This window comes from Glycine max, chromosome 18 (genome assembly GCF_000004515.6).
Source record: "Glycine max cultivar Williams 82 chromosome 18, Glycine_max_v4.0, whole genome shotgun sequence".
Lineage (NCBI taxonomy): Eukaryota > Viridiplantae > Streptophyta > Magnoliopsida > Fabales > Fabaceae > Glycine > Glycine max.
Window position 1 is genome coordinate 7,258,125 of NC_038254.2, and position 72,089 is coordinate 7,330,213.

Here is a 72,089-nt window from a genome sequence, read left to right on the forward strand (position 1 = left end):
ATCAGGAGGGAGAGGCCCTGACGGACTCTTCGGAGTGTAGGCCTTGGGGGTCACCGGGTTTGAGTGCTTCTTTAAGCCTATGCTGATCCCATATGGTTGGAGCATTCTCGCAAAACATCGTAACCTTGACTGGTCTCCCTATGATCTTACTTAGTGAGAGTGACCTGACGAACCCATGGTGTGGTGTGTCTTGTTATGTACTCCTAAGCGCCCCAGGGTGGTTTTTCATTGACATGGTACCACATTGCATATAGGATTGAGTCTTAGCATAACTGTTGCATATGCTTGCTAATTGATGTGTTATTATATCTTGATCGAAGTGTGGGATTCTTGTGTAATGTGATTGATGATTGAAAAGTGAATTTTGAATGACGAAGTGGTGAAGTTACGTGAGCTATGTTTAAGCAAGTGGTATCTCATTTATATAATATGTATATTTAATTGTCTTGTTTCTCTATTAGTTAGGAATGTGATAACTCACTCCCTGTGTGTTGTTGTGTTTGGATCCTGTGATGATCTTGAACTTGTGTTCGGGAGAGCAGATGAATAGGTGGATAACTATGAAGAACCTCATGCTAGAGGACACGGGAACACAACGCTCTGATAGGATGTGACATTAGGATATAGGTTATATATTAATTGTATGAAGCTTAGACGACCTTGTTTGAGTCGAGAATACTTTATTATTTATTTGGATAAGTTTGAATATGATGTAGAAGAAAATGAATGTGAGCCTTTTTCCCCTTTGAAAGGCTTGTAAAAAAATATATTTTAAAAATACTTTAATTAATATTTGAATTTTTTTTTCCTTATTAGTATATATGTGAGGGGTAGAGGGTGTCACAAGGTGGGCATGATAAATTGTAATATTGAAATCATTAAATTGTGATTGAAATTGTGTATAAGTGATAAATTGAATATGTGATGAATTGTGGGATAACATGTTGCTTTGAAATTATAATATTATTATTGAGATTGAGTATAAGTGCAAATTTGAACATCTGTTCATTTGTAAGATACACATAAACATGTGATGGTGGATTGTGACATTATGAGAAGTTAAATCGTGGACATGGGATTTGGTTGTGAATAAGTGTGTGGTTAACACTTGATGTGACAATACTTGTGTTTTGAGCTGTGAATTGTACAATAATCCGACTGGTGTTTACCTTGCGAAAAGTGTTTATGCACAGTGTTAAAAGGAAAGTGTAGGATTCCTAGTTAGGAACCTAAAGTGTTAAATTGTAGCGCAATGTGTTAAATGTGTTTGAAACACAAATGTGAGGTCATGGGTATTGTATTCATGAGCATTGTTTGCATGCAAAAAAATTATTTTAGGGGTTGAACTTGTTGAATCAAGAAAGTGAGACCCTAACGGATTCTTCCGAGTCTAGGCCTTGGGGGTATTCCTTTAAGCCTATGTTGATTCCATATAGTTGAAGCATTCTCGCAAAACAAAGTGACTCTGACTGGTCATCTTATTATTTTACTTAGTGAGAGTGACCTGTCATACTCATTGTGTGGTGTGTCTTGTTATGTACTTCTAAGCGTCCCAGTGTGGTTTTTCACTGACATGGTATCACATTGTATATAGGCTTGAGTCTTAGTATAATTATTGCATAACACTTGCTAATTGTTTATTATGAAATTGATGAGTGTTATTGCGTCTTGACCCAAGTGCGTGATTCATGTGTAATGTGATTGGTGATTGAAAAATGAATTTTAAATGATAAAGTGGTGAAGTGACGTGGATTGTATTACGTTGAGCTATGTTATAAATACTTCCATAATTTATTTTGATTATGTTTTTGTTTATTTGTATTTTTTTAAAAAATGTGATAGCTCACTTTCTGTGTGTTATTTGTGTTTGAATCATGTGATGATCTTGAACCTTGTGTTCGTGGGAGCAGATGACTAGGTGGATGACTTTAAAGAATCTCGTGCTAGAGAATGCTGGGACACAATGCTCTGATAGGATGTGACATTGGGGATGAGTTTTCATTTTAATTGCATAATATTATTTTATTTTATTTTACTTCGTTGATTTAACAAAATTTATTTTGTAAACTTTGATAGTCTTGTTTTGAATCGGATATATTTTTAATAAGTTTTATTTGATAATAGTGAAGTGAATGTGAATTTTTTATCAATGTGAATTTGTTTATCAGTATTTTTATATGTTTTATTTATTTATATGTATGTTGAGGTAAAAAGTATCACAAAAAATATGCATAGGCAGAGATGCACATCGCAAATTCTAATTTTTTGTTGTCACGAGGTAAAAGATATAGTGATTTAATTAGTTACCCAAACTAGTGTATTAACAATTAGGCGGGTGAACATTAGAAGAAAAAAACTTATATTCTCTTGTATCCTTTTCTAATTCTAATTTCAATTCTGCCAAATAGAATTATTAATAATGAATTTTTTTATAGCAAAGGTAAAAAAAACTAAATAAAATGGATTTCATCTCTAGTTAACAGGAGTATTCATTTTTTTTTTCAATCAAATACAAATATTTGATTTTCCAAATCAAATTATGCCAAGAGAAATTTAGAAAATAATTAATTATACACCCAAAAGTACAAAATATCACATGAAAGGGAGGAGGGGATTTATGCTTTGTTTGGTTAGAGAAGAAAAGAGAGGAAGTGAAGAGAAATTTTAAAAAATTAAGGTGGGTCTCACATTTTTACCTCTTAACTTTAATTTAAATATTTTTCTTATTCTTTCTTCTCTTTTATTCTTTTTTACCCAACCATACTCACTCCTAAAATTGAATGTTATTTGTTGCATGGATAGAAAAGATATAGATATTTGACTTTGTATATTTTATATTTAATTTGAATTGTTTGTATTTTACATTTAATTAAATTTCCTCATTTTTAAAAATAAAAATAAGATATATTTGTTAAATATTTAAAGGGTCTCATTTCATTATTTTTTTTGTCCAGAAAGGAATCTCATTTCATACTTAATAATATTTGTCATTTTATGTCATTTCTTTTTTATTTTTCTCTACAAATTGATATAAAAATCTATTAACTTTCTATCCTTCAATTTTTATTTTTTCTTTTCTTTTCTTTTCGTTCTCCCTAAACCATATGGCCTAACTTTCTTTTCACTAAATAACATAAAAAAAAACTATCTTATTATATCCATTTTTTTTAATATATTTTCCCCTTTATTTCTCTTTTCATTTTTTCTACACGCACCTCTTACTTCACTAAAATCAGATGTGGCCTCACTTTCTTTGTCATTTTATGGCATTCCTTGTTTTTTTTTAACAATTGATATGGAAACCATTAACTTTCCTTTTTCTTTTCATTTTTTCTACTTTCTTCAATAAACTAGGATATGGCCTTGCACAAAGGATAATAATTTATGAAATTTCCAGTAAAAAAATCAGTATCACTACTTTCAAATTGCATCAAACAGTGGAAAAATAATCACTTTAAAGCAACTCCAAGAAATATATAAATGGCCATGATTAGGAAAAAATGGAGACATATCTCAGAATTAAATTTTTTTAACAGATATTTCTAATAAAAATAACAAACTAATATTTATTAAATAAAAATTTAAAGCGACTTCCCTTAAAAAAATTTACAAACGAATGAAATGGAGATTGAACAATCCCAACTAACAAAAACTTCTAATTAAAATATAAAATTTTCTTTTCATTTTAATATGTTAAATTGTACAGATGATAATTTATGCAATTTCCAGTCGAAGTACAACCCTATTCTACTCTTGACAGGAAGCAAAACCCTTCTCAAATTGAAACAAACAGTTAACAAAATGAAATTTGTTCTAACTTCTAACATTAAAGAAAATCAATTACAAAATAATGAATAGAATTGAACCAACCCAACTACAAAATTGATCAATAACAATCAATTATTCGTCGATCAATGTGGCAAATATTAAAAAAATATACTCAAAAATAATCCTATGATGCCTCAGATCATAGCCAAAGCGACCCAAAGTGCCACGCCACCCAAAATCATCGGAGCCCTGCATTTGGAACTTGAACCCGATTCATCACCAACCGAACCCCGTGAACTTTCCGGCGAACTCGCCGGCGCAGTTCCCGGCGAGGCACTGCTGGATGGTAGTGTGATTGGTGAACCTGCCGGCACGGCCGATGAAGGAATTCCGGCAGGAGAATCTGGCGTAGGCGCCTCTGCCACCGGCGGAGTACCGACCGGAGAACTCACCGGAGCAACCGTCGGCGGAGGAGTCGCTGGGGATGGAGCCGGTGGCGAAGAGACATTGTTGGAAGGGCTGGAAGCTGGAGGAACCGAAGATGGTAGCTGAGTGGCCGGAGACTTCGCCGGAGGGGCAGTCGCCGGCGGCGGGGTGGACCCAGATGGAGAAACTGCCGGAGATTGTGAAGGCGGTGATAAAGTCGGAGACTTTGCAGGAGGCGCCGGATGGGTCGCCGGAGAGGGTGGTTTGGCCGTCGGCGACGAGGGTGATGACTTGGGTGAAGGGGCAGGAGCATTGTCTGCGTGAACCGACCACATGAATAACAATGCGAACACAAAGAGTGGAAGGAACCTATTCATCATCATCATGATCATGAGTTTGGGGTTTTTGATGATGATTCTCAGAAGTACGAGGAAGTTGTGAAGTAAAGATTGCACCAAAATCAAACAACGTTAAAAAGTGTTTGTGATGTTTGAAAGTGAAAGTGGAAAGTATGTTTGGTAAATCGTTGGTTTGGGGAATATATAGGATCGGAGTGTGGGAGCGTGGGGAAACCAAAATGTGACCGTTGCGATGTTTGACCGGCTATAGCCAGTAAAATAGCCGTTGGTGACTTGGTGGGATGGTAAAACCTTAAACCTGGTTAGATACTTATTACTACTTACATTCGCTCAATTAAGATAATAAAAGAAGGATCAGACTGAAAAGTTTGGATTAAGATCCATGTAGTTGAACATTGTTGTATGGCATTTAAATCATGCATTTCTCACTTTAAATTATGTACCTCCTAAACAAAATAAATAAATATGTCTTTCCATTTATCTTTTATCTTCTTCCTCTAATAACATGTATCATCCTCCATTTGTCTTATACCACTTTAAATTAGTTTTTTGTGTCTATTATTTTCGAATAGAGAAAATACTATTTCATAATAGTTATTTCAAGAAGGTATATGTATCTCGGGACAACTATTTCAAAATGCCGAAAAATTATTTTGGAATGATATTTTTTCTACTCTTAGATAATTATTTTGACATGCATATATACTTCGGAAACAATTATACCAAAATAAAAAAAATCATTCCAAAATAGTTTTCCCAAAAAGTATTTTTCTATTTCAAAATAGTTGTTCGAGAAGTGTGTATATGTATTCTAGGAATGGTAATGGATAGGGTTGGGGTAGGTCCTATAGTACTCGTCCCCAAACCTATTTCAAAAAAGAATCCTATACTCGGATCCATACCCACACGAGTAACTACTAATCCTCATCCTCAATACTTCTAGGTACTCATATACCCATATTTGCATCCGCAACTCACACTTTACTTTTTGTATAAAGTTAATAAATCAATAAAAAATAATTAACAACAATGACTACAAGTAAATTAAAAATGTATTCTTAAATTTAGAAAATATAACTTTAAAAGCATCCACACATAATATTAAAATCAAGCAAGCAGAAGATTGATTCATTCGAACTCAAATCATAAATAAACAACATTACAAAGATAATCATCCAATTTGGGCATAACGATTCTTAAAGTTTATAATGTTCTAATTACTAAACAAAAAACTCTAATTAAACTTGAACATCATGTGGTGATGATACTCTTTAAGACTCGTAAAAAAGAATACATTAAAACTAATTAGTTTATAATTATATATTATAAATTATAAAAAAATGCAAATGGATAAAATATTTGACCTCATCATCAGAATCAATTTTTCCATGTTTTTTGCAGACATTATCTCCTAAATCTATATATTGCATTGGTCCATTAATACCAACAGAAACTATAACATGATAATAAGGGTAAGGATAGACTATCAAAAAATAATAAATTAAAACTACTAATAGAAGATTGGTAAAAAAAATTAGTCACAAATGAAGGGATTAGATTTAGGGTTCCATTCCATTACTTTATATCTTTATTACTATTAGAGTATTAGTCACAAAATTAAAAAAATGCATAATTATTTTTTCACATAAAATCGTATAATATATATATATATATATATATATATATATATATATATATATTATTTACTAATGTAACACATTATAATTATAAATAAATAAAAATATATCACATGTGTTAGGTGGATACTATAGTACATGTACCCACACTCATATCTACATAAATTTGTGAGTAAATATATGCTCTCGTACCCAGCCCCAATATGCAAGCAATTATTTTCCCCGCTTGCAAATATCTTTGTGGATACTTATAGGATTCAGGTACACTTTGTCATCCCTGTGTATTCTAGTGAGGTTAATGTGAAGGACTTTAGAAAGGATAGTCCGAGGATATTTTAAAATGGAGAGGTGTAGAATTCAAATGTTTTTGTTGTACCGTTTATTCAACCTTTTGGGTTTGTGTGAAATATCATAATATTATTGTTCGTTTGTTTTGGATTTGTACTAATGTTGTTTTATTATGGGCTTGTATTATTCATTTGTTTTTTGCGTGTAACATTGACTGAACTACTAGTATCACTACCAACTTTGCTAATAGCATTAGCAACCATGGTAAAATGATCATTTTATCCTTTTGATTTTCCTACACCCCAAACCCATTTCCTTTCCTCTCCCATTCCTCCATCATGGCACCCCCACCATTTCCCTCCCTCTCTCACATTATTTTCTCTTCCTTTTTATTTCATTGGATATATGTGAGATTTAGTAAGGTTTTTGTTATTATCCAATGGAATTTGATTTCTTTAGTAAAATACACAACGAAATCATATTTTCATCATATAAAAAAAATACACAATAAAAATGAATAATATCAACACAGATAATCATAACTTAGAAGGAGTGTCATAATAATCAATTTATTCTACAGAGTCATAATAATCAATTAAGAGATCTCTATATAAGTATAAAGACTTCTTATGATAAAATGGCTCTAGATGGTTTAACTACATTAACACTGCAACAATACATTATACAATTCTTTTAGCACGTATTATATATATATATATATATATATATATATATATATATATATAACAATTATTGCAATGCTTTTGTTTTAGATATACAATTCCTTTTCATTTTGTTAGAATAATTGTAAGGCTTTAAGCTATTTGTAATTTTTCTTTTTATTCTTGTTATGTGCCATTAATTTCATAAGGACAACAAATATTAGATTCTCCTTTAAGAAAAACAAAGATTTCATTCGTTTTATTAGGATTATCTCATTAGATATTGGCTTAAATATGTTTTCCTACTTAGAATAGTTCATTTTGTTTTTACTATTTAAACTTTACTTTTTTTTAATTTATTACCTAATTTTTTTTCATGTTTTAGTCGGGATCCGTTAAAGCTATTATTAGAGTGATCCCTAATTACACACACGCTCACACTTTATAAATTAGAAATTTTTTGAAAACAAAATCAATTTTAGTTTTGAGTTTTAGTTTATTTTTTGTTTCTAGTTTTCAAAATATATTGTAAATTGAAGATAAATGAAATGAGTCAATTGTTTTATCTTATCTCACACTATTATGAAATAGTGGTGGTGATGGGTGGGGGGTGACAACGGGTGTAACATCCCTTGATTATCGACTTCTCAGTGGCTCTCACAATGACACTTCACATGGTGACATTTTACTCAACATGTTTATTGGTCAGAACTCTTCGTAGGTAGTCCTTTTCGAGACCTCGAAAACCAACTTTGACACTACTCGACTGCTCTCAAGTTTATTAATTGTTCCCACAAACCAACATCAAACTTTTTAGCGTATTGTGTTCTCACTCACACGCTTTCTGGAAAAATTTTCAAAAGGTCACTTATTCCATAACTACTCAAAGTCAAACGCACTTAACTGTAGAGTTCTTAAGTGATATACTACCAAAAAGTAGATATATCTTGTTGGTATATGTAATGTTAATTAGTTTCTTTAAGTCATCTTCAACCGTACAGTCTCATATCTGTATAGTCTCTAGATCCATCTGATTTTGATGTGATTCTTTCGAGATGTTACAGTGAGAGTGGTCACGATTGCAGTTGTGACAGTAGTGATAGTTACGGTGAGAGTGATCACGATTATAGTGGTGACAATAGTAATAATGAAGACGGTGGTGACAACAATAGTAGCTGCGATGACAATAGTGGAGGTAGAATAGTGGTGACGACGATGGTGATAAGTGAAATAGTGACACTGATGATGGTAATAGTTGTAGAGGTGGGGGTGTAATGGTGATGATAGTGAGAATGTGCTTTTTAAAACTAAAAACAAAATTCACAAAATCTCTTCCTTGGGTTTGAAAATGAATATAAATTTGTTTCAAAGTTGAGTTAAAAATCATTTTAGTTTCATTTATGCTGAACACATTTTATTTTGAAAATTATATTTGAAAACAAAAAACTTGCAACCACTCAACAGGCCTTAAATAACAAAATTATACTACCATATTATATATATATATATATATATATATATATATATATATATAATATTATCTATAACTATTAATAAAGACAATTACTCCATTTCGTGTATACATTTATTATTCTTAATTTATTCTTCAAATAATTTTTAAAAACAACTTTCCAATCACAAGTAATTACTATACAATATTTTTTCATTACAAAAATTATTTACAATTGTGTTTAACTAAAAAATAATAATTAAGGCACAAAGGGCCTATTTTTCAATTAATATCAATAAAATTAAATACTACGCTAATAAAGTACTACTTTTCAAATCTAATTTATTTTGAGATACAGAGATAAATGTAAAAATATATGAAATAAAGAAAATCACTTTAATTATTCTCAGGGATCATTTGATAACAAAGAAGTTTTTTCATATCCGAAATAATCAATATGAATCATGTTTTTTAAGAATAAATAAATTTTCTTGGTTGACTATTAAGAACATTTAGATAAGTTGTCTACAAATTAAAGAGTTACAAATATTTTCCTATCATTTTAATTATTTCATATTTTTTAATTTAATAAAGAATAAAATAATATCATCTATCATGATACAAACAAGGCCCTGACAATGCCGACGTGGCATTGCCAATGCCGACGTGTCGCACTGCCAGCGCTTCTCATTCCCGCCCAAAAATGTCTTATCGGTTGCCATTAATTGCTTTTGTCGTTTTGTACGTAACCCTTCAGTTAACGATGCACCTTTTCAAATTATGCACTATTTTCGATGTCCCACGCTTTCCATTGCTACACGTCTTTCCATTTTCCATTTCCGTCGTGGCTTTTGGTTTTTGTTGGGTTTTGAATGCTCTCCCGTTTCGATTAGCTCTCCTTTGCATTTATCGTTTGACTCACCGTAGGTGCTCTATTTTCCTCATTTTTGTTTTTGCTATTCAGCTTGGTTTGCCATGTATACACGCCTTTCCATTTTCCATTTCTGTTGTGGCTTTTGGTTTTTGGGTTTTGAATGCTCTCCCGTTTTGATTAGCTGTCCTTTGCATTTATCGTTGACTCAACTTAGGTATATCGGTGTATATTACGTGTTTTTGTTATGCTACATGAGTTTTCGCAAGCCAACAAGACAAAAGGTTCAACCTTTGTTCATTTTGTCATTTGTTTATGTTTTCCTATACCAAGGTTTTCCATTTTTGGCTGTGAACCCTTTTGTTTTTTATGCATGTGCATTCTTTATAAGGTTTTCTTCCTCATTTTTGTTTTTCCTATTCAGCTTGGGTTGGACTGTATGTTGAGGTTTGAATATCGGTGTATATCGATTTAGGTCTTTTTGATGATGCATGTCTATCAGTGAATACGTTTTTGTTTTATTCTTAAGTTTTTGCAGGACAACGATACAAAAGGTTAGACCTTTGGGCATGTCTACCAGATTTGTTGTGTTTGGTCTTCGTTTTAGGTCTTTTTGATGATGCATGTCTATCAGTGAATACGTTTTTATTTTATTCTTAAGTTTTTGCAGGACAACGATACAAAAGGTTAGACCTTTTGCCATTTTATCATTATGTTATCGTTTCCTAAAGGTTTAACCTTTGTTCATTTTGTCATTCGTTTCTGTTTTCCTATACCAAGGTTTCCATTTTTGGCTGTGAACCCTTTTTTTTATGCATGTGCATTCTTTATAAGGTTTTCTTCCTCATTTTTGTTTTTCCTATTCAGCTTGGGTTGGACTGTATGTTGAGGTTTGAATATCGGTGTATATCGGTTTAGGTCTTTTTGATGATGCATGTCTATCAGTGAATACGTTTTTGTTTTATTCTTAAGTTTTTGCAGGACAACGATACAAAAGGTTAGACCTTTGGGCATGTCTACCAGATTTGTTGTGTTTGGTATTCGTTTTAGGTCTTTTTGATGATGCATGTCTATCAGTGAATACGTTTTTGTTTTATTCTTAAGTTTTTGCAGGACAACGATACAAAAGGTTAGACCTTTTGCCATTTTATCATTATGTTATCGTTTCCTAAAGGTTTGACCTTTGTTCATTTTGTCATTCGTTTCTGTTTTCCTATACCAAGGTTTTCCATTTTTGGCTGTGAACCCTTTTTTTAATGCATGTGCATTCTTTATAAGGTTTTCTTCCTCATTTTTGTTTTTCCTATTCAGCTTGGGTTGGACTGTATGTTGAGGTTTGAATATCGGTGTATATCAGTTTAGGTCTTTTTGATGATGCATGTCTATCAGTGAATACGTTTTTGTTTTATTCTTAAGTTTTTGCAGGACAACGATACAAAAGGTTAGACCTTTGGGCATGTCTACCAGATTTGTTGTGTTTGGTATTCGTTTTAGGTCTTTTTTATGATGCATGTCTATCAGTGAATACGTTTTTGTTTTATTCTTAAGTTTTTGCAGGACAACGATACAAAAGGTTAGACCTTTTGCCATTTTATCATTATGTTATCGTTTCCTAAAGGTTTGACCTTTGTTCATTTTGTCATTCGTTTCTGTTTTCCTATACCAAGGTTTTCCATTTTTGGCTGTGAACCCTTTTTTTTATGCATGTGCATTCTTTATAAGGTTTTCTTCCTCATTTTTGTTTTTCCTATTCAGCTTGGGTTGGACTGTATGTTGAGGTTTGAATATCGGTGTATATCGGTTTAGGTCTTTTTGATGATGCATGTCTATCAGTGAATACGTTTTTGTTTTATTATTAAGTTTTTGCAGGACAACGATACAAAAGGTTAGACCTTTGGGCATGTCTACCAGATTTGTTGTGTTTGGTTTTCGTTTTTGTTTGGGTTGGTTTGGTATGTTTGGTTTTTTCACTTCTTTATCGTTTCCTAAACCCAGATTTGTTGTGTTTTGGTGTATGCCATGAAGCCAAAAGGTTCGACCTTTATTGATGTTGTGAACCCATGTTTTAGTACTTTTTGTTGTTGTTTTCATTTACTTTGGCTACCCTCATTTTTGTTCAATACTCTTTAATTTGGTTGTCTATTGGCGGAGAATAACCAAGTAGCCAAAGAGAAGACCTGCAGGTTTGTTCTTTCCTCATTTATTTTTTTCAATCCTCTTTTATTTGTTCAATGGTTCACATAAACTTTTTCTTTGTAGTCATGTCTCGCAAAGAAAACCTCCTATGTGAACTGCACACAAAGAAAGGTACTTGAAAGATTGTCGTGTGAATAACTTATATGTGGCGTCTTAACAAACATAATGGTCGACAATCCATTGAGATGGTGTTGATGGACCATACGGTAATTTAAATGTTGTTCAGTTTAACAAGTTTATCATCTTTAGTTAACTGACAAGTGTCATTTGTATTTGTTGCAGGGTACAAAGATTGGGGCAACTCTATGGCAAGAATTGTTCCCTGAATTTGAGCCCAAGTTGCGTTGTGGTGGTGCATATGTTATTCAAAACATGAAGGTTGTTGATACTCATTCTGACTACAAAGTGAGTGCAATTAAATATTTGGTTTATTTTGTGAAGACAACGTCTGTCAAAGAGGTGGACAGACCTGAGATTCCTCCTAATGTTCATGCCATTACTTCATTTGCTGATATAATTTCAGGCGTTGCAAAACCTGATACTTTAGTTGGTATGCAATTTATTTTTTTGGTAGGCATCATTGTTGTACGCATCATTAGTTGGTATGAATATATTTAACATAATTAACATTACTCTGTTTGCAATGTAAATATATATTGTGGGTGTTATTGCTGAAGTGATTGAACGCAAAACAGTTAATCCAGCATACAGAGTGACTATCAAGTTGAGAGACAACAGGTCTGTTTAATTTTAATCCACCTCTGTAGTATTATGTGATCTGTAATCAAATTTAATTTTGTCATTCTACCCCAATTGAGACCCAAGATGTATGTATATGTTTTGTTATGTTATAGTCATGTTGAGATCATCATGACTGTGTGGGAGGAATATGCTCTTCAGCTGGATGATGCTATTGAGAAAAACCATTTTGTGCAAAAGCCATTGGTTGTTATGCTAACTCTTGTTAAGATCAAAGAACCCAAGGGTCAGTATTAAGTCGTTCTCCATTTATTAAATGTTTCATTGTTAACTTCAATTTATGAATGCATTATATGAGTTATATTTTTTGCAGACAAGTATCCCCTCAGTGTACAAAATATAAAGCATGGTTCGAAGTTGTATGTGAATGGTGACAAAAACGAAATTCAACAGTTCCATGATAGGTACAATGAATGATTTGAATTTGTTTGCTGGGTTATTAAGCAGTTTGGTACATGTATACATTTAAATTGTTAATTGATGCAGTTTATGTGTTCCATTTTATATTGGCGGTCTAGATGATGAGGGTGGTGTTTCTCAGTCACAGTCTACCCAGAATTGCCAAGATAAGTTTTTGCATAATGCTTAAATAGTGAGCTTTGGTGAAATAAAGACTCTGCAGCAGGTGAGTCTATTAAGTGTTGTTAATTTAAAATGATGAGAGTTGTTATCATTTTCAAGTATTACCACTTAAAGGCATTGTTTTTAGATTATTATTATATTGATTTTATGAACTTAATCTGTTATGATATTATCAATTTGTGATGAACTTAATGTATAGTTAGTCGAGGACTTTGTTATGATATTTCTAATTTCTTATAAATTTTCAAAATGAATTAAACTTATTTAGGATTGTTACTGTTTGACTGTGGGCATTGTCGATGAGGTGATGATTGATACACCATGGAGTTATGACAGTTGTCCATATTGTACAACCACTTTTGATCCATTAAAAATAGGTGCAGCCTGTCGTTCGTGCCAGAATCATGTTACTCACACTATTCCAAGGTAACATTTATTTTTTTCCGAATACGAATTGAATAGTTATTCGAATTTCTGTTCTTTAAGTCATCCAGATTCACTGTTTTCTGTAATAATGCTTTGTTGGTCTAGGTATAAGTTAGTTGTCAAGATGGAACAGAATGGGGAGAAGGCGAACTTCCATTTTTGGGATGCAGTATGTATCAAAATATTTGGTAAAACTGTAGATGAATGTCGTCAAGAGTTGATTGCGGTAAGTTATTTATATTACAATTATATTAGAAAATGATCAATGAACACAAATGTGTATTTAAAATGGTTTTTTATTTGTAGAGTGGTGATGAGATCAAGGTGTTCCCTGCGTGTGTTGATCAATTGTTGGGTAAAACTTGGGTTGTGAGATTCAAACACCGTATACAGATGCACCAATCATCTGTGTTGGATTTAGTGAACAGGAACATCATATACAGTCAGTGATATCCACGCTAGGTCTACAGGTAATAATAATTTGTCCATGTCAGTGTAATTCGTAGATGTTAAAAAAAAAAATTCTTATCAATCTATTCTTACTTGCAGGATGAACAATGTTTAAGCAACAAGTCAGCTGATGTTGGTGCTGCATCTTCATCACAACAAGATTACCATCCTACAGTAGACATTTTATTTATTTGTTTTTACCGGGAATCACTTTAATTATTATTGTATATTTATTTACTAATAATTGTTATTTACTAATAATATATGTATTGTTACACAGCCTTCATTGTCACAGTCATCTGAATATGATCCTGGAAATGCTGCCTTTGTAACTCCTGCAAAAAGAACGTCCGATCAGCAAGGAAGTAGTCAGTTTGATAGTGATGACTTCACAACATATGAGCTATCGACCAACAAGCATATAAAAGCTGAGTAATTAGTTGTTATTTTGATTTAAAAAATTGTAACTTTTTAAGTGATGTATGTATTTTATGTTTCACATGTCATACCTTTTGGTTTGAACAATGTGTGTATGTTATGTTTGAAATGTCATACCTTTTGGTTTGAACAATTAGGTCATCATTATGATGTATTTTGTGATGTGGAACAAGTTTAATTACCAATGTATGAAGAATGAATTGTATGAATGTTACAACTTATGTCAACATCAACCTTGAGTTATTTTATAAAATAGTTAATGTAGAATATGATAATAACAAAATAATAACTTTAAAATTGTTCATAATAAAATGCGGATATAAGATTCATATTAAAATACCAAACATTAATGTATTTTAATTGTTGTTGAAATTTCACTGAAATTATATAACGTTTTGTGTTGTGTTTTAATAGTTTTATGCATTGTATTAAAATGAAATTAACATTGTTGTCAAATTCAAATTTGTGTTATGAATTTGTTCAGTAAATTTTATGTATTTCATTTTCGTAAACAAAAGTTCAGTTTTATTATTTTAGTATATAATTTTAATAATATGGAATGTCATACTTTTATTTACACATGCAGGTGTTTGAAGGGTTTTATGCATTGTAATACAAAATTGTTGAGTATTATTATCTTAATATATAATTTTAATATGGAATACAGAATGTGATTCTTTATTTACTTACAGGTTTTCAAGTACAAACGTAGGATTTAAAACTTCACATATCATGCTGACGTACTTATGAAGGTAACGTATACTCATTTATAAAATCCAGCCAAAGGATCATCTTGGAAATAGTACATATACACAGGTATGCTCGATGCCATCAAAAGGATCATGGGCTTATAGCTATAATAAGTCTTATGGGTACAAACGTAGGATATATATCAGTACATGTAATTAATTGGCCAGTTATAAAGTACAAATGTCAGCAGGTGCAAATTTCCAATGCACAATATATGTGTCGAAAGTTGTAGTGGTCTAATCATTATTGGGGGGGTGAGAAAGGTACTCATTATTATTACAGGGAAGTGTAAAAGCCTCCCAACTAATACACATCACCAGTATTAAATATATTAATTTAGTTTATATAATTAAGAAAACATTTATTATTATGAACTGTTAATTAACTGTTGATAGTCGCGTTATTAAATAGTATTAAAATAGTAGTATATTTGAAGAGACGTCGCTTAAAAACCCGTGAGAATAAGCAATAACTGCTACGCCAAGTAGGTTATGTATTTATTAAACTTCATTCATTTTCATTCAATAATAATAATTACAAAACGTGAAGTATATCAAACCACCACCAACAATTATCCACATTTCTTATGTCATTTCTCAAACAACGTCATACAACCCTTAACAGCATGAGTACACAGTCATCAACCGCCTCGAATGTCGTAAGTTCTTTATCTTTTCCTTCCTTCATCTTTACTTTGTATATGTTTTTCCATCTTCCTCTTTTGTTTCTCATTTGTATATGTTCAACATTCGTTCATCACTAATCATTGCAATGTTGTTAGTGAATTTTACTTTTCCCTCCTTTTTGTATGGTTATTATATGTTATATGCCCTTTATAGACTACATGATGTTGATGTTTGTAACACTGTTGACTACGATATTGGTCATGTTCAGTCCGCAGATTTACAAAATATGTTGTTAGATTTATGTCTTTCCTATTATTTGTGTGATACTTCTTATATGTTTTTGGTCCATCTTTGGTTACATGTTTTTAAAAAATGTCTTCCAAACACAAACCCAAGTACATATATTTTGTTGTGCCTTTGTATAGCGTATTTTTCTATTCTGATTTGCAGGTTTGTTGTAATGACCCATTATTTTTGTTTGTATTGCCTTATAATCCCCCCTGTGCAAGATTCATTACATTTTTTTGCAACCGCTATTTAATATTAAGGATTGTATTCAGAACATTAACGGTATTTATTGATCATTTTCGTCAGTACCTTCGCATACCTGTTGTTATGTTTCATTATTTGTTTGTATTAAATTATTTTATCTGCTTGCATTTTGGTTATGCCATTCAGGACCCACCTATGTTTTTCGCATCCGGTATGACATACCAATTTAAGGCCGTATTTCATGTTGACAGGGTTAGTATTTGTCATCCTTTATGATATTTATCCATTTGTTTTAATCCCACAAAAAAATAATATATGTTTAAATATTTACATGATCCCTTATAAATCAGTAACACGTTTAGGTTTTTACTTCTAGAATATCATTGAGGTACCCTCTGTTTATCATAAACAATGGACTCCAGATTACCCGGATTATGTGGTGTTGGACTACAATGGAAAGAAGCACCATATAAGAGTTAGAAAATTTAGTAACCGAGTCTACATTGTTGATGGTCTCAAACACTTCAGGAGGGATATGGGAATATATGAAGGTGTGATGATCACATTTGCTGCGCCGGACAAGAATTGGAAGTTTGATATCCACTTCTCACCGCCACTGCATGCACAGACATGTGGCAGGCCTGTCCATTCTGCCAGAGAATATGTGTTTACTGTGGATGTCGACAATCGGATGATTGTTAGACTTTATCCATTGGTAACAGTTTGGTCATATGAAGTTTGTTTTTGTTTTCTAATATGATACCTTTTAAATATTTACTTACTAGCTTCATTCCAATGTAGGTACTGCCACTCGATGTTGTGGGTTATGTTAATGCAGGAGACGGCTATGTTACTGTCCTTGGTGTTTGTGGGCATTGTCACTTTTGGAAGTTGAGTATGCATAATGGGCTTAAATGTTTTGCTGACCCATGGTTCCAATTCTTAACAGAAAACGATTTGATGGCCGGTGACGAAGTTGTCTTTTATTTCAGGCCAAATCAACTTCTTTGGGAGGTTATTGCCAGAAAGCAAACTGTGTGGGACGAGGACGAGGACGACTCCCCATGATTATTTATGTTAAGAATGCACTAGCTTTTAATATTTTGGTTTAAAATATTTGTAACTTTGTTTGATATTTTATTTAGTATTCATGTAATATTTATAAGCATTTTAATATTCCCTTGGGGAACCAGACAATTTATTATTTGGTATGTGAGTTTTATGAACAACAAACTCGCTTAAGATTTGGATGGTATTGATTATGAATTTACTTAGTTGTTATATTTATGCCTTTACCTGTTTGAATAAAGTGTTTGATGTTAGTTGATTAATATCATATTTATTCCTGATTGCTTAACATTACCCATGTTTGTTAATTAAGTGAATTTTTAGTCCTGAAACAATGTAATGGGTACCATGAATTTAGTTTTTAGTCTTATTAATCATTCTGTTTGAACACCAACAGATTTTTAATATTACCTACTTACATTAAATACGATGAATAATATATACCACTTTAACTACTGTGGATAGTTATAAAATATATTTTATGAAAAAAAAATCTATTCTAGATTTTTTTAAGAAATATCAATGCATATTAATAAATTAAATATTTAAAAAGATATCACAAATGCAACAACTTTTCCCGTTTGTCAAATCAAAAGAGAAAATTCGCAGGATTAATTAGACATTTGTGTGCATATCAATAAAGGCTACAACCACATTTAATGGAGCAATTAATAACCAATAATGTTGTTTACTGTTGGTCTGATTGACACAAGCGTGAGGGCCACACAATCTTTGATTCCAGGCTTGGAGGAAAAGAAAACTCCACAAATTAGTGGCAATGGACCAAAACCTCTTCTTCTTTTTTGTTTAACAACTTTAGTGCAGAATACTAATGGAGAATAATTCATAACCTTAGTCTCCCATCTTCAACAGCATTCACTCACATTCACCACCATCTAAAAAGCATCTATTCATAAATGAAGAACCAAAAGTGAAGCTGCTAAACAACAACACCACATCACTTACTTCTACTGCTAGCTGCCAAGTAAGCTTTTTATGTTAATGCAATAAATTATAATTTACATTAATTATTGTCCAGTAATGGATGTACACGTAGGGCATGCATATTACGTAATGGTATTTGAGTATGTTTATCTGACATTTGTATTATGAAGCTCTGACACAATATTGTAGAACTTATTCATTACGAAAAGGTTAAATGGAAAATTTTGCTCAACGGAGGAAACAAAGAAAACACATTTTGCAACAAAGAAGACAGAGCTTTGCCACTCCAAATCCAGATTTACATAGTGGTAACAATACATTCAAATATTCTTTTAATTTGTACTTAGTTTATAAATACTTATGCATGTATCACAATTATTGGTGCAGAAAAGCGTAGACGTACCTCATCATGTGAAACACACCCTTTTGTAGACAGTGCGTTACCACATACACAATCTACACCATTATCAGAAAGCACTTTGACTGTGAATCAGAAACAACAAGATTTTACAGGGCAATTTGAAACTCGACCAAAAAATTTTGTGAATTCACATACCATCAATGCATCTTCAATACAGAGGAATTTGTTGTCCAAGTTTGGGAAAGAGAATATAACTATGTCAGCCCTTAATTCATCACCATGTATTGAACCACATACAACTACAGATTGGCATGACTTCTCAACATATAAATTCAGGTAGATACACAATATTCAATTCCAAACTAATAGAGCACATCTCGCATGACACTGATGACAAACTCGATATAACACAGTGAGACATTATTACAGGTAATATGTTGTTATGTTAATTTCAACATTTTTAAATATTTAACTATTTGTATTTAATTGCTGACTATGTATGTGCTATATAGATTATTCATTTGACGACCTAGCAACTGAGGATTTTGCTCATACCGATTATGATGGCAATCTTGAAGCTCCATATGACAATGAAAATACCGGTTTTTACATTCATTGTGCAAATTATGTTGTATTGTCCTTCATTACGTTTGATAATGTAATACCATGTCTAAATTTCTGCATTTACATGTAGGTGCAGGTTACAAAGATATTGGAGATCCTATTTGGCAATGCAAGCAATGTAAAGCAAAGATGTGGTATGATGAGAGGATTAACAAAGATAAACAAACAAAAAATCCAAAGTTTTCATTATGTTGTGGTGATGGTAAAATACAACTGCCAATACTACATGATGCTCCGCAACCCTTGCGGCAACTACTCTTTGACAGTAGAGACTCACAAGCAAAGAAATTCCAGCAAAACATACGTTTATACAACCTAATGTTTGCATTCACATCTCCCGGTATCAAAGTAGACACATCCTATAATACTGGAAGAGGTCCTCCTACATTGCGCATACATGGTCAATCGCATCACCTTATTGGAAGCCTCCTACCTATGCCGGATAACTCACCAAAGTTTGCACAACTATATATTTATGACACAGAGAACGAAGTCAACAATAGGCTTTCACAATACCCGTAAGTGTTAACATTCAATTAATCTAATGCCACCTTTATAGTTATTTAAATTTAAATTTATATATTTTTTAAGAATGGTTACCGTTAACAATTGTCTATGTCCAGTATAAAAAATAATGTTGATGAAGACATTATAATTGGTATCAAGAATATGCTAGATACCCACAATCCATATGCACAAAAATTCAGAATGACAAGGGATAAACTAGACTCTTCTGCAGTGTGTGACCTGAAACTAAAACTCATTAGTGATAGGCAAACTGATGGCAGATTATATAATTTACCAAATGCTTTTGAAGTGGCTGCTTTAATTGTTGGTGACGAGCATACATCAAATAACAGAGATATCATCATTGAGAAGCAAACAGGCATGCTGCAAAGAATAAATGAACTTCATCCTGCATATTTACCTTTGCAATATCCTCTTTTGTACCCACACGGTGAAGATGGCTACAGACCAAACATTCTTCATAAGCATCATCCGCATAGCCATGCTACAAAGAGGAACAAAGTTACCATGCGTGAGTATTTTTGTTACAGGATGCAATCAAGGGATAATGAAGCACAAACAATACTTCATTCTAGAAGATTGTTTCACCAATGGGTTGTTGATGGGTATTGTATGATTGAGTCTCAAAAACTAAACTATGTTAGACAACATCAACAAGAACTCTGAGTTGACAAGTACATCAATTTAAATGACTGTAATAATCAGCCCTTAACCCAAGGTAATGAAAAAGGTAAGAGAATTATATTACCAAGTTCGTTCGTTGGAAGTCAGAGATATATGGAACAATTTTATTTTGATGGGATGGCAATTTGTGCCCATGTTGGATTTCCTAATCTATTCTTGACATTAACGTGTAATCCAGCATGGCCAGAAATACAACGACAAGTTGCAAAGTCAAATCTTACAGCTCATGATTGCCCTGATGTTGTGTCACGGGTATTCAAAATGAAACTAAACCAGTTGATGCATGATCTTAAGAGTGGACATGTATTTGGTCCCATTCTTGCATGTAAGTAACTACCACCTACATCAATTTTTGCTTACATTACAATTTTACAATTATACTTAAAATTATACATTATTAATCATGCTACTGATATTTTATTTGTAATACAGTTGTTTACACCATTGAGTGGCAAAAAAGAGGATTGCCTCATGCTCATATCTTAATTTTTTTGCATCCTTCAAATAAGTATCCAAATCCAGAAGACATTGACAACATAATTTCTGTTGAAATACCAAGCAAGGACAGGGATCCAGAATTGTATCAAATTGTCTCCAACCACATGATGCATGGTCCATGTGGACTAGCTAATAAAAGGGCACCATGTATGGCCAATGGCAAGTGTTTCAGGTTTTTCCCAAAAAAGTTTCAGCCAGCCACAATTGTTGACCAAGATGGTTTTCCTGTTTATAGAAGAAGAGACACCAGACGGATTGTGCAAAAACAGGGTGTTCATCTCGATAATCGATTTGTTGTCCCATATAGTCCACATTTGTTACTCAAATATAGAACACACCTAAATGTGGAATGGTGCAATCAAAGTACCTCAATAAAATATTTGTTTAAGTACATCAATAAAGGATCTGATCGGATTACAACAGCTATTGTCAATGACCAAAACCAGGATGGCACACAAAATCAGGTTCATGATGAAATTAAACATTATCTTGACTGTCGGTATGTGTCCATCATCTTCTCATTAAATTGCATTTCTTCTATAGACAAAAAACCCTTTGTTATGAACTAATTAATAAAATTAATAATTACTACAAATAAAGTGTTCATATTTTATTTTTCATTCTCCAGGTATGTGTCGGCTCCTGAAGCATGTTGGAAGATTTTTGCATTCCCAATGCATGGGCGTGCACCGGCAGTTGAACGTCTTTATTTCCACCTAGAAAATCAACAGCCTGTTTATTGGAAAGATAGTCAAGAAATTGGCACAGTACTGGCTAAGAGTACAATCAAAGAATCAATGTTCACAGCTTGGATGAATTCTAATAAAATATACCATCATGGACGAGATCTTACTTATGCTGAATATGTGTCCAAATTTGTTTATGATGCATGAAAAAGATGCTGGAAACCAAGGAAACAAGGAAATACTATTGGCAGGCTGATTTGGGTGCCCCCTTCCAGTGGAGAGTTGTTCTACATGAGGATGATGCTTTCCTCTGCTAAAGAATCACAATGTTATGAAGATATTAGAACAGTAGAAAATGTTGTCTATCATACATTCAGAGAAGCATGCTTTGCAAAAGTTTTTCTAGGAAGTGATCAAGAATTTGTTGGTGCCTTATGAGAAGCAAACACTTGGGGAACTCCACACTATCTTAGGAAGTTATTTGTGAAACTGCTATTTATGAATACCATGGATAGGCCTGAATATGTGTGGAAACAAACTTGGCAATGGATGGTAGATGATATTGTATTTAATCATAGAAGACAAGGTAATTTCATAAATCCTAAATAAATGCGTATCAATCATACTATTCATAACTGACTATGCCATTTTTTACTATTCATAGGCATCCAACTAACAGACAAAGAAAAAATGCATCTTTGTTTGACGGAAATTGAAAACCTCTTGCAAGCCAACAGGAAAAGCTTACGAGATTTTCCTTCGATGCCATATCCACTAGGATATGCCGCCAAGATGCACCAAAATAATCTTATCTACAATGAATTGGCTTACAACAGGGAGATATTGGCTGCCAAATTTGACAAATGCTACCAGTCGCTAACAGGTATTTATAAAAAAATTTACTTTTTACTAACACAATATGAATTCCTAACAATCCACACTAATAATAAATCATTCATACATTACTAAATGCAGATGAGCATGCTTCTATTTTTAATAAGATTATGCATGTGGTTGCAACTCAATCAGGTGGAGTTTATTTTCTATATGGATATGGTGGCACAGGCAAGACATTTGTGTGGAAAACTTTATCATCTGCTATACGCTCTACTGGCGGAATTGTTTTAACAATAGCTTCAAGTGGGATTGCCTCAATACTATTGCCTGGTGGTAGAACAACACATTCTAAGTTTGCTATTCTTGTCCCTGCAACAAAAAATTCGACATGCAATATCCATCAAGGGAGTGATTTGGCTGAATTGTTGCATATCACAAAACTCATCATATGGGATGAAGCTCCAATGTGTCATAGATACAGTATTGAGGCCCTTGACAAAAGTTTACAGGACATCATGCACAACAACAATCCTTTTGGAGGAAAGGTCATTGTTTTTTGTGGTGATTTCCGTCAAATTCTACCTGTTGTGCCAAGAGGTAATCGTTCTGACATTGTCTATGCAACTTTAAATTCATCTTACATTTGGAACCATTGTCAAATTCTAAAGCTGACTAAAAATATGCGGTTGCAATCAAATCCTACTGATCATTCCAACTTGGATGAACTAAAACAATTTTCTGAGTGGTTGCTAGACATAGGTGATGGTAAACTTGCAGAACCTAATGATGGTTATGGTGAAATCACCATCCCATATGAGTTTCTTATCAAGGACTTTCAAGATCCTATCCAGACAATTGTTGAAGCAACATATCCAAACTTATTACACAACTACAGCAATGGCGATTTCTTGCAAAAAAGAGTTGTCCTTGCCTCTACAAAAGATGTTGTTGATAAAATAAATGACTATGTCCTGTCTTTGATTCCTGGTGAGGAGAAAGAGTATTGTAGTGCTGGTTCTGTTGACAAATCAGATGAACTACTCAGTCCTTCATTTGGAGTACTAACAGCTGAATTTCTAAACTCATTGAAGACATCAGGCATACCAAATCACAAGCTCATAATCAAGGTTGATACGCCTATCATCCTACTACGAAATCTGGACCAAGCTGATGGGTTATGCAACAGAACTAGGCTTATTGTTACAAGACTTGGTTCAAGTGTTGTTGAAGCGGAGATTATTACTGGCCTAACATAGGCCATAGAACTTACATACCAAGAATGAATCTTTCTCCTTCTGATTCACCATGGCCATTCAAGCTAATTAGAAGACAATTTCCATTCATGGTTTCATTTGCAATGACAATTAACAAATGGACAATCGTTGGCACATGTTGGATTGTATTTGCCAACCCCAGTTTTTTCACACGGCCAGTTATATGTTGCACTTTCACGAGTTCAAAGCAAAAAAGGGCTCCACATTCTTATTCATGATAATCAAGGCACTCCCAAAAATACTACCATTAATGTAGTATACAAAGAAGTTTTTTCAAACTTATAATCATGGTATGCTTCCCAAATCCTTTTTTTTTAATGTACACATTTTCATTATTAAAATTCATTTTCTATCAAACACTAATTGTTCGTTTCATTTACACTTTGTCAATTTCTGATTATATGTTTACAATATACTATGCTTATTAGTATACCATTTCTTATATTACAGTATACATCAACACTATGTTGTATAGTCTCCCACTCCGTAGAAGATGTTACCATCATAATCTTTCCAGCACCATAAAAAACATTCTATCATACAATCAAGTTAGTTTCAAAGACATTCCTAAATTAATGTTTTCCTTTCCCTACATATATTTTGACATACTTCACATTTATTAATATTCAAATAAAAGTATGAGCCTGTGCATCGGCACGGGCGTCTCTCTAGTTTATAACATAATAAAAGAAAAATTAAATAAGATTCTCATATCTCTCGTGAAATTTTTTTCACGAAAACATGCTTAAAAAACATTATTTTCAAGAATATTCTTTTTTTAAACTATATACAAACATGAAAATTAAAATTTTCAACCTATAATTTTGGACGCCACTATTAAGGTTAGCGTACAAAGTTTTCCCACTTAGGCTGTTACTATTACAAAAGAAACTATTATTTGGATACAAGTCACAAGTACTTTTGAGATCTTTTTTATAAAAAATATAGAGTTTTTTTTTTTTTTCAGTAGAGAAGTTATCAAAATACTTTCAGCCTTTATCCAAAACAAACTCTATAATTTTCTACTCGTGGCAAGTGTATATGAAATGATACAGTATTATCTAGCTTGTGATTATTAGATTTGATTACATTAGTTCTTAAACAAATCGCATATTCTCTCTCTTCTCTACGCTGCGTTTTCATTTCCACATGCTTGTACTCCATTTTTTGTATCGCTCTTCACTGCAAACCCTAATTTGAAGAAGCAAAAGGAAAAAGACCCAAAAAATGGACGAAGGCGAGGGAGGGTACGGTGAGAGCGGCGATCCCATGGATCAGTTCCACCGTAACGAAGCTATATCCGCCGTCGCCGACGAGGGTTTCTTGGGCGAGGAAGAAGACGACGATTACGAGGACCTTTACAACGACGTCAACGTCGGCGAAGGGTTCCTTCAATCGTTGCGCAAGAACGACGATTCGGGGTTCCGAAACGACGAGGTCGAAGAAAAGAAGCCTCCGCCGCCGCCGCCGGTTCCGGATGCCGCCGGGGTTTCGATTCCGGGTGTCGGTGGCGGTGGAGGAAGCGGGGTTGTGGAATCTAGGGTTTCGGGGAGGGTTGATGGGTTTCAGAATCAAGGGTATAGAGGGAACGAGGTGGGTGCCAAAGGTGGGATTAGGATTGAATTAGGGAACCAATCTGGAAATTTGAGTGAAATTGAGGATCAGGGTGGGAATGATGGTGCTGCAATGCAGGGGATTGGACAGCAACCTCATGGTGGGGTTGTTGGGATTGTGGGAAATGAGGGTTTGGTGAGACAAGGTCAAGGTGGTGTTGGTGGTGGTGGAGGAGGAGGGAATGTTAATAGGGTTGGTGGAAATGGTGTTGGAAACAGTGTGAGTGCTGTTACTAGTGTTAATACTGGAGGAGTTGGAGGTGCTGGTGGTGGTGGTGCTGCTGCCGGTTCTGGTGGTACTATATTGTTTGTGGGTGATTTGCATTGGTGGACTACTGATGCCGAGCTTGAAACCGAGCTTAGTAGGTATGGGCCTGTGAAGGAGGTGAAGTTTTTCGATGAGAAGGCGAGTGGGAAATCAAAGGGGTATTGCCAGGTTGAGTTTTTTGACCCTTCTGCTGCAACTGCTTGCAAGGAAGGGATGAATGGGCATGTTTTTAATGGGAGGCCGTGTGTCGTTGCATTTGCTTCACCTTTTACCGTTAAGAAAATGGGGGAGGCTCAGATAAACAGAAATCAGCAGATGAACCAATCTGCTGTTCCTCAGGGAAGGAGGGGGCCTGCTGACGCAGGGGCTAAACCTGGTGGGAGTAATATTTCAACGGGTGGTAATTACCAAGGTGGAGAGGGGAATAGAGGTTATGGAAGAGGAGGAGGTAACTGGGGGAGAGGAAACAATCCTGGTATGGGGAATAGAGGGCCTGTTAATCCAATGAGGAACAGGGGTGGTGGGATGGGTGGTAGAGGTATAATGGGCCATGGTGGAAATGGATTTGGACAGGGTATGGGTGGTACCCCTCCAATGTTGCATCCTCAGTCAATGATGAATCAGGGTTTTGATCCTGCATTTGGTGGTCCCATGGGCAGAATGGGTGGCTATGGAGGCTTTCCTGGTGCTCCGGCGCCTCCGTTTTCGGGTATTTTGCCTTCATTCCCTGGTGTTGGAGGTGTTGGTTTGCCTGGAGTGGCACCTCATGTTAATCCAGCCTTTTTTGGAAGAGGGATGCCTGTTAATGGTATGGGGATGATGCCCGGATCAGTCATGGATGGTCCTAATATGGGAATGTGGTCGGATCCAAATATGGGTGGATGGGGTGGTGAAGAGCCCGGTGGTGGGAAGGCTGGAGAGTCCAGTTATGGGGAGGAAGCTGCTTCAGACCAACAGTATGGTGAGGTGAGTCATGATAGAGCTGGGTGGCCTATGAGGGAAAAAGATAGAGGTTCGGAAAGGGACTGGTCTGGTTCTTCTGAGAGAAGGTACAGAGATGATAGAGATCAAGGATATGAGAGAGATGCATCTAGAGAAAAAGATATGGGTCATGATCATGAATGGTCTGAAAGAAGGCATCGTGATGATAGAGAAACGGGCAGAGAACGATCCCGTGACCGTGACCGTGATCGTGAACGATCTCGAGACCGTGATCGTGACCGCGAAAAGGATCACCGTGAGCGTGACAGGCACAGAGAAGATAGGGAGAGATATGCAGATCATCATAGGTACAGAGACCGGGAAGCAGAGCACGATGATGAGTGGGAGAGGGGACGGTCATCAAGGACTCACAGCAAGTCACGATTATCGCAAGAGGAGGAACACCATTCTAGACCAAGAGATGCTGATTATGTGAAGAGGCGGCGGCTTACTTCTGAATAACTTTGTATGCTTCCTGATATTTCTCTGAATGCTTTCCACTTTGGAAGGGAAAAAACAGTAACTGAAAAGTCATGATTTGTCATTTGCTTGAATTCTCTGGGGCCAGATGTTGTTGTGCAGCTGTTTTATTTCATCACTTGTTCTAATTGCTTCTTGTTAGGAGCATGGTTTCTTTCTTCTCTGAGAAAGGTTAGTTTACGACTTCAATTCTTAGCCTGCTAGTGTTATTCGATCTCAATTTGGGATATGAGCTTACTGCCGGCTATGTGCATTATGATGAATAATACTAGATGCCTCTGCTTTTTTATGAACTTTCCTATTGATATAGAACCAATTGTAAGTTGCGATTTAGTTTTAACCATAGATGACATGACATCAATTTAGAGAATAGTATTGTTGACTGTTTAGAGTTTTTAGCTAGTAGATTCCTGCAGGCTTTAAAATATTCTAACTTCCTACTCAAAGGAAGAATTAACATGTTTGAGATCAAGCCTTGTAAATTTTGGAACATATAATTTTGTCAAAACTAAACCTAGTAGTATAAGCTCAGGCATCCAAGTATAGCCAACAAATCAGAAACTTAAAGTTCAAATGCATTTGGATCTTATTTTTTCTTCTTTGTTATTCCTGGTGTGATGCTGTATTGTTTTCATACCTCTCAGCCTTTGGACCAGGTGGATGTTTGACTATGGATTCTGGGTGTAATGGAAATCTATATGTTGTCTGCTAAGGACTTTATGGTTATGATTATTCATTTTTATTTTTATTGTTAGGCTAATTATGCAAACTAAAGGAGTTTATAATCTGGACATAGGTATGTTTGATTTCCATTCTGGTTTTGTAGCTTCTATGTGTGCATACTACAACTAGTAACTAGTTTCCCATGAAGTTCAGTACAGTTATTATCCCCCTCCCCCCTTGACCTTTGTTGGTAGTATAACTGTGTAAAGATTATGTTCTAATAAGTGGTATATCTACACTTGAATTATGTGGTTATATGAAAGTTCTATATTCAAAAGTGAATGTCATTATATGTGGTTCCATTCCATATATTATGGCTACATGTTTTTAGCAGAAGATATTTTGATTTTTGTGATGAGCATATACTATATAAACATTGAAGCATGACTTTATGGAATTTTTTAATCAAGTTTTTATGATTTTAAACATTGAAGTTTCAGATAATCTGTAATTGCATGACTTTCTGGATTTGCTGAATCTACTTTTTCCCTCAAAAATTCAAAATTACTAAGAACACTGCTTAACTTCCTATATGGACTGTATTTTTCAACACTTATGTCAATGTATTTGTTTGAGATTAAGTTTTTGTAAGTTTTTCCCTTAAAAATACCTAGCCTAAGCTGTAGTAGAATCTTTGGACATGGATATGAAAAGGGTTGAGAAATTAGGGTCGTTCTTGAATGATTTGTATTGTTGAAAACGAAATTGTGGGTTTTAGTAAGGCAACTGCAAAAAGAGATTAAGGAGAATCTCACAATTGTCCTAATCTATTATGCATCATGTCCTCCTCCTAAGGCAAATATTTTTTACGTATTCTAACATCAATAGTTCTAATTTTTTGTTATATGCATTTCTATGGTCTAAAACATTGGTTTGCAGTTTTCCAAAGATTAAAGATTGTGTTGTTTGCTTTTGGGGTCAATATATTTTATTCTCACCTATAAATCAACTAAACTTATGTGTGCTTGTTTAATGGAATTGAGGATTTTTTTTTCCATTTTCATTATGCCTGCTTTACCTTCTTTCAGTTAATGCCTTTTGAGTTGCAAACAATTATCAGTGTTATGGGCTTCTGTTTTGTGTAGGGCAATTGTTTTGAGAAAGGAAACTGTTCATTCAAACTCTGGGTTGTGATGGGGATCAAGCGTTTTCTGTGTTGGAGGGTCAAGTCATGACAATCCTTTTCTTACATTCATACATTGAGAAGTGGAACTTTTGCTATGAAGTATTAGCTTTTGATTTGAATGTATGTTTCAGTTATTAGCACATCATTAATTAAACCATCGATGTTGATGTAATGGGTTTAACTTGCTGAAGTCTGAAATGTGGCAGTATTTAGAACTTATTGTTTGAAATGTGTACTAGGATTTAGCAGAGGATGTTGATAATGTGCCGTTTCTGATTGGCTGGCTGTTGTATCCTTTTTTTCCCCTCCTTTTGGCTTGGCTGTTGTATCATTTCATTCCCCACCTCTTTTTTTGTTGTTTTCTCCCTCACATTTTGTTAGCATAGCAGCGGTGTAGCATGCAAATATTGTGTATGATGTAGAGAGCTAACCATTTGATCACTGTAATCATTCAAAGCTGGAGAATTGTACGTGTTTTCATGTATATATTGATATTAACTTTGCTGATAAAGGTCGAATCCAGCTCCAGTTTTGTTTTATGGTCTTGTCATGTTTATACATCTAGTCTAATGGAATCCAACAGTTGAGAATTGGAGGGCCATATTGTTTTCATTTCCGTGGTCTCTCTTTGTATCTTGAATGCTTTTTATACAGAGGAGGATATCAGATTTTTCACTTTTTATAGAAACAAAGTTTATATAAATTTTTTATATAGTATATGTAGAGAAATGATAGTAACATTCTCTTGACCCATTTTTTACGCATTCTTTACTGTTCTCGCTGAAATTTGTCGAAAAAGCTTAAAATTGTGAGGTGTCATTCCTTATTTATTGAATACCATTTATAATTTTGTAGTTTTTAAGAAATTGACCAATAAGAGTGTTGAAAATAGTGTTACAATGAGTTGATGAAAATGTTAGGAACTCATTTTCTGACACATTTTTTTACTGGTCAAAATTTTTTAAAAATAATTTTCTGTGGATTTCATATTATATTTAATGTTTATCCCTCTTAATTTTATATTTTTCAATAAATTTTAAATAGTTAGAGAGTATGTTTTTGAAGGAGTGTGATTCTAACACTCCTCTAGTCCTCTTTGACTCATATATTGGCTTCTTTTTTCATACCTTATTTTACTCCCAAAAGTATGGATGAAATCTAGAAACTGCTGAAATAAATTTGTCCCTGGGAATAATCTTTTTCTGTGGGGGAGAGGTCATGTTCAAATATTGTGCCTATTTTCTGTTAGACATTAAATCTGTTTCCTAGGGTTTATTTTATGTCTATTTGAAGACAGATAGTCACAATCCGAATACGATTTTAGTATGTTAAATTTGGCATGGGATGATTTATTTATTCTTATCCTTATTCTTTGCTTCCAACTCTTCTTTAGAATAGTTAAAAGTTTTTTTTTTCTTTTTTCTCGTATCCTTTTTTACTTCCAAAATATAATTTGAATGTATCCCGTAACCATTTAAAAGTGGTCACTTTAGGTCTCTTGTATCTCTTGTATGATAGTTTGTGTTCTCTTTATATGAATTGTGTGCTTTTTTTAGTTGTTAACAGATTGACAAGTGTATTAATTTTATCACAAATAATAAAGATTAAAACGGAAGATTGAGTATCGAGTCCACGGGAACTTTGTTTGTACTTATGTTGGTAAATATTTAATTTGTAAGCAAAAGAAGTAGAAGAGAAATATCTAATTTGTAAGCAAAAGAAGTAGAAGAGAAAAGGGATTACAAGTGTGAAAATTCGGGGTAAAAGGAAAAACAAAAAGATAGTAAGAAAATAAACAATAATTTAAATGTAAAAGATGAAGTCAGAATGTGATAATGTTGGGACCTAGCATGTCTATCTACCCTTGATGCAATATTAATGTTTTTATCTATTAACTGTCTTTTCAATTTTCACCCACACCTACTAATATGTTCAACCTTGATCTCTCATGATAAAGAGCCTAATTTATGTATTTTCTCTCCCAAATCTATTTGCAAAGATTGAATCATAAACAACATTAAGTATGAAAATGTATGCACAGGTACAACAAAGTCACTCTATTTCTAGTAATGCAATGTTGAGATGTCATTTCTCAGTTCTTTAGGCATTATCATTTTTCAATGTATAATCCCTAAAAATAAATGCATGGATGACCAAATCACATAATAGAGATTAAGAGTAGAAAAAAGACAATAGAAATTGAAATTGCATTAATAGATAAGAAGAACAGTTACACTTCAAGGGCATTAACGGCTAGACTCCAGCACAAGGGGTTAACCTCTCATAACCATGAAAGGCTTTACACTTCAGAGACTAATAGAAGAAGGGACTGGATGACTAGTAATAAGAAAAGGAGGAATGACTAAGAAAATGGGTTTTCTCTAAGGAATAGGCCCAGACTTTGGATAGTTCTGAGACTCGGTGTATCTTTCCTTTTTGATTCCTCCTCCTTATATAGGCTCCAAGTAGCTTAATTTTCACGCTGACTTCGCGCTTAGCGTGGACTTTCACGCTAAGTGCGCCTTTGAGCTTCGTTGTGGACTTTTCCACGTGTTAAGCCTGAGTTGTGTGCTAAGCGTAGACATGTGCTAAGCCTGGGTGGCGCCCTAAGCGAACTGTCCATTTCTTTAATTTTTCTTCAATTTTTCTTCAAGGTTTTTTCTTCCATTTTTTTCCTCAATTTTTCTTCAAAACACTTGAATTCTTCTCTTGACTTTAATAATAAAAAATTGCAAAGATGTTAATTTCTTCATTTTTCCTTAAAAGCACTAATAAAGTAAAGAAATTATACTCATTTATTAGCCAAAATTGACTATATAATTAGCTCATATTTCGCAGTTATCAGTAGTGAAGATAATTATCTGTGTAAGACTTAATTGTCTTTATTATTTTATAACTATGTTTAAGATTTAACTTTGAGAGAGCCTTTGAGTGCTTTGATGGAGACTGCCTATTCAAATCCATTAGCAGCCTTTTTATTTTGTTGTTGCCCATGAGTGGTTATTCAGGAAGATTGATCATTGATTTATTTTTGGTCTATATGTTTCCCTTTTTGATGTCCCCGAAAATGAAATGTTTCTTTTGTGAGTTTAATTAGTTATAGTATTTGTTTTGGTTTTCACCCCATCTAGTCTTGTAAGGGAAAAGTTTAAATTTTAAAAAACAATGTTCTATTAGATACATACCAACCTTTGTATCTAGAAAGACTTTTAGATACACAGAAGAAAAGAGATAGGGGTAATAATGTTGTAACCCCTCAACACAATTCCTAACATGATAACTAGCCTCCCTCTGTATGTGACAATTTGCTTTATATGTTATTCATTCTTGCATGGTGACGGAGATATAAGATTAGTCTTTTCATTGAGGAAGGGTGAAGGGAGAAGAAAAAGATAAGTGGTAGGTTTGAATCTCTCATACTAATACTTTTAACAAAACTAGCAAATGTGATTGTGGAGTTGACTTTTATGTAGTATCAAATTAATTAATTTGATTAACCAGTTGACTTTTGATTAGGTAAAAAAAAAGCCTCATATAAAAAATATTATTTCCTTTGGTTCTATTTTTAAGACTTAAATTAAAAATGATATTTGATGTTTTTATAAGACTTGATTTATAATATTTTTTGTATTTATTATTTTTATACTATAATATTTATAACTAAATGAGAGGTTATAATGATAAATAATTAGGAGAGAGATATGAATATTAATGACGATAATAGTTTTTGAAAAGGAAAAATTTCAAGACATTATCATGAATTAAATTAATCATTTTTTAATAATAATGAATTAAGTAATTGAGTATTATAAATTGGACCGTAGTTTATACTAAAAAAGTTTAGCTTAGTTGGATAAATAGAATGCATGGTTGTAAATTTTTTATACTTTCTTTGATTATCACGTATAACAAAAAGTCTAGTTTTGGTATTATCTTTATAATAATTCCATAGTTTGGTCGATCACCCTCTGTTATGTCTTTGTAAAATAAATAGTAAAAAATCATGCGGCATTCAACACAACTAAAACTAACTATTACATTGGATAAAAAGGCTTTTAAAAAAATTGGATAAAAAGATAGTTAACAATGAATTATGTTAAACTATGATATATTATGCTTAGGTTAAATTAATTATTTAACTTCTATACTTGAGACGCATTTATGAACTAATCTCTATATGAGAAAATCCTAAATTTTGGTCCTTATAGGAAGTTAATATTACATTTTGTGCCTACTATCTGACTTTGTTTTAATTAAACTAAATGAATGTTGACGCATGCAACAGAAGTCTTATGTGGTATTATAGTTACTTTACTAAAACAAGTTTTATGTTCCATAAAAAAAAGTTTTATGTTTTAGTCCTCACATGAAACTAACATTAAACTTTAGTTATTAAATGTTTCATTAATCTTTGTATAAAAATGATTTGATTTGCTTAAACATTGATCTTGTTTTCCTTGGACCCGTTTAATTTGTTAAAATTAATGGTACAAGGCATTACAATTGTTCCATGTTTGATTTCAAAAAAGTTTATAAGAGAGCACAAAGGTAACAAAAATGGACAGTATAAAACTTCAATTTTTTGTTACTCATTAAAACCAATGCACAACTTTTTGTTCTGAAATTTATATATGTTTATATTTGTGTTTGTATGTTTATATTTTTATTGTGCTAAAATTTATATATTATAACAATTTTCCATTATATATTGACATATATATATATATATATATATATATATATATATATATATATATATTAATTTTAGTTTAATGATTTATTTTTTGTCTATCTATATCTATGTATTGGCATTCTTTAATTTTTAAATGAGATGTTAAGATTTTTTTGCATTGAGAATAATTTAAAATAAATATGCATATATAGTCTTATTGTTTACGGGAGATATCCCAAAAGCAGTTTTCGTATATTATGAAAAATGATTATATAATTTATAGTTATTAATAAAAAATATAAGTATTATAATGTAGTAAACATACATGATTATGAAATACTGCAAGTAAAATATTAAAAAAAAAAGCTTCAACATCCTTTAAAATTTTGACTCATTAATTAATCATTCAACTTATAGAAACACCCAGTAAAATATCTAGATTAGTTTAAATAATGCAATCATTATCATCATCTATTCTCTATAATAAAAACTTTGATATCTGATATATCATACACTACAACATTTTTTGTCTACAGAAATTTTAATCAAGATATTCAATCAATTACCACAACAAATATTAAATATTTAATTTCTGCATTATTCTTTGAAGAATTGCACCATTGCATTAGATTTAACATTCTCAATGGATATTTGTAAGAGTCTATGGAACATCTATAATCCTAACATTACAAAAAGTTACAACAAAAACACAATGATTATAAGCACATAGCATTTTGAATTTTCTAGAAGGCTTTAGAAACAAAAAATTTGGAAAAAAAATGACGACAAATGTGTGTGAGAAAAGCTTGAAATGAAGTGTCGAGATTTTCAAACCACGAAATTAAGGGAGCAACACCATCAAACCATGCAACGGATACCACCCACAACAGATCAAATAAAAATTAACTATGATTCATTGGTGGTGACAAGAGTTGGGTTGTAATGCAGGATGCAACAGGTACAGTTACTATTGCTGCCACAAAATTTTCAAATCGAATCCCCTCTTACCCCTCCTTCCTCTCCAACCAACAATATTGTTTGTGAGTATGCAACTATTTATATTTAATAGAAAATGTTGCTTTATAGTATAAATCATATATGTCCACCATATCATTGGAACATAGCATCAATTATTGAAAGCACCAAAAAAATAAAATCAAAATTAAAAGAAAATAAAGAAACATGTGCATTTTCTCTTTTGCACCATCAAACACAATTATTCTTGAAGTGAAAAGTGTTTGTTTGAACACTAAAATGTGAGAGCATATCACGTTGGTACAAAATGGGAGACAATACATACTTCCTGAATAATTTGCTTGGTTATTGAAGCAGTAGGTGTTTCCTTGGCAATGAATTGGGTATTTGATCGAAATTTGAGATCAAGAAGGATGTTTCAATTTTCTCTTTTCTGTTCCATAAGAGAACCCAAGTAGTGAAGAAGTGCAACAAAGGATAATGAGATTTCTTCTTGAATGCAATGTTCTCCCTTCTCCATTTTCTGAGTGTTTAACAATGCAAATGATCTCATGAAATAGCCACCCACATTTCTTCATTTATTTTTCTTCAATTTTCTTTAAATTTTTATCTGCATCTTTTCCCTTCACACCCTCTTTTTCTCAAATTTGCCTGCAACAAACATACAGATAAAGGGGTTACTCAATTTCATAACTAATATTAGTTATGCAATCCAATAAATAATGTTAGTTAGCTAATTAAGAGATAAGTATGGTTACTCAATTCAAGAGAATGTTAGTTAAAAAATTAAGAGATAAAGAATGTTGAATCATCATCCTCTTTTCCAATTCAAATTTGCACATATAAAAAATTATAAGTATGCAGATGCAAATATGTATTTTGGACAGTGATCCCACGTCAACCATACCCTCAATTACTGTTTGTTTGGAGTTTTAGGGATCTTAATAAAATACCAATAATCACAGGAAACACATTACGTTAGATTATCAAGAGGGGTTGTGAAAAATATCTGGATCCATGATAAGCAGCGGAATTGATGAGTCTGAGGAACTGTTGGTTTTGTGTTCTTCCTCAACCAAATCATTGTTTTCTTTTTGGGACCTTAGGTTTCTCGTCAGATGGGGAGAAGAGAATCTATTTCTAATTTGGTGTGTTGGGAACCACAACCATGCTTTCGGTTTTAACATGTTAGAGTTCTCATTATTCTCTAACGGGCCAAACTAGTTTTCGCTTATCAAGCCCATATCAATTTTTTATGATAGTCCAATAGGCTCACCAAATTATATCACTTTTATTGAGCTCATAAATGTAAATAACTAATATAAATGATAAATATAATATGTAGCTCACACTAATTAATTAATTAGGAATTATAAAATTCTTAACAATCTCTCACTTGAGCTTCATATTAACCTTAATCATTTATATTGCAAAAGTCTTTAGGCGCGCAACCATATATTATTTACTTTTAGACTTTCCTTAAACAATCTAGTTCATCTTATATAGTAACACAGAACCATTGTAGTTTTCCTCACAATCCAACGTGATTGAGTCACAATGATCACCAATGTCACATATACTTGATGACATAGATCAAATATGGATAAGCGGCATGAAAATAACATGCAATGTGATCTCATTCATGTTCATTTCCAACTAGTCCAAACTTTATTCTTTATAGAGATCAAACCAAACACAATATAAATATTGCAAACAAAACAAACTCATAATGAAATGATAACCTCCAACTTTATTTTATAGAAAATCAATTTATACAAATATCTGAAAAACATAAGGCATATACAGAACATAAATGAGACTCCCACTAAACTAAGGTACTATAAGGAGTCACTCCCATATGAGCAGTGTGCTAATGAAAAACTTTAGGTACCAAACCTTTCGTAAGTGGGTCAGCTAACATATCATTAGTCCTTAAATGTTATATGAAAATTTGTCTATTCTGAACTCTTTCTTTAACAACCAAAAACTTGATGCCAATAAACTTTGATTTGGTTGCACTCCTATTGTTGTTGGAGTAAATAACTGTTAAGTTATTGTCACAATAAATATTTAATGGTCTTTCAATGTCGTCAACCACACGCAAACCAGTGACAAAATTTCTCAACCATATCCCATGGTTGGACGCCTCAAAACAAGCAATCAACTCCACGACCATAGTCGAAGAAGCCATGAGAGTCTGTTTAGCAGACTTCCAAGAGATAGCTCCTCCAGCCAGCATAAAAATGTATCCAGATGTGGAGTGTTTGCTATCTTGACATCCAGCCAAATCAGAGTCTGAGTATCCAATGATCTCAAGATTCTCATACTTTTGATAAGTGAGCATGTATCATTTTTTTCTCTTTAGGTAACGCATAACACGTTTTCCTGCATTCCAGGATTACTCAAATATCTACCCAGAACTCCTACTACAAATGCTATATCGAGACGAGTGCAAACTTAAGCGTACATTAGACTTTCTAATGCTAATGCATAAGAAATATTTTGCATCTCTATTCTTTCAAGGTCATTATTGGGGTGTTGTTTGAGACTAAATTTGTTTCCTTTAGCTATCTGGGTATCTACTGGTTTACTATCTTTCATGCCGAATCTATCTAGGACCTTATCGATATAACTCTCTTGTGACAACCTTAGGATGCCTTGAGAGTGATCTCTTAGTATCTTGATTCCTAATACAAAAGAGGCTTCCCCAAGATATTTCATCTCAAAATTTTTCGTCAGAAATTTCTTAGTCTCTTGTAAGAAGCTTATATCATTGCTAGCAAGCAGTATATCAACGACATATAACACCAAGAATGAGTATTTACTCTCACTAAACTTGTGATATACACAATCGTCAACTGCATTTGCCTCAAAACCATATGAGATAATGACTTGATGGAACTTGTAATACCATTGATGGGAAACTTGTTTCAAACCATAGATGGATTTATTTAGTTTGCAAACCATAGACTTTGACTCACCTGATACAAAGTTTTCAGGTTGCATCATATAAATTGTTTCTTCAATGTCACCATTTAGAAACGCAGTCTTAACATTCATCTGTTGTAGCTCTAAATCATAATGAGCTACTAGTGTCATTATTGTTCTAAAAGAATCATTTAAAGATACTGAAGAAAAGGTTTCTTTATAGTCAATGTCTTCCTTTTGGATAAATCCTTTAGTGACTAGACGAGCCCTATATCTCTCGACATTGCCCTTTGAATCCCTTTAGGTTTTAAATATCCATTTGCAATCAATAGGTTTCACACTTTCAGGCAATTCGACGAGATTCCAAACGTCATTTTGCAACCAATAGGTTTCACACTTTCAGGCAATTCGACGAGATCCCAAACGTCATTGTCTTGCATAGATTTCATCTCATCCTTCATGGCATTGATCCAGTTTTGAGAGTTAGAACTACGCATGGCTTGACAGAAGTTAATTAGATCATCCTCTATTAAACCATTGTCATCCTCATGTTCTTGGTGAAAGATAATATAATCATCAGGGATTGCACTTCTCCTATCTCTATTAGATCTCCTTAATGGCACTTCTTGAGGTTGTTGAGGTTGATGTATTGGTATTTGAGGAGGAACCTCATCATTGTCTTCTTCTTGAACAATGTCATCAACATAGTTTAAACATTGTTTTCTATTACTAGAGTTGTTTCTTGAACAACAATAGGTATGAGGACTTGACCACCGTCAATAACAGGTTCTTCCTCAAAGACAACTTTTCTTATGTTCTCTTCCTTCCCAAACTCAACTTCCTCAAGAAATCTTGTATTTCTCGTTTCAAATATTGATCTTAAAGTGGGATAATAAAACTTATAGCCCTGAGAGCGTTCAACATAGCCAACAAAATAGCAGTTAATTGTTCTTGAATCTAGCTTTCTTTCATGTGGCCTATAAGGCCGCGCCTTAGCCGGACAACCCCAAATATGTAAATGCTTAATGCTTGGCTTTTTGCCAGTCCAAAGTTCATAAGGGGTTTTATTAACTGCTGTACTTGGCACCCTATTAAGGATGTAAGCTACGGTCTTTAAGGCTTCTCCCCAAAGTGACTCTGGCAAAAAAAGAATGACTAACCATACTTCTCACCAATCCTTAAGAGTTCAGTTTCTTCATTCTGCAAATCCATTCATGCTAGGTTTTCCTGGCATAGTGTATTGCGGAACAATTCCACACTCTTTGAGAAAAAGCGCAAAAGGTCCTGGACGTTGTTCTCCTGATCCATCATATCTACCGTAGTACTCACCACCATGGTTAGATTTGATAGTCTTAATTTTTTTTCCAAGTTGAAGTTCAAGTTCAGCCTTGAAACTCTTAAAAACGTCTAGGGATTGAGACTTCTCATGTATCAAATAAAGGTAACCGTAGCTAGAGTAGTCATCTATGAACGAGATAAAGTACTGTTGCCCATTCCAAGAAGGTGTTGGAAAAGGATCACAAATGTCCGTATGTATCAATTCTAAGATGTCTTTAGCTCTTTCGACACCTAGTTTCCTTATGTTTGTTCATTTTCCCTTTATGCATTCAACACAGAATTCAAAGTCTGATAAATCTAAAGGTTCAAGAATTTCATGAGTAAATAAGCATTTTGGTCCCTGACTTTTGACCCCTTTTGCAAATTAGTCTCCATCTTTTTTAAATGTTAAAAATAGTTCCTATCTTTGCATAAGTTTTGAAAAATAGTCTTTGCCGTTAAATTTGAAAGTAACACCGCTAGTGAGGTCCATTGTTTGCAATTTTAGTGCTACATAGACTATCCAACGTGACAAATTGTCCTAGATTATGACACGTAGACTGGACTTTGATGCAAAATTTAAAAAGTTATCAAATATTTTCTTCTTCACTTGCTTTTTCTTCCTCAAATTAGGGTTTCTAAAAAAACAGAACCCAAATGGAGCCTTAGTTATTTCATTCACAAGACATCAAAATGTAATAACTTGTCCCCCTGCTCCCTTCAACGGGAAAAAAAAAGTAAATAAAAAATTCTTGGAATCACTTGTTTGCATCTTTGTGATGTATAAGAAAATTTAAGTTCTTGAATGCAGTGACAACTAGTTGTTGAATGGTGCACTTCATGAAAGGAACATTTAAGTATAGAGAGTTTCAAGAATTTTTAAAGTAAAGATAGCTTTCTAGGAGTATTCTCAAAAGGAAAAAGAATCGAGAATATACAAAATTAATAAGGAAAAAGAAATAGAAAACCTTGCACTAATGGAAATTTGCAATTGAATAAATTGGCATTGCTAATAGTTACTTGATATCTGCATCTTCATAAAATTGAAGGCAAAAATTCAGGTTACACAATTTGGAACCGCACATAACTTGTTCGAAAGAAAAGGAAGGGTGAAAAGAAATCATACGAAATCGAGAATATTGAGAGCTTCACGAGAGGCTTGGTGTTCTCTACCGCCATCACAAGTGATGAAAAAACCTTGCACGCCTGGCCACAGAGGGTACGAACCCTTCTTCTTCACTGCCTCCTGGAAAAAAAATCATGAAAACAACAACCTCATAACGCTCTATTTTTTTAGAAACCCTAATTTGAGGAAGAAGAAGCATGTGAAGAAGAAAATATTTGACAACTTTTTAAATTTTGCATCAAAGTCCAATCTACATGTCACAATTTGGGACAATTTGCCACGTTGAATAGTCTATGTGATACTAAAATTGCCAACAATGCACCTCACTAACAGCATTACTTTCAAATTTAACGCGAATGACTATTTTGCAAAACTTATGCAAAGATAGGGACTAATTTGCAAAAGGGGTCAAAAGTCAGGGACCAAAATGCCTATTTACTCAGAATTTCATCCGACACAAGTCTCTGAATTCTCTGTTTAGAGATATGACCTAAGTGTTTGTGCCATAAAGTGGCTGAATTCTCTTTTAATTTCCTTTTTGTACCACGTGAATTTGTTTGCAGTATTTCATTATAGGAACAATTAACATCCAACATATATAGATTATCAATTAAGGAACCAGAATCAATCAAATTCGAATTCTAGTAGAGACTAACTTTATTATTTCCAAATGAACAAGAAAAACCAAATTTGTCCAAACTAGAAAAAGAAATTAAATTTCGTCCAAAAGATGGTACAACAAAAGTCTCAAACAAATCCAAATAAAATCCAGTCTTTAACTGTAATCTAAAAGTTTCTATGGCCTCTACCGTAACCTTTTTGTCATCGCCAACAAATATGAATCTTTCATCATCACTTGGCAGTCGGCTCCACAGACAACCCTGCATGGTTATACTTATGTGAGTAGTAGCACCAGAATCTACCCACCAAGTATCTTTAGGTACAAAAGCTAAATTAACTTTAGAATAAACAAGAGCAAGAGATTTACCTTTCTTTACATGCCATGTGACGTACTTGGGACACTCTTTCTTCATGTGTCCAGACTTCTTGCAAAAGTAGTAGGTAAATTCCTCATCTTTCTTTGATTTCTTTTGCTGAAAAGACCCTTCAGCAACACCCTTAGTTTTCTTTCTTTTCTTATTCTATGAGGTGGAGCTTAAATGAACACTTTCGGATCTGTCTCTCTACAACCTCTCTTCCTCTTGCACACAGTGAGATATAAGCTCATTAAGGGACCATTTGTCCTTCTAAGTGTTATAACTCACTTTGAATTTCCCAAAATGTGCACGAAGTGAGATCAAAACTAAATGCACGAGCAGGTCTTCACCAAGCTCTAACTTAAATGCTTTCAGTTTAGATGCCAAGTTAGAAATTTCCTTATGTACTCCCTTGTATTACTTTTTCCCTTATACTTAATGGAGATGAGTTTAGCCAAAAAGTTACTCGTCTCCGCCTTCTCATTTTTGGTAGAGTACGGTTCAATTTCATCAATAAATTTCTTTGCATTTTCACCCTCAGAAATAGAGCCCTGAAACGCTTCTGGAATAAAGCGCTTCATGATCATAATGCACATTCGATTGGAACAATCTCATTTCTCAATTTTTACCTCATTGGAGGCTTTCGGAGTGGAAGTGGGTCGTTCCATTCTAAGTGCCAAATCCAAATCCATACCGCCAAGAATAATTTCTACGAATTCCTTCTAGACCTTAAAATTTGTCCCATTTAGCATAGAGATATTGTTCACTTGAGTAGATACATTTGCAGAACTAGCAATAGAAATTGAATAATAATAATAAAAATAATTACATGTTCACAAATAAGCCAATAAGTTATATATATATATATATATATATATATATATATATATATATATATATATATATATATATATATATATATATATATATATATATATATATATATATATATATATATCTAAATATATATATATATATATATATATAAATTTATTTGTAACACATATATATATATATATATATATATATATATATATATATATATATATATATATATATATATATATATATATATATATATATATATATATATATATATATATATATATATATATAACAAGACATGTGCAAAATAGTTCACATAACAAACCCATCACAAGATACCCAGCACAACATTAATTCATAGTCTTTGGATAGAGAAATTAATTTGGAATTAATACTCTCAATGCAATGATCAAATATTAACAATAAATTCTATTAAATCATAGTCTTTCTTTGGACCGACTATAATTCACATGAAAATACCTTATAATTATCACACATTTATCATCATAGGTACAAAATTATTTAGCCAAATTGTGTCTTCCTTTGGGCTGAGCACAATTCGTATAAATAATTTTATACTAATACCTATGCAATTTTAATTAAATTAATTTATGCAATAGAGATTGCTTTGACAATATATATTGTTTCAATCAACTCAATCAAAATTACCAGACATAAAAAAGAGAAATAATTTTGAGAGTTTGTAATTTCTGAATTTACACCAAAATATAATGGGAATCACTAATTAATACACATAATTGACAAATAAAAACAAGGAAAACAAAAATAAAATACAAAAGCCAAATTGCATTTAATGATACGCAACATGGGTTTTCTTATGATGATATAATAAAGCCAAAGATTATGTATCACATGTATATCATGTCATGGCATGGATTCATGGCATGCATAAGGAAACAAAACCAACAACCATATGAAAAAAAAAAAAAACAAACATGTGAACAAGAAACAAAAAAGGATGACTATTCCGGAGCAAGAAAAAAAATAGTTTTTCTCATTGAATCCGAACGCAAAACATGAACGTGTATATGATGATTATTATATCGTGATCGAAAAGAAAAAAATATTCCAAACTTACAATCATAATTATAATTGCAAAGCTAAAATCTCAAAATAAAATTAGGATTCATGTAACAAAATAATACAGGTATGACACAAACCAAATAACTTTAATTCTCAATAATCTAACAATAATGAAGGCTTTGATATCACTTGTTGAGATTTTAGGGATCTTAATAAAATACTAATAATCATCGGAAACACATTACATTAGATTATCAAGAGGGGTTGTCAAAAATTACTTGGATCCATGATAAGCAGCGGAATTGATGAATATGAGGAACTATTGGTTTTGTGTTCTTCTTCAACCAAATCACCGTTTAACCTGTTAGAATTTCAATTATTCCCTAACGAGCCAAACTGGTTTTCACTTATCAAGTCCATATTAATTTCTGATGATAGTCTAATAGGCTCACCAAATTAGATCACTTTTATTGAGCCCATAAATGTAAATAACTAATATAAATGATAAATATAATATGTAGCTCACACTAATTAATTAATTAGGAATTATAAAATTTCTAATACTATTAATGAAACAAATACCAAAATATTGTACTTAATAAATGTAAAATCTAAAGTGAAAAGAAGAATGATAATCTAAAACTTTTGAACGAATTAAAGCACTAAAAATTAGAAGGAAAAAATCAATTAAAGAAAATGATAGCCGAGTAGAATGTAGAATCATGGAATGAAATGTCAACCTTAAAATTGACCTTGAGAGCCTACTCGTCCTTGTCAAAATTTCAAGGACAAATATATCTATGACGTTTATAAAGATACCAAAAGCCAATTTGGCCATCTAAAAGGGTTAATAAATCATGGATAGTAGTAGATGCATTTTACTTTGCAACTTAGCTAAATTTTGTGGAATCAATTTGTAATTAGGCTAATTATGGACCCATATTTTTGGTCTAGGATTTAGTTAACCCTTATTATACTTTATTTAAACATCTCTTTTAGGATCATAGAGACATGACTACTTATTTTCTTTTTATTTCCTTCTTTTGATAATTGTGTGAAATCTCCATGGAAGACTATATGCTTTTGGATCAATGTACCTATTTAAGATTTCTTTTATTGATCATGAGATTTAGTTTTAATTTTTTTTCAATTCATTGATACATTAAATACAAAACACTTGCATGGCCAATTTCGCCTAATAATCATAGCAATGTGACAATTACATTCATCACAAGCAAAAAGACAACAACTAATCACAAAGAACTTATTCCATTTTATGTTGCCTAAGGAACTTTAAAGTACAACCATACTTCTTCTTTGTCTAATTAGAAGATCCCTTTTTCATCACCTACTTCATCTAAATACCACTAAAAGAAGTTGCATCTAACTACATCATGAACATGTTATCAATGGAAGTCGGAGTTGAATTAGTTAAACTTAAACCAATGTATGAGCATGAATAAAACAACTTATTTGGTAGTACCTACATATGTAGAATTTTTGGCCATGATTGGCTAGTGTGAAAGTCATACTAAGATATGTCATTTCCAACGATCATTTTCAAGTTCCACCCTCAAAGTCATGTGAATCCATTGATTTCTCAATGTATTTGAACGACAATGACACAAAAATGCTTCAATTGTCAACATTTTAAGGATAAAGTGCAAGAATCGTAGATTTATGGATGAAATTTACAATGCTTAAAAAAAAATTCAACCTTGCATTATATTGGAAAAAAAGCTCCAATGAGGATATTCTTAGCTACCAAGGAACACACAAAACTTCCATGGAGTAGAGTAGTGGTTCTTTAATTTGCAAATGACAACGCTTTCATTCGTTGTCATCTTTGTAACATACTTTCTTCCTTAGCACCATCATTTTCATCGCCATGTACTTCATTTGTTAGTTAGCTAGTAGGTTTTTTTATTGTCACGAGAAGATCAACCTCATGATAATGGTGATAATGTTGACGAATTAGAGCTTCTACTTTTAACTTGATGAGATAATAGTGGCAATCCTTCTCCGCATGCTTAATATTAAATAGATAAGTTCACAATCGTTACAAGATGTCGTAATTATCGTTAACTTTTTATTGGAGAAAAATCGTTAACACATGTAATATGCAAATATGGAATTACCATTATTTCATATCCTACATGTGTTTTTTTTTTACCATAAGTTATCATGATGAAAAATGATGTCATTTTACCATTGGTTGGTGAGTATGATGTGTTTGGGTGTCTTTGCCCAAGGCCTATGGAAGATTTGCTCTTGGCAAGTGTATATGAAAAGATACCGCATTATCTAGCTTGTGACTATTAGATTTGATTACATTAGTTCCTAAACAAATCGCATATTCTCTCTCTTCTCTACGCTGCGTTTTCATTTCCACATGCTTGTACTCCATTTTTTGTATCGCTCTTCACTGCAAACCCTAATTTGAAGAAGCAAAAGGAAAAAGACCCAAAAAATGGACGAAGGCGAGGGAGGGTACGGTGAGAGCGGCGATCCCATGGATCAGTTCCACCGTAACGAAGCTATATCCGCCGTCGCCGACGAGGGTTTCTTGGGCGAGGAAGAAGACGACGATTACGAGGACCTTTACAACGACGTCAACGTCGGCGAAGGGTTCCTTCAATCGTTGCGCAAGAACGACGATTCGGGGTTCCGAAACGACGAGGTCGAAGAAAAGAAGCCTCCGCCGCCGCCGCCGGTTCCGGATGCCGCCGGGGTTTCGATTCCGGGTGTCGGTGGCGGTGGAGGAAGCGGGGTTGTGGAATCTAGGGTTTCGGGGAGGGTTGATGGGTTTCAGAATCAAGGGTATAGAGGGAACGAGGTGGGTGCCAAAGGTGGGATTAGGATTGAATTAGGGAACCAATCTGGAAATTTGAGTGAAATTGAGGATCAGGGTGGGAATGATGGTGCTGCAATGCAGGGGATTGGACAGCAACCTCATGGTGGGGTTGTTGGGATTGTGGGAAATGAGGGTTTGGTGAGACAAGGTCAAGGTGGTGTTGGTGGTGGTGGAGGAGGAGGGAATGTTAATAGGGTTGGTGGAAATGGTGTTGGAAACAGTGTGAGTGCTGTTACTAGTGTTAATACTGGAGGAGTTGGAGGTGCTGGTGGTGGTGGTGGTGCTGCCGGTTCTGGTGGTACTATATTGTTTGTGGGTGATTTGCATTGGTGGACTACTGATGCCGAGCTTGAAACCGAGCTTAGTAGGTATGGGCCTGTGAAGGAGGTGAAGTTTTTCGATGAGAAGGCGAGTGGGAAATCAAAGGGGTATTGCCAGGTTGAGTTTTTTGATCCTTCTGCTGCAACTGCTTGCAAGGAAGGGATGAATGGGCATGTTTTTAATGGGAGGCCGTGTGTCGTTGCATTTGCTTCACCTTTTACCGTTAAGAAAATGGGGGAGGCTCAGATAAACAGAAATCAGCAGATGAACCAATCTGCTGTTCCTCAGGGAAGGAGGGGGCCTGCTGACGCAGGGGCTAAACCTGGTGGGAGTAATATTTCAACGGGTGGTAATTACCAAGGTGGAGAGGGGAATAGAGGTTATGGAAGAGGAGGAGGTAACTGGGGGAGAGGAAACAATCCTGGTATGGGGAATAGAGGGCCTGTTAATCCAATGAGGAACAGGGGTGGTGGGATGGGTGGTAGAGGTATAATGGGCCATGGTGGAAATGGATTTGGACAGGGTATGGGTGGTACCCCTCCAATGTTGCATCCTCAGTCAATGATGAATCAGGGTTTTGATCCTGCATTTGGTGGTCCCATGGGCAGAATGGGTGGCTATGGAGGCTTTCCTGGTGCTCCGGCGCCTCCGTTTTCGGGTATTTTGCCTTCATTCCCTGGTGTTGGAGGTGTTGGTTTGCCTGGAGTGGCACCTCATGTTAATCCAGCCTTTTTTGGAAGAGGGATGCCTGTTAATGGTATGGGGATGATGCCCGGATCAGTCATGGATGGTCCTAATATGGGAATGTGGTCGGATCCAAATATGGGTGGATGGGGTGGTGAAGAGCCCGGTGGTGGGAAGGCTGGAGAGTCCAGTTATGGGGAGGAAGCTGCTTCAGACCAACAGTATGGTGAGGTGAGTCATGATAGAGCTGGGTGGCCTATGAGGGAAAAAGATAGAGGTTCGGAAAGGGACTGGTCTGGTTCTTCTGAGAGAAGGTACAGAGATGATAGAGATCAAGGATATGAGAGAGATGCATCTAGAGAAAAAGATATGGGTCATGATCATGAATGGTCTGAAAGAAGGCATCGTGATGATAGAGAAACGGGCAGAGAACGATCCCGTGACCGTGAACGATCTCGAGACCGTGATCGTGATCGTGACCGTGAAAAGGATCTCCGTGAGCGTGACAGGCACAGAGAAGATAGGGATGGGTATGCAGATCATCATAGGTTCAGAGACCGGGAAGCAGAGCACGATGATGAGTGGGAGAGGGGACGGTCATCAAGGACTCACAGCAAGTCACGATTATCGCAAGAGGAGGAACACCATTCTAGACCAAGAGATGCTGATTATGGGAAGAGGCGGCGTCTTACTTCTGAATAACTATGTATGCTGCCTGTTATTGCTCTGAATTCTTTCTGTTGAGGAAGGAAAATACCATGACCAAAGAGTCAGGATTTGTCATTTGCTTTGATTGTCTGGGGCCCAGATGTTGTTGAGCAGCTGTTTTATTTCAATCACTTGTTCTGTTTTCTTCTTGTTAGGAGCGTGGTTTCTTTCTTCTCTGAGAAAGGTTAGTTTACGACTTCAATTCTGAGCCTGCTAGTGTTATTAGATCTCAATTTGTGATATGAGCTTACTTCCTGTTTTAGAACCAGTTGTGAGCTGAGATTGTTTTAACCATAGATGACATAACAACAATCTAGAGAACACTACTATTTGACTTTTTAGAGTTTTTAGCTAGTAGATTTCTGCAGACCAACAGATGAATTGGCATGATTGAGATCAAGCCTTGTAATATTTGCACTACATATTTTTTGTCAAAACTGAGCCTAGAAGTATAAGCTCAGGCATCCTAGATGGCTGGGACTAAACTATAGCCAACAAATGAAAAGCCTATCAAGATGACTCTTAATGTTCAATAAGAAACTGTTAGTTTTAAATATTATTAAGATATTATTTTTGGTATCAGTGTTTTGCTTTTGTTGTGGGTGTTTCATAGGGGGTTTGGGAGTCCTTTTGTTTTCCCTTCCCCCCTTATTTGTTTTGTGGTCTTCTATGTGAGGATTTTTCTTTTTCTTTTCCTTCTGCTTTGTGGTTTTTTTTTTGAGAACTTCTTATCTACTTTTGTATTTTCCCATTATATAATATTAATGTCTTTAACTCTTTATCTATCTAAATAAATTATTATTATTTTTGAATTTAGAATTTTCTTTCTTCCATTGTCTAGTTAATGTTTCAATGTAGTATTTCTTTTGTTCATGTGCGCACCTCTTTATTCTAGTAATCATCCTTGCTTAAAATTCTGCATGAGTTCCACCAAATGTATTTGGATCTTTTTTTCCTGTGATCCCCAGTATGAGGCTGTATAGCTTTCGTACCTCTTTGCATTTGGACCAGGTGGCTGTTTGACTATGGATTCTGGATGAAATGGAAATCTATATGTTGTCTGCTAAACACTTTACAGTCATGATTATTCATTTCTTATTTTATTTTGTTGGGCTAATTATGTAAAGTAAACTAAACGAGTTTATGATCTGGAGTCAGCTGTGTAGCTTCTTAAATTGCATAGTAGTAACTAGTTTCCCAGGCTGTTCAGTACCCTTCCCTTTTGTTGGTAGTATAATTGTATAAAGATTATGTTCTATTTAGTGGTATATATACACTTGAATTGCTGTATATCAAAGCTCTATATTCTGAAATGGATGTCTTTACATGTGAATCCATATATTGTGGCTAAATGTTTCTAGAGGAATAAATTATGATATTGGGATGAGCATATAATATGTAAACATTGAAGCATCAAATGGTCTGTATGACTTTCTGGATTTGCTGAATTCCCCAATCTAGATTTTCCCATGAAAATTTTAAATTACCCAGAACACTGCTTAACTTCTTTCTTAGACTACATTTTTTAACACCTGTCGAGATATTTGTTTGAGATATAGGAAAAAGAAAGTAGGGTGACTTTCAATTATATTCTTTTAGATGATTTAAAAGACAAAGCACTAACCTCTATATAGTTGGGGTTATTTACTAGATTCTTAGCCTGCTTAATTGTATTGCTGGAACAAATTATTTACTAAAGATTAGGTAAAATGCCCAGTTCCTAACAAGAAAAGATCCCCAACAATAAGTTAGCACAATTGTCTTATAATGTATCATGCATCATTTCCTCCTTTCAAGGCAAATTTTTTTTAGATATTTGAACATCAAAATTTCTAATAATTTTTGAAGTTATATGCATTTCTAAGATCGAAGTTTTCCAAAGATTAAAAATGTCATGTTTGCTTCTCGGGTCTATATATTTTATTCTCACTCCTATAAATCAACTAAAATTCTGTGTGCCTGTTTAACGGAATTGAGGAAGTATTGTTTTGCCATTTTATATGAATTATACCTGCTTTTTCTTCTTTCTGTTAATGCTTTCTGAATTGAACAATTATCATTGTTATGGGTTTTCTGTTTGGTGTAGGACAATTGTTTTGAGAAAGGAAACTGTTCATTCAAACTCTGGGTTATGATGGGGATCAAGCGTCTTCAATGTTGGAGATTCAAGTCATGACAATCCTTTTCTTACATTCATACATTGAGAAGTGGAACTTTTGCTATGAAGTATTAGCTTTTGATTTGAATTTATGTTTCAGTTATTAGCACACGATTAATTAAACCATCAATGCTGATGTAATGGGTTTAACTTGCTGAAGTCTGAAATGTGGCAGATTGTTTAGAACTTATTGTTTGAAATATGTACTAGGATTTAGCAGAGGATGCTGATAATGTGCCGTTTCTTATTGGGTGGCTGTTGTATCTTTTTTCCCCACCTTTTGGCTGGCTGTTGTATCATTTTTCCCCACTTCTTTGTTGTTTTCTCCCTCACATTTTGTTAGCATAGCAGCGGTGTAGCATGCAAATATTGTGTATGATGTAGAGAGCTAACCATTTGACCACTGTAATCATTCAAAGCTGGAGAATTGTACATGGTTTTCATGTATATATTGATATTAACTTCGCTGATAAAGGTCGAATCCAGCTCCAGTTTTGTTTTATGATCTTGTCTTTTTTATATCTAGTCTAATGGAATCCAACTGTTGAGAATTGGAGGGCCATATTGCATTGATTTCTGTTGTCTCTGTTTTTTGAATGCTTTTAATAGAGAGGAAGATGCTTAGGTTTTTCACTTTTCAAAGATATAATGTTGATTATAAAAATTTCATATATTATATAAAGTGAAATGATAGCTTCTCGAACACAATTTTCTTACTTTTTACTATTGATTGAAATTTGCTGAAAATTTTAAAATTGTGTGGGTCTCATTTCTTATTTAATGAATTTCATTTTTGATTTTTGTAGATTTTAATAAATTGACCTGTAAGAGTGTTGAGAAGAGTGTGTTGCAAGCACTCTTGTTAGATATATTGACTACTTTTTCCATAGCTCATTTTACTTCCAAAAGTATGTATTAAACTTGTTCCAGAAACTGCTGAAATTAAATGATGTTCTGGGGAATAATCCTTTTATGTATGGGAGAGCCGGTCATGTTCAAATGTTGTCTATTGTTTCTGAGAGACATCTGTTTCCTAGGGTTTGTTATATGCTTACTAGAAGACATATAAACAATCTTTTATTTTGTTAAAATTGAGACTAGATGTTTTCTTTTTGTCCATCTTCCAACTCTTAGTTTATAGAAAAAAAAATTATTTTATGTGTTATTTTTTCTCCTATCCTATTTTATTTCCAAAATATAAATTGATTCTTAATATATATATATAAATTGATTCTTATTTGAATGTGCTAGTAACCATTTAAAAATGGTCAGTTTATGCCTCTAATTGTCATACCATCTGCTCTGTTTATGCCTCTTGTATGATAGTTTGTGTTTTCTTCATATGATTTTTTAGGGAAATGTGTCATTTTTTGATTTTGAGTAGTGAATACAAATTGTCACCTAAGTGTTAGTTTTCTTTATTTTATTACTATGTTTAGGTTTTAGCTTTAAGAGAGCCTTTGACTACTTTGAAGGAGATTGCTTATTCAATTCCATCAGCAGCCTTCTATTTTATTGTTGCCCATGGAAGTAATAGTGGTAATCTAGGATGATTTGATTTGATCAATTGATTTATTTTCGGTCGATATGTTTACTGGTATATATTCTTCAGGATTGGGTTTTCGGTCCTTGTATAATTATTCTGTTTCCCTTTCCGATGTTCGATCTCGAGATTGAACGTTTCCTATGCAAGTTGACTGAGTTATACTTGTTTTGGTTTTCACCACATTTTATTTTGTGACACCCGATCTACTCTTATAATGGAAGAGTTTAAACTTTAAGAACAAAGTATGTTCTGTGTAGATACATACCAACTTTTGTATCTAGAACCGACTTAGATACAGAAGAAAGGGTATATAGGTAATAATGTAACACCTACACACAATTCCGAACTTTAAAACTAGGTAGGTATACATTTCATGCATCAGTGATCTGCCTATTCAATTAGTTGTGATGCCTAACCTCTATACATAGCAATTTGCTTCATATCGTTACTAGTTCTTGCATACTCTTTCTTTATGTGTTTAATTAAGTTCCGATGAGTTTGTATATTGCCGTATTATATATATAAGAACCGATAGACTTGGTATGCAAAGTGATAAAATAAAACTATATTTTACCGTCAGTTTATATTAAAGGATCTTATAATTTAAAATCAATGGTAGATGCAATGTTATTTTTTGTTATTATTTTATACACTTGTTCAATGTAAAGGAATAAATTCCGATACGAAAGGCTGTGGCGTTAGGTTTCTTACGATCAAAAACTGACTTTATTCTTACGTCCGGATAATGTATAAAATTATTGTTGAACCAGATACACTTAGAAAGGGCAAAGGAACAAGAAGCAACCAATCTATAGTTTCACATGCTAGTGCCAAGAAGAGTAAAGCTTTAAATTATTTAGAAGATAAAAAAGTAGTAGCAACCCTCATCCGTGTTTCTTTCTGGTCTCCCAAAATATTCTCTCATACCATTCGCGTGGCGATCAATATTTCCTTATGCTCAATCTTAGCTAGATCTTTCCACCATATATGTTTACTACACAACATAAATAGAAGAAGTAACATTAAATCTCATGACACAACCGTCGCAATTTTTCATGGTTTACCAACGTTTTGACAGAAAACCAAAACATTATATGAAAAAAGAAAGGAAGGTTGCTGTTATTTTCCTATTAATGAACAAACAAACACCAATGTATGAATCATAGCACCGCTTCCTTTTTTATCATAGCCCTAAAAGAGTTGAATTTAAAGTACATAACCAATAAGGAAAAAGGAAAACTTGACCATTTGGGTACAGAGTTAACCAATAAGCAAAAGAGGTACAATACTAGGAAACACTATTTCTATGATACAACAGTCAAATCAGTTACAGATTGTTGGCCTTAGAACTTAGAAGTGTGTCATACTATACATATCACCAATCAATCCACCAATGATAATAATATCACCATCATCATCATAAGAATACAAACCAACTCTCTCAAAATTATTACTAGTTGACTCTAATTTTTTTTATGTGTGAGAATCAAAAACATATTAAAAGACTTATAATAATTTATATATATTTTTAATCAACTGAGTCGCACTTTTTTGTTACTAATTCACTTAATCACCACTTTGAATCTCACATTTCTTTTAACTTACGAATAAGAATAATAATAATAATAATAACATAGGCCCATCTACCTGGGCCTACCGGCATTGGATCCAGGCCCGGGATAAACAGGCCCACCCTTTATAGCACCACCAGCCACTTGATGGAAGCCGGCAGAACCGTACACGTGTCCCTGATGCATCATGATTCCACCAGGAGCAGCAGCATAACTAGGACTCTCGTAGGCACTGTTGGTAGCATTGGTAGGAGGAGGCGCGTCCTTGTCACGCGCCGCCACTGTCTTCTCTCCTTCCATTTCTCGGAAGCGCTGGAGGTAGCCCTTGAGAGGCTCGACGTAGTCCTCGAAGCCGAGAGTGGTCATCGCCCAGAGCAGGTCGTCGCCGTTGATCGTCTTGCGCTTCTCCCGCTGGCACTTGTCGGAGGCCTCGCCGGTGATGAAGCTGATGAACTCCGACACGCACTCCTGCACCGTCTCCTTCGCGTCCTTCGAGATCTTCGCGTTCGCCGGCAGCGCCTTCTTCATGATGCGGCTCACGTTCGCGATCGGCAGGAACCGGTCCTGCTCCCGCGGCGACATCTCGCTCCCCTTCCCGGCGTTGTGCGCGCCGCCGGAGTCGTTGTCCGAGTCCGCCATCGACAAACGGATAATCGAAGCTGAGAAATATGAAACGAATCACTAAGTCAGTGCAGGAAAATATCGGAGTTCACCGTGGAGGAGTTCGCGAAATTGATTGGAATCGCTTTGACTCGTTCCACGTGAACTTGAAGTACTGTTCGCTGTTCAGAGTCTGAAATTCAGTGTTCGGAGCGGTTTTCTTCGGAATTTGAAAATCGATTGCGAATGGACGAGGAATTGAGAATCCGAACCACGAAACGGTTTGATTCTTGTTCCACGTGAAGTTGAAGTGCTGTTAACGGAAGAAACTTGTTCAGATTCTGAAATTCTGTGTTCGGTGCGGTTTTCTTCTGAATTTCAAATTTCGATTGAGAATCTGAACCACGAACACAGCACGAACCAGTTTGACTCGGTGTTTCTGTGTGGAATTAAGCACGGTTCGTAGAAGAAGCTCCTCGGTAACTGAGATTCAGTGTTCGGTGCAGTTTTCTTCGGAGTTTCAAATTCTATTCGGAATGAACGATAAATTGAGAATCCAAGTCACGAACTCTGGGAGAATTGGTTTGACTCAGTTTTTCTGCGTCAAATTGAAGCGCTGTTGAAACGAAATCCTCAAGACTTGAAAATTGAAATCAATGAATCGTGCAATTCTGCGTGGAAGTCGGAGACGGTGTATTGGGAGGGTCTGATACGATTGCCGGCGGCGGGTGACGGCGGCTCCGGCGGGAAGAGGAAAGGTGAAACGGAACGGAAGGGTTTGTTTGGGAGGTAATGAGCAGGATCCGTTGGATCAGAAGGGTTAATAACGCTTTATCTTGAGAACACGTGGCGCTTTGTGGACCGTTGTTAGTCGATAAGTGTGAGTTTGCACGGACAAATAGGAGCCCTTGGATTTGGTGAGTGCTCCATGATCTGGACCGTTGCTTTGGTATCTGGCACGTGCTCGCCTCTGACTTGGACACTCTTATTTTATTCAAATTTCAAAATCTTTTCTTTATATATACTATATTATAGTTTAATAAATATAAGGAGAACATTACAAGTGTATGTAAGACAAATAAATTAATGTAAATACATTAAATATAAAATAATAATTTAAATTTATGTTCATACTTTTTAAGAAATGTTCAAAGAAATATTTTATTATTTATGTTAAATGAAAACAAAGATGCCTGGAATTTTAATTAAATTTTGAATTTTTGTTCAAATTTATTATTTATTATTCATAATTATAATAAATATATAAATCAATATTAAATGGTTAATTAATATTGAAAAAATATAAAATTAAGATGCATAATTGGAGTTTGAATTATTTTATTTAAATTTTTGAAAATAAGAGTAGTTAACATACTATTGTTAAAAAAAGATAGACTGTTCCCTAAAAAAAAGACTAAATTGCTTTTTTATCCTTTTGTTTATTTATTTATTTTAGTCTCTATTATTAATTTTTTTTAATTTGGTCTGTTAATTTTTAAAATTGGTGTTTTAATACTTAAATTAAATCAAATGAACTATCAGTAAAAATTTAATGAAAAAAAATGCTAAATAATATGAAATGGTTTTCGTCAAATTTATATTTTAAAATGATTTTTTCCTTTAAACTAATAAACCTTGAGTGGTTAAAAAAAATCATTTGTAATACTTCTGGTGAAACCTCTACCACAACATTGCTGAATTTTTTTTATTGAACTTGAAAATTTTAAATCAAAACTAATATACATAAAACCAATAAGAATATATTAAGCGAGAGTAAATTTGTTGGGGAGAAAAAAGTTAATACTCACATGTGACATAAACCCCACTTGCATGAATTCTTTTTAATATAATAGCAAAAAGATTTTGATTTACTGTATAAAGTTTTTGTCTTTGATGACAAAATATTTCATCATAGTTATGATATTTATTTCCGGGTTAGTGGCTGTGGTTTTTCTAAGTGACGACAAGAATTTGAATGTCATTGCAAATAGTGTTTACTTAGAACCACGGTTGACTGGTTCCTGTTAGGTTTTAAACTTAATGATACGTATTTCTTGAGAAAAAGGGAGGTTGATTTGATGTATTGGACTTGTCTGGATACCAATGTCTTGGTTTAAGCTTTGAGATACAACCTTACTGACCAAAACAAAGCTTTTGTAATTTATCTTGTCACAGTTCATTCACAACTATTATGAAATATTAAAATTAAAATATCTTAAAGGGGAATGGAGAGGCTTTCATTGCTTGCCTAACAGTGTGGGCAATTAGTTGATCAGAATCTTTCCTCTTCATTGGTGGCATTGATTTTGACTTGGAAGCTTCTCTTAATACCACTCCTTTCCTGAATGGAGGATTTGCAGTTCTTGAGAAAAAGGGAGGTTGATTTGATGTATTGGACTTGTCTGGATACCAATGTCTTGGTTTAAGCTTTGAGATACAACCTTACTGTTCTCACTTTTCTTCATCTTTTCCATGATATATCTTAGAGTAAAACATCAATTTAGTCGCTAAAGTATTAATTTTATTAATACTTTAAAATGATAAAATTATATAAATAGTTATTAAAGTAATGAATATCCATTAGTTTAGTATCTACGTTAATATATATATATATATATATATATATATATATATATATATATATATATATATATATATATATATATATTAATTTTCAAGAGTTAATTTTAAAGATTTATTTTTTAATATTTGAAAGACTACTTAGTAGTAGTCTATATTGGCCAAGATATAACTTGGTCATCTGAGTTATTAGTAGACAATAATTACCTATTTCACTAATGACAAATTCTATTATTATAAATAAACGAATATATTACAAGTAAAAATATCTTCTAATTCTACTAAAATTCTGATTATTTACTTACTATTTTGATTGTCAAAATGTCTTTGTAAATATCACTGTTTGAAGGGATTTCAAATATTGAGTAGGAGATTATATTACCGGTAGAGATTATTTTAGTGAGCACTTCACAATTCAGGTAAAAACAAGTATAATTTTCAATACTTAAGAAATTACTTATATAATAATTTGTTTAGTTTATGGATTATTTAAGAACAAAAGTAATATTTTAGGAATGAAATTGATGATTTATTCACACATCTTACCAAATGTCACAAATATGTTCCAAATCCCCAATAAATGGTAATCTCTTCATATATGAAATAATTAGCTGATAACTGATTATACATGGATAATTATTCCTTTTAGAACAAAATTTATCCCTAGCGCACACATCAATCTCGGGTCAATAACTAGTTAGTTATGAATCAATTGGATGGCAATGTGGCACTGATAATACTACACTATAACGATGCATGAGGAGTTTGCTGTGGATTTGGCATGTTCTTTGGTGATTAATTAGTCCATTACTAATCATAAGACTCACATTGCAGCTACGGGTGAGTTGTTTTTTGCTTGTCATTGATTTTTTTTTTTGGAAAAAATGTAAATTATATTAAATTTAAAACGACACACCAATAAACGGGACATACCCTGCAGCTAGATAAAATCAAAAGTCTTACTAATACAAGAAGGCCTATATCAAGATGTTAAAACAAATGAAACGGATGTGTTTGTCTATACATAAGAAATTTAATCTTACTAATAACCTCTATTAAAGAAAATTGATAATCTTTAAAAATGAGTTTGTTTCTAGACAGATGTATAATCAGACAACGAAATTTTCCTTGAACACGTGTGTATCTGTCCCTAATTAAAGACTCTTATTGATTTAGGTAGTGTGAAAGAAGATTTGGTGGCACTATCTTGCTAGAAACTATCGTATGTTTTGTATATATCTTTCCTACCTCTCTCACCTCTTAGGAAATAATGCTTCTTCTTGCTGTAATGGAGCAGAAGAAAGTTCCATGTGTTTTTTTTTACTGTAATATAGGTAGTAACATTACTCGATTTAAAAATTTGATGAAGTCATTTATTTGAACTTGAAACCAATATTATCAGGACTCAAAATATATTAAGATAAAATTGAGTCAATTCACATATTTTAACGTAATATCAATCGTAATATTACGTATCATCAAATCATAGAACAAAAGAAATATAAACTTAAATCAAGGTATATTTGACAATATATATTTAAAAATATATCATTATAAATATAACATCATGTTATATGAAATATTATTTATTAATTAAATAAAAAATATTCTCAATATACAAATGTTCAAAAGATTCTTTTTCCAAAGTGAAAATAAGATATCAAATTGGGTTAAAATTACTTGAAACATAACTCATAATCACTTTCTAAACGTATATATATAGGATATAATTGTAAAACCCTAACCCGTCAAAATTAAGCCTGACATCAAATTAAGTTAGTGAAACAGATTGGGTCATGTTAACCCTTGTTATTCAAGAATGAGAATATTGGAGGTACAAGAAGACTTGATGGTGAAACTAATGGCCTAGAGGCTAGAGGGAGGAGAGTAGGACCATTTCACTATTTTGGACTTTTCATAACAGGAACTTGTGCTTTACTTCTAAACAAAACAACTTGCATATCATTTGACAAAAGGAGTTTTTTTTACAATAACTTTGTAAAATTTGTTTCATGAAAAAGAGAAAAAATAAGAAGAAAAGAAAGAAAAATATGTAATAAGATAATTAATGTAATAAAAAAATGAAAATAGTGTTGTAAAAACTATTATAAATAATATTGCATAAATAACATTTGTTTTCTCGTAAGAAAAACAAAAATATATCATATCTATTGAACATTTGGCCGAACTTTTTGAAAAAGAGCTCAACTTGCTTTTTTAGTTTTCATTTATTATTTTTTTGGGTGGACACGGAGGCTCCAAACTAAGAAAACTATCAACTTGAATAAGATTAATTAATAGCTAATAAGTAATTAAATATAGAATCATAATTTGCTTCTCACAATTCTTGTGTCTATTCTTACTGTGTCCGTGTTGCGTGATTCTATGTCAAACAAATTTCTGAAGCAAACATATTCATTTGTATGCTCTTTCCTTGTTTTCGAGTAAGAACATATATATAGGAACATTTTTAAGATCAACTACACGGGTTTTAATTTTGTTTTTCCAATTGGCCGAAAAACTTACACATTATATCTATTACCATAAGAAAGTACAAATTAATAACAGGTTAATAACAATAATAATGTAATGTAATCTCTAATAACATTATAGGAAGGTTGATGTTTCAATTCATTGATTGAATGAAGGCTTAATTATCCAATTGATTCAAATGGTTCCTCAATTACTGAAAAGTTCATTTAAATTTTTTAATTATTAAAAAATACCACAATCATATCTTTCCGTCGTAGAAATTAATATTTTTATATGGATTTCTAATACAACCTTTCAGTTGATTTATAAGGTTTATGCACTCTTTTTTGCACTTCTTACCAACCTCGTACGATAAACTGAATCAACCATTGGTGGACACAGCTTGAATAAACAATGAAGAAGAAAATATCACAAAGAGGTTGAGAGGGTATTAATTAATTAATAACTGGCTTTCAAGTGATTAAATTGGAGGCTGAAGTGGTCACATGCATTGTAACTTTGCAAATAAGCAACTTGAATGGTGCCAACATCACCACTATAAACATTATTAGAGTTGCTAAGTGGGTCACCGACTATGGACCATTGTTTTAATTTTCTACTGTCGATGATGTGATGTGGGATCACTTTTCTTTTTCTATTGATCACTCTCTTTGGTTTTCTTTAAGCAACTTTTTAGTAATATCAAACATATGACTCTGATAACTTACTACAACAGAGAAAATAGAGGAAGTTTCATAACTCTATAGGATCTATTTTAAATATAAATAATTCTTCCTAAAAAATATAAACAATTCAGTAAATTACAAATATCCCCCAAGGTTTTTTTTATTATTATTGCACACAATCTTCCTACTTTTTCAACATGTACAATACCTTCTATACATAATTTTTCAATCAATCAAGGGATTAATATAATGTATAAAAAGTGTTGGTGTAATATTTTTTAAATAATTAAAAAAATTAGTGTAACTGTAAAACAAATGACAGATATTGAAAAAAGTTTGACAAAATCTTAGAAAATGTTAGTGTAACTTATTCTAAATAATTTTACTTCAAACTCACTGAGTCAAAATTACTTTTTTATAAATATTCACTCAAATATACCCTTAATCATATGTTGAATAATACTCACTTTGGAAAATAAGATTCATTTTTGGTGGGATAATTAAGTACAAAACTTATAACTAAGACGTTATAGGTCACTTAAATTAAATTTTCTCACTACTCTTGAATAGAAAAATTTATTAGGTGATCTTTATCCACCCACGTATTCATGATATGAATCAATCTTTTTATATGACACATTTAAAAAATTTAAGTTATTTTTTTACAGAAGAAATTTTTTAAGTTACTAAAAAAAGAATCAATAACTCTTAATTATATATCACGTGAAAACTAATCGAAATATAATAGTTCAAGAGCACCTAATAATGTTTTTTATTTTATTTTACCTAATCCTAATTATTATAATTATGGGTATTATTAGATGTATCTTTAGAGTAGATTTCCCTATTTTATTTTGTTGAAGAAGACAGCAGTGTGTACTGTCTTGTCAAAGCTTGTCAAACTGTCTCTCTCCTATTTGTATATATATATGTTATTTGAATGAAATAAAACTAAGCAACTGAGGGAAAAGTTTTTCTCCTCACATATTCAAAGCTTTAAGTTGGTACCAGAGCGGGTCGTATCCACCGTCGTCCGCGCCGCCGTCCGCGCCGCCGTCCGCCACCGTCCGCCGGCCGTTTCAACCGGCGACTACAGGGTTTTGTGCGCCTCGAGGAGCGCAACTCAGCGCAACTAACCGCTGGGCCAGGAGCTTCCCCACGCGCCATCACGCGCCATCTTCGTGCGCGCCAAACGCCGGCGCGTGACCACCACGCGCCGCCCTCGCCTTACCGGAAACGCGCGCGTTTGCTTCCGGCCGTCTCGTCGGGCTCTCCTGAGTCCATATCAGCCATTAGTTTTTGGTTTCGGCACTTCGTTGAGTGACCTTGTGCCTTCCTTGTCTCTCTACTTTAGTTTCCTATGATCTGTGAGTGAAAATGGCTTCGTCTGGCCCAATACTTTCGTTTTCTGGAACTCCCACTATCACAACAGCAAAGCTCAATTGGAAAAATTACTTATCCTGGTCTGCTTCAGTAGAACTGTGGTTCCTTGGGCAAGGGCATCATGACCATCTTGAAAAAGATGTTGAGGCAGTTCCGGATGATAGAAGACCTGAGTGGGAAAAGTTAGATTATCAGCTCTGTGCTGTCTTATGGCAGTCAGTTGAGGCAGATGTTTTGGAGATTCTCAGATCGTTCAAAACATGCTGCTCCTTTTGGAAAAAGGCCCGGGAAATCTTTGCCAATGATATTCAGAGTTTGTTTGATGCAACCATGAAGGTCACAGCTCTCAAACAAACCAGCCACGATATGATTGCACACATAGGTAAAGCTCGGGCAGCAATGGAAGAATTGAAGAGGTTCCTTGTGGCTGAATCGTTGGAGGAAGTGAATAGAAAGCTAGATAAGTTCTATATGGTTCTCATCTTGAGAAGTTTACATTCAGACTTTGATCACGTTCGTGATCAAGTCTTAGCTGGAGATCAGGTTCCGTCGATGGATTCTCTCATCACTAGGCTGCTTCGTGTTCCCCATGCATTGAAAGAAGAAAATCCGGCTGATGTAGTGGAGACGTCAGCCATGGCTGCACCTCGTGGGAGAGGGGGAGGACGTAACAGTAGAGGAGGCCGTGGTGGGAGAGGTGGACGTCCTCAATGCACATATTGCAAGAGGATGGGCCACACACAAGAGACTTGCTACTCCTTGCATGGCTTCCCTGACAAAGTAGCTCAGGTAACTCAGACCGAAACCGAAAAATCAGAGTCTAAGTTCTCTGATAAAGAATATCAAGAATATTTGAAGCTGAAATCTGAGAAATCCAGCAGCCAGACTTCATCTTCCTCTGTACCATGTTATTCAACAGCATGTATTTCTCAATCTATTGATGGTCCCAGTCCTTGGATACTTGATTCAGGTGCCTCTGATCATATTTCTGGTAACAAGTCTTCTTTTACATCCATTTCTTTTCCAAAAATTCCTCATCTTGTTACTGTGGCTAATGGTTCCAAAGTTGCAGCTCAAGGGAGTGGTCATGTGTCTTTATCTTCCTCATTGAAGTTGGATTCAGTTTTGTTTATTCCTCAATGTCCCTACAATTTAATTTCATTGAGTCAGTTAACCCGTTCATTAAATTGCTCAGTAACCTTTATCGCTAATTCTTTTGTTATCCAGGAACATGGCACGGGTCGATTGATTGGAGAAGGACGTGAATCACGAGGACTTTACTACTTGAAGCCCAACTTTTCTGTTTCTTGTTCAGCAACTTCAAACCCCAAACTTTTGCATGATCGTCTAGGTCACCCAAGTCTACCAAAACTGAAAATGATGATCCCTAGTCTGAAGAATCTTCGAGTCTTAGAATGTGAACCTTGTCAACTAGGAAAACATGTTAGGTCCTCATTTCCAAAAACTGTTCAAAGATGTAATTCAGCCTTCTCTATCATTCATTCTGATATTTGGGGACCAAGTCGTGTTTCCTCTTTTGGTTTTCGATATTTTGTAACTTTTATTGATGAATTTTCTAGATGTACTTGGGTTTATTTAATGAAAGACAGATCTGAACTTTTGCCTATTTTCATGTCCTTCCTCAATGAGATTGAAAACCAATTTAAAACAACAATTCAGGTTTTTAGAAGTGATAATGCCAAAGAGTATTTCTCTCATGATTTCTCCTCTTTGTTATCTTCAAAAGGCATTCTACATCAATCTACATGTCCCCATACACCACAACAAAATGGTATCGCCGAAAGGAAAAATCGTCATCTCCTTGACATCGCACGATCACTAATGTTAGCCTCTCATGTTCCCACACACCATTGGGGGGATGCGGTGCTTACTGCTTGTTTCCTAATTAACAAAATGCCTTCCTCCTCTCTTGAGAATCAAATTCCTCACTCAATCATTTTCCCTCATGATCATTTATTCCATGTTCCACCTAAAGTGTTTGGTTGTACTTGTTTTGTTCATAATCTCTCCCCTGGTTTAGACAAACTTTCTGCCCGTGCAATTAAGTGTGTCTTTTTAGGTTATTCTCGTCTTCAAAAGGGTTACAAATGCTTTTCACCATCCACCAGGCGATACTACATGTCTGCAGATGTAACCTTCTTTGAAGACACACCATTCTACCCATCATCTACTGACCATTCTTCTTCCATCCAGAATGTCCTTCCAATTCCCTCTCCATGTCCTCTAGATACCTCAAATCCAGATGTCAGTGAGGTTCCTTCTTCTCCACCTCATCCAATTGAAGTTGCTTCTCCACCTCTTCTCACAAACCAATGCAGGATACAACAAGTTGGTCCTTCAATACCTGAAGCTTCTTTTCATGATTCTCCTCCTTCTTCAATCAATCCTCAAGCCATGGATCCTGCCACTTCTCATCCCTCTGATTCAGATTGGCCCATTGCCATCCGAAAAGGTACTAGATCCTCTCGTAATCCTCATCCTATCTATAACTTTTTGAGTTATCATCGTTTGTCTCCTTTATATTCTTCGTTTGTTTTCTCTCTATCTTCACATTTTGTCCCTTCTAATATTCATGAGGCACTTAGTCATCCTGGATGGAGACAAGCTATGATTGATGAAATGCAGGCTCTTGAACATAGTGGTACTTGGGAACTTGTTTCTCTTCCTCCTGGTAAGAAGGCTGTGGGTTGTAGATGGGTCTACGCAGTTAAAGTTGGGCCTAATGGTGAAATTGATCGACTTAAGGCTCGATTAGTAGCTAAAGGCTATACTCAGATATATGGCCTTGATTATTGTGACACCTTCTCTCCGGTAGCTAAGATCACTATTGTCCGTCTCTTTCTTGCTATGGCTGCCATGCGTCATTGGCCTCTCCATCAGCTTGATATTAAAAATGCCTTCCTTCATGGTGATCTTGAGGAAGAAATTTATATGGAGCAACCTCCTGGGTTTGTTGCTCAGGGGGAGTATGGTCTTGTTTGTAAGCTGCGTCAATCTCTCTATGGGTTGAAGCAATCCCCTCGGGCTTGGTTTGGTAAATTCAGTCATATTGTTCAACTTTTTGGGTTGAAACGTAGTGAGGCTGATCATTCTGTTTTTTATTGTCATTCATCCCCTGGAAAATGTGTTTACTTGATAGTATATGTTGATGATATAGTGATTACAGGGAATGATGCTTCTAAGATTATTCAGCTAAAGGAGCACTTATTTAGTCATTTCCAGACCAAAGACTTAGGATATTTGAAGTACTTCCTTGGTATTGAGGTGGCTCAGTCAGGAGATGGTATTGTGATCTCTCAAAGGAAGTACGCCCTTGACATTTTGGAGGAGACAGGCATGCAGAATTGTAGACCTGTTGATAGTCCTATGGATCCGAATCTGAAGCTTCTTGCAGATCAGAGTGAAATGTATTCTGATCCCGAGAGATATAGAAGACTTGTGGGAAAACTCATCTATCTCACCATTACAAGACCTGATGTTTCCTTTGCTGTTGGAGTGGTGAGCCAATTTATGCAAAACCCTCGTGTTGATCATTGGAATGCTGTTATGCGTATTCTTAGATACATTAAAAGAGCTCCAGGTCAAGGATTACTTTATGAAGACAAAGGTAATACACAAGTATCTGGATATTGTGATGCAGATTGGGCTGGCTGTCCTATGGATAGGAGATCCACATCCGGATATTGTGTCTCTATTGGAGGGAATGTTATTTCTTGGAAAAGTAAGAAGCAAACTGTTGTTGCTAGATCTAGTGCAGAGGCTGAATATAGATCTATGGCTGTAGTTACATGTGAACTTATGTGGGTCAAACAAATTCTTGAAGAGTTGAAATTCTGCAAAGTGATGCAAATGAAGTTGTATTGTGATAATCAGGCTGCTCTGCATATTGCTTCAAATCCAATCTTCCATGAGAGAACCAAGCACATAGAGATTGACTGTCACTTTATTCGGGAGAAGCTACTGTCTAAAGAGATTGTCACTGAATTCATTAATTCCAATGATCAGCCAGCAGATATTTTGACTAAGTCCTTAAGGGGGCCTAGAATTCAGTTTATATGTTCCAAGCTTGGTGCATATAATTTATATGCTCCAGCTTGAGGGGGAGTGTTATAATTATGGGTATTATTAGATGTATCTTTAGAGTAGATTTCCCTATTTTATCTTGTTGAAGAAGACAGCAGTGTGTACTGTCTTGTCAAAGCTTGTCAAGCTGTCTCTCTCCTATTTGTATATATATATGTTATTTGAATGAAATAAAACTAAGCAACTGAGAGAAAAGTTTTTCTCCTCACATATTCAAAGCTTTAAGTCTAATAATGGCATGCATAAAAAATTAATAGGTTGCACGTAAATATCTTTTCGTTACTCTAAAATGTCAAAACTGAAAATTCACTTATTCTCCTATCAAATTAGATCCTCTTCAGCATCCACAGCAAAATATAAAAACGAAAGGCGAAATACAGAAACAATGAAGAGAGGAAGCCAAATAATGCCCCGTCAAAGAAAAAAAAAAGCCTAATAAAATTATTCCATCCGTCCATGCTTATAATAACTTTTCAACTAATTCATATCCGTTAATAAAAAAAATTAGTTTAGTTAATCATATTAAATTTATCAATTATTTATACTATTATTTTAAAATATTTTTTTTATTCTTCTATCCGTTTAATTATTTTTTATAAATGTTTGGAGATAAAATAATTAAGTAAGTGTATGAAGGAAAAAAAATTAAAACATATAAATTAAAAAATAGTCTTATAAAAAGTAACAAGTAATTTCTAAAAAAAAAATCTTATAATTAGGACCCAAAGAGCAAAAAGATAAAAGAACATTCTAGATAAAAGAACTGAAAAGGATCTCAAAGAAGAGTATTAGAGAGGATCCAAGTCCTTCTCATATAAATAAGATCCACGTATAAAATTCTTTAAACTCATTGCGTGTAAACATATATTTTTCTTTTAATTAGTAAGAAAGGAAGATAGGTTTCAGAAATTTTCAATAATCAATTGAACTAGACTCTAGTTTGGTGTAAACATCTTTTGTCCTTCTATTTGTTTGTTAATTATAGTATTTCTTGCCTCTTTTTATATACCTGTAAAGACAAGCGGTTAACTATTTACATTAACCCTTTTTCTTATTCATGGAGTTGTCAAGTTTATATTTTTAGTATTTTTTTTAATTTTGCTTTATTTTATCTCAGCAGATATATTTATATTAACTTTTAAAATGTCATCCATAAACGAAAATCAATTCTTTTACATTAACTTATTTTAAAATCAATTTCAGTAAAATCTAAACGGCTTCATCCTGAAGAAACCAACTAAAAAAGTTAACCGAACTAATATTGTATGCAATCCTCTGCTGGCAAATGCCAAATGGCCAACTTGTGTTTTCAACTAGGGGTGTGTTTAGTCGAAAACAGGAAAGACACTGAAAACAGAAAGAGAATTTCTTTTTGACAAAATATGATTTTTATTTTAACTTTTATTCTTGTGCATATATGTTAGTAAAATGATTTGCACGGGAAAAGTATGAATGATATTTTATTTTCAACCATCTCATCTTTAACGAATCAAATGGGTGTAAAATAATTCTCCCTCTAAATGTCCCTACCTGGTCAACTAGACACCTTACATCTTGATCAAAATCATTATATAAATCGCATTTGTCACTATAATTAGATTTTCTTGGTGTTCCACTTGTCTTAGTGGAGAAGGCTTCTAACCAGAAACCTTTTTGACTTATTCCACTTACATTTGAAGTAATGCCCTCCAACAATTTAAGGTTAGCCGGACCAAATTATTCCTTGAGTGTGTTCTTCAATCTTCACTACTAACAGTCACATTTAATTCAACAAACACCCCTTTTCAAACCACAATGACATAGACATGTCCCATGCATGATATAAAGAAAAAAACCCAACTTACAAAATATAGGGATAATATTGAAATTTAAGTAACCTTCCAAATTCATTCCTAAGAAATTTGACTAGACACATTAATCCTTTAAGCATATAAAAGTCCCACTGTAGTTGCTAAAATTTACAAATTGTGAACTACATTGGTTCTTGCATTTAGATTGAAATGACCGAGATATGTAAATTTTTAAGACTAATGTGAAAATTTTAAATTATTGGACTAATCCTACCTTACATTGCTGAAGGACAAACTCGGGGTTCACTCTTGTAACCTTATGACATGGAATGATTAGAACTATTTGTAAGACACGTGAGAAATGGGATCATCACTCCTGCAGTGCGTGTATTTCATTGCAGCTACTGCTAATGAACCAGTCATCTTGTCACACCAGATAACACACAACTATGACATAAATAATATAGCGAAAAAATACATTAAGATTAGAAAGATAAAGACTTGACCAACCAACAACGGTGCTAGTTATCAACATGCACAAAAAGGAGATAACTACAAAGGTCAAATATTTATTTAACTAGACAGATTGTTGAAACTGTTGTAGATTTGGTCAGTACTATTCATGAACAGTATAAAAGCCTACAGATTCTGTTGAGGTGTATGTAAACAAAAAACTGCACAATGGCAGCCCACCAAAAGCTTAAATTGACAAAATACAAGTTTCTTCAGAATGGATGGATGCTAAAAATAAGTTACAGCCACTACCACCCATCAAAGTGTACAGATGAAGCATGCATAACTTGGGTTATAGTATTACATTGCTAAACCTATCTCCAAGCAGTCCGGTCTACTCCTCAATTAGGCTTTAACCTCCTGGCCTGTAGACGGGGCTTCATCTTTCTCAGCATCCTCTTCTCCATCCTCATCATCTGCTTCCTCAGCCAGTTTTGTCAGCTCTTCCTGAATCATCAGCTTTATAGATGCCTTTCTTGGAGTGAGATCCATATCAAATTGCTTAGCTGAAAAATGAGAAGCAATTTTGTTAGGCACTTAATTTTAAGTTATGATCTTATATTTTTCATTTTTTATTTGTAAATAGTATTAGGACTATACAAAGCAAACAATTCATCCTTATTGTTGTGCTTGGTTTGGAGGATGGAAATAGAAGAAAAACATTTGAATTAAAGTAGTGTGTAAAAGGTATGGGACCCACATAAAACCAACATTGCTTCTGCCCTATTTCTCCTCCCCCCCCCCCCCCCCCCCCCTCTCAAACAAACACACTCTAAAATTAAATATCCTAGATCGTTCAAGGGAAAGAGCTCCTGTGAAATGTCATTCAGGTTTTGAGGATAATACAAGTCAGTTATAATTCAAAATCCAGAAACAGATGCATACAAAAGAACTTGTTCTTAAAGGGACAAAAGTAGCACTATCTCATAGATGCAATTGAGAAAAGGTATAAATTATAAATTTGGGCAAAATAAAAAAGTAATAAGGATCCATACCAAGTTGCCTCAGAATGTCAGTAAATGTCGCCTGCAAAACAGAAAAAAAAATGTTCTAATTTTAGAAAAGACAGAATATTCAGTAGATACTAAATACAACATTAACATTGTCTGGTTCATGGCCATAAACACTATCTTTTTATAGCCATAAGATGGCCAGCAACAATGACAAAGTAGTCCACTCCTGCAACAGCATCATAAATGCAATATTCAATATTACATCTAAGAATTCTACAAATTTCACTTGCAATATGAAGTCCTTGTATAGATGCCAACAATATTACAAGGTTTGATATGTAGCAAATCTGCTGCCACATTCCAGCCTGGAAGCATGCACTGCACATGTTTAATAATCCATCACTCTGAGTTGATAGACTATGTTAATGACTAGAGCATCAATTACAGGGTCATGCCATGTCCAATTATCCATACATAAATTGGTTGAAAGGTAAATAAATATTTTAATTGTTCTAGTAGAGCATTGACAGAGAAAAGGCCAATGTATACCTTAACCTAGGGTTATTTGTCAAGTTTTCAACGAGGATTTTGACAGTATCTCAGTTAAGAAAGATACAATATGAAGTAGAACAATAGGCCTAAAAATAGTTTTGCAGTGCTTTATCTATGTATTACAAACAACAACAAAGCCTTTACCCACTAACTGGGCTCAGCTACCTAAATCAAACAATTCCATAATGTTTTGTCATAAATAATGTTTATTAACAAATTATTGACCTTTAAACCCTTATTGTTTCACCTATAGTTTGATCTCCCTCTACCCCTAGCAAATGAGTGACCCTACATCTGATTTACTCTCTTTGTTGGAGCTTCTAGAAGTCTTCTCACCACATGCCCAAACCACCTAATGCAAGTTTCTACTTTCAAGTTTCAATAATTTTTTCTACAATAGGTACTACCCAACATTTTCTCTCTAATGCAACCATTCCTAATCCTATCACATCTAATATGTCCACACATCCAATGCAACATTCTCATCTCTACTACACTAAGTTTATTTTCCTTGTTGGCTGTTTACCGCCTAACATTCAATTTTATTATACAAGATTATTCAGTTTCACTATCTTTAGCTATGTATTAAACAAAAATAAATTCAACTAGTCACACTGAATTATCTAAAGTTTATTTCAAGTTTTCAACATCTTACCGTATTGAAGTCAACTTCTTTAAGAATTTCACAGATTGCATCACGTAACTGATTATCACTGAGGCTGGACTTCTCTTTCTTCTTTCCTTTTCCTTTAGTGACCTTTTCTGCTTGATATAACAGAGATATTTTATAATGTAAATGGGATTTAGATAATTACACCAAAATCATTATCAGTTTTTTGATTAAGAAACATTCACACTTAAACTGATGGAAATGGAAAAATAATTGTGCAGACTAGCAATACCCTAATAGAACACAACCAGGCATTCAAATCAGAACACTTCCAAATGAAATAATGGCAATAGCAAAGGAGAACTCAAGATATCTACCAGTTCTCTCTTTGGAGGCAGACTTTGTTGGTGTTGACCTCTTCTGCTTTCCTCCTTTCTCCTTTTTTTTCCTTGAAAAGACCTTTGGATTTGGACTTTCATCACTATCATCATCAATCTTCTTCTTTCCTCCTTTCTCATTTTTCTTCTTCCTTGAAAATACCTTTGGATTTGGACTTTCATCACTATCATCAATCTTCTGCTTTCCTCCTTTCTCATTTTTCTTCTTCCTTGAAAAGACCTTTGGATTTGGACTTTCATCACTGTCATCATCAGACTTTGAGAGGTTGGATGATGATTTCTTAGGTGTTCTTTTTTGTGGTGAGCGAGATTTAGTTGCAACTTTAATTTTCTCAATTTTACTTTTCTTAGCAGATTCTTTCTTTGTGGATGATGTTTTAGGTTTTTTCTTTTCTTTCGTATCTTCAGATTCACTTCCAGAATCACTTTTGTCTTCACTTTCAGATTTCTCTGGTGTTTCATCCTCAGATTTGTCAGGAACACCATTTTCATTTTCCTCCTCATTTTCTTCATCTTTCTCGTCTTCCTCTGACTCATCTTCTGTGTCACTTGTACTCTTTCTCCGTACTACTGAAGAATCTTCATTTTTCTTCTGACTCTGAAAAATACATGCCAAAAAAGTTGAGCAAAAGAAAACAAATAACTAAGAAGATCCCAGTAAAAACGAACTAAAACTGTACATATCACTTATGTTGATACTATATTCTGAATAATATGGGATTAGATTAACATGAAAAGCAATATAATACACAGCACTGGTACCAATTACCAAATTATACCAACAAACAATTAAGTACTAGTGTAGCAGTACTATACCACAAGCCCATTCCAATACAACTATTTTGTAGGGAGGGGCAGGGTATAATACAAACATAGAATTGAACCTAAGAACAGTTTTGTCAAATCACAACTATTAAATTTTCCAAAAGCTTAATTCATTTTACCTTCTTTTTTACTTTTCCTGTAAGTTCTTGGGGAGAAGTTTTTCCAAATGAGCTGAATAGATTTGTTAGAACATAAAAAATAAAAATAAAATAACTATTTCCCTCAATAGAGGGGAAGACGGGAGAGGGGAGTCTTTTTCTTGTTTAAATCACATCTCACATTCCTGAAGTTAAAGGAGTGAGATATTACCTTTGCAGAACGTCTTGAAGTTGTTGCAGATCTTGATGAACCCTGTTTTACAACATGTTTGCGCTTTTTGCCCTTACTGGACTGATAATAGTTAAAACATAAATAATATGAATATTATGACCAAAACATAATTGCCTAGGTAAAAAGAAATTACCACAACCATAAGGAAAAAGAAAATTGAAACACAAAAATAAAGAAAACCTTGTCTTTTTCTGCAAGTAACACAGTTGTGGTTGCATGAGGGGCAACTAAAAAGTCTATCAGCACAGCAATAATATCTTCCTGCATAAGTAGAAATTTATAAGCTATGATAGAGCTGTGTAAAATGGTATTAGTCAAAAAGCATCAATAATGCCTAATCAACACACCTTCCTCGTTGTTGGCCTGGCAATTGTTAAGTCAAGCACATCACAGAACTCCAGTAACTTCTCTTTATTACACTTGTCAAGTTTTTCTTTTACTTTAATCATTTGCTTTTCCTGCAGTAACAATATTTGGACTTTAGAACCTTTGGCAGATGAAGGACTTCAATCAGAAAAGCAAGAAATCAGTAAAAGAACTTGCTACCAACAAAACCCTATGATTGTAAAGTATGATATAGTTGCATTTTATGAGCACCAATTCTCTTAATATATAAGGGTAATAATTACCTCATTTTCACGCCACACAAAACCAGAAAACCTTGATATATTACTCTTGATCTCAACTGCCTGCAAAAGAGTAAAAACAGGATTTACATGAAAGCATAATAACATTAATGTGACACTTTAACACCAGGTAAGTTAAGTGTTTAACTTTTTAAGAATCTAGGCAACCACTACCCCATATCATGAACTATAGAGGTGGCATAATACAAAAAGTCAAAAGCTAAAATAAAAGTCAATGGAGGTGGCATAACAACTGTAACAAAAAAACACAGATAGTTGATGAAGTAAGACATACCTTCCCTCTCCTTCCAAACAGAATTGTATGTAGCAATTTGAATGTATCTTCAGTCTTCCTTCTAGATAACTTAAATGCCACTAAAGCAGAAAAAGCAAGAGTCATAAAGTTTTAGCTGTTCTAAAGAAGAAACATGAATCCACACTTCACAGCATAATGAATGTATATAAGGACAAAAATTAATAAATCCCCCATATATCAGGTCAACTTTATTTATATATTCATAACAGGAACCTTTTCTATCACTGCTAAATTGCAGTCAATTTAATAGTCAACTATGTTCTCCCATTATCTCGAGTGCTAAATATTCCATAGACCCAATAGTTAAATGACATTAAATAACATGGATAAACTATAATTAGCTGATAGTCTCATTTGCCATTAAGAGTGAAAGGAAGGAGCTCAGATATTGCCAAGTTTGTGTCATTATTATTGACATTGAAGGTACAATATGAGGGGAAAAGGAATATACATACATAAAATACTTTTCCCTTTCAATAGGAAAAGAAGGCAAGCAAAAAGTTGACAATTTTATAAATGGATTAATGTACACAAGAAATTCAAATCAGAATACACTAATGGAATTTGCCAATAGTATTATCAAAGTAACAGCAAATGTTGTAAGTAAGGAAAATTAACTCATGACAATCTGCAGGGCGAGGGCCTCAATAGTCAATATTTTGGGGGCAAATATGTAGTTAAACACATATCCTTGGCTCACATAATCATTGAATTGAAGGCTTACAATAACCTTATAATTTCAAAATCTTCAATCAGCTATCTCTACAAA

General features: G+C 33.8%; 7 protein-coding genes and 1 long non-coding RNA gene across 14 annotated transcripts in view; 5 read left to right on the top strand and 3 right to left on the bottom strand.

The window, feature by feature from the left end:
* Window positions 1–3,659: 3,659 nt before the first annotated feature.
* LOC102663430 (lysine-rich arabinogalactan protein 19) lies at window positions 3,660–4,705 on the bottom strand. The gene has a single exon (XM_006602068.4). The coding sequence runs from the start codon at window positions 4,584–4,586 to the stop codon at window positions 3,963–3,965; it is 624 nt and encodes a 207-aa protein (XP_006602131.1). The 5' UTR covers window positions 4,587–4,705; the 3' UTR covers window positions 3,660–3,962.
* A 9,143-nt stretch (window positions 4,706–13,848) lies between these two features.
* LOC121174030 (uncharacterized) lies at window positions 13,849–14,375 on the top strand. Its single transcript, XR_005889717.1, has 3 exons — window positions 13,849–13,894; window positions 13,974–14,048; window positions 14,155–14,375. It is a non-coding gene; the product is annotated as an uncharacterized lncRNA (long non-coding RNA).
* Window positions 14,376–16,345: 1,970 nt separating this feature from the next.
* On the top strand, window positions 16,346–17,248 carry LOC102662149 (uncharacterized). Its single transcript, XM_006603084.3, has 3 exons — window positions 16,346–16,432; window positions 16,557–16,895; window positions 16,982–17,248. The coding sequence occupies exons 1-3, from the start codon at window positions 16,376–16,378 to the stop codon at window positions 17,246–17,248; spliced, it is 663 nt and encodes a 220-aa protein (XP_006603147.3). The 5' UTR covers window positions 16,346–16,375.
* A 4,833-nt stretch (window positions 17,249–22,081) lies between these two features.
* LOC100811949 (ATP-dependent DNA helicase pif1) lies at window positions 22,082–23,667 on the top strand. The gene is made up of 3 exons (XM_026126827.1): window positions 22,082–22,160; window positions 22,239–22,457; window positions 22,550–23,667. The coding sequence occupies exons 1-3, from the start codon at window positions 22,082–22,084 to the stop codon at window positions 23,665–23,667; spliced, it is 1,416 nt and encodes a 471-aa protein (XP_025982612.1).
* A 1,091-nt stretch (window positions 23,668–24,758) lies between these two features.
* On the top strand, window positions 24,759–29,152 carry LOC100811056 (uncharacterized PE-PGRS family protein PE_PGRS46). 4 transcript variants are annotated; one of them, XM_014770736.3, is made up of 4 exons: window positions 24,759–27,013; window positions 27,116–27,198; window positions 27,783–27,823; window positions 28,836–29,152. In XM_014770736.3, the coding sequence occupies exon 1, from the start codon at window positions 24,913–24,915 to the stop codon at window positions 27,007–27,009; it is 2,097 nt and encodes a 698-aa protein (XP_014626222.1). In that variant the 5' UTR covers window positions 24,759–24,912; the 3' UTR covers window positions 27,010–27,013; window positions 27,116–27,198; window positions 27,783–27,823; window positions 28,836–29,152. The 4 variants fall into 4 exon arrangements, with proteins under 4 accessions (XP_014626222.1, XP_006602132.1, XP_014626221.1 ...); XM_006602069.4 differs by having other exon boundaries at window positions 24,759–27,198; XM_014770735.3 differs by lacking the exon at window positions 27,783–27,823.
* A 15,904-nt stretch (window positions 29,153–45,056) lies between these two features.
* Window positions 45,057–49,684, top strand: LOC100813748 (uncharacterized PE-PGRS family protein PE_PGRS46). The gene is made up of 2 exons (XM_003551392.5): window positions 45,057–47,491; window positions 49,394–49,684. Exon 1 carries the CDS (start codon window positions 45,211–45,213, stop codon window positions 47,299–47,301), a length of 2,091 nt encoding a protein of 696 aa, XP_003551440.1. The 5' UTR covers window positions 45,057–45,210; the 3' UTR covers window positions 47,302–47,491; window positions 49,394–49,684.
* A 2,483-nt stretch (window positions 49,685–52,167) lies between these two features.
* On the bottom strand, window positions 52,168–54,364 carry LOC100813580 (nuclear transcription factor Y subunit B-3). Its single transcript, XM_006602071.4, has one exon. It carries the CDS (start codon window positions 53,219–53,221, stop codon window positions 52,655–52,657), a length of 567 nt encoding a protein of 188 aa, XP_006602134.1. The 5' UTR covers window positions 53,222–54,364; the 3' UTR covers window positions 52,168–52,654.
* A 12,382-nt stretch (window positions 54,365–66,746) lies between these two features.
* The window catches only part of LOC100817467 (glutamic acid-rich protein), a 7,797-nt gene continuing 2,454 nt past the window's right edge, over window positions 66,747–72,089 (bottom strand). For 3 of the 4 annotated variants that reach the window (XM_006602073.3, XM_006602074.4, XM_041012101.1), the window contains 9 exons: window positions 71,300–71,379; window positions 71,008–71,067; window positions 70,726–70,836; window positions 70,559–70,639; window positions 70,358–70,438; window positions 69,203–69,821; window positions 68,871–68,980; window positions 67,706–67,736; window positions 66,747–67,216 (listed from right to left, as the gene is read on the bottom strand). In XM_006602073.3, coding sequence (XP_006602136.2) covers window positions 67,056–67,216; window positions 67,706–67,736; window positions 68,871–68,980; window positions 69,203–69,821; window positions 70,358–70,438; window positions 70,559–70,639; window positions 70,726–70,836; window positions 71,008–71,067; window positions 71,300–71,379 — 1,334 coding nt within the window. In that variant the 3' untranslated portion in view covers window positions 66,747–67,055. The remainder of the gene's footprint in view (window positions 67,217–67,705; window positions 67,737–68,870; window positions 68,981–69,202; window positions 69,822–70,357; window positions 70,439–70,558; window positions 70,640–70,725; window positions 70,837–71,007; window positions 71,068–71,299; window positions 71,380–72,089) is intronic. The other variant, XM_014770734.2, reaches the window with a different exon arrangement.

Excerpts from the sequence above, each read along its gene's own strand:
- LOC102663430 (XM_006602068.4), bottom strand. The coding sequence starts at position 4,586 with ATGATCATGATGATGATGAATAGGTTCCTTCCACTCTTTGTGTTCGCA.
- LOC102662149 (XM_006603084.3), top strand. The coding sequence starts at position 16,376 with ATGTTTTTCGCATCCGGTATGACATACCAATTTAAGGCCGTATTTCAT. Across the intron at positions 16,433-16,556 it reads CCGTATTTCATGTTGACAGG|AATATCATTGAGGTACCCTC; the intron begins GTTAGTATTTGT and ends TTTTACTTCTAG. Across the intron at positions 16,896-16,981 it reads TTGTTAGACTTTATCCATTG|GTACTGCCACTCGATGTTGT; the intron begins GTAACAGTTTGG and ends ATTCCAATGTAG.
- LOC100811949 (XM_026126827.1), top strand. The coding sequence starts at position 22,082 with ATGGATAGGCCTGAATATGTGTGGAAACAAACTTGGCAATGGATGGTA. Across the intron at positions 22,161-22,238 it reads ATTTAATCATAGAAGACAAG|GCATCCAACTAACAGACAAA; the intron begins GTAATTTCATAA and ends TACTATTCATAG. Across the intron at positions 22,458-22,549 it reads ATGCTACCAGTCGCTAACAG|ATGAGCATGCTTCTATTTTT; the intron begins GTATTTATAAAA and ends TACTAAATGCAG.
- LOC100811056 (XM_006602069.4), top strand. The coding sequence starts at position 24,913 with ATGGACGAAGGCGAGGGAGGGTACGGTGAGAGCGGCGATCCCATGGAT.
- LOC100813748 (XM_003551392.5), top strand. The coding sequence starts at position 45,211 with ATGGACGAAGGCGAGGGAGGGTACGGTGAGAGCGGCGATCCCATGGAT.
- LOC100813580 (XM_006602071.4), bottom strand. The coding sequence starts at position 53,221 with ATGGCGGACTCGGACAACGACTCCGGCGGCGCGCACAACGCCGGGAAG.